General features: G+C 43.2%; 1 protein-coding gene and 3 non-coding genes across 7 annotated transcripts; 3 read left to right on the top strand and 1 right to left on the bottom strand.

Moving 5' to 3' along the window:
• Positions 1-1,258: 1,258 nt before the first annotated feature.
• SLC25A30 (solute carrier family 25 member 30) lies at positions 1,259-29,950 on the bottom strand. Of its 4 annotated transcripts, none has more exons than XM_036298654.1 (10): positions 29,823-29,950; positions 21,748-21,868; positions 19,749-19,896; positions 11,736-11,830; positions 10,820-10,905; positions 9,096-9,191; positions 8,152-8,276; positions 5,332-5,470; positions 4,279-4,359; positions 1,259-3,114 (listed from the first exon to the last, which is right to left on the bottom strand). In XM_036298654.1, exons 2-10 carry the CDS (start codon positions 21,809-21,811, stop codon positions 3,073-3,075), a joined length of 876 nt encoding a protein of 291 aa, XP_036154547.1. In that variant the 5' UTR covers positions 21,812-21,868; positions 29,823-29,950; the 3' UTR covers positions 1,259-3,072. The 4 variants fall into 4 exon arrangements, with proteins under 4 accessions (XP_036154547.1, XP_036154548.1, XP_036154550.1 ...); XM_036298655.1 differs by lacking the exon at positions 29,823-29,950 and adding an exon at positions 26,237-26,332; XM_036298657.1 differs by lacking the exon at positions 21,748-21,868 and having other exon boundaries at positions 29,823-29,932.
• Positions 20,872-20,934, top strand: LOC118652294. The gene has a single exon (XR_004966548.1). It is a non-coding gene; the product is annotated as a U7 small nuclear RNA (small nuclear RNA).
• A 6,674-nt stretch (positions 29,951-36,624) lies between the features above and the next one.
• Positions 36,625-36,732, top strand: LOC118652247. The gene has a single exon (XR_004966514.1). It is a non-coding gene; the product is annotated as a U6 spliceosomal RNA (small nuclear RNA).
• Positions 36,733-51,308: 14,576 nt separating this feature from the next.
• LOC118652174 lies at positions 51,309-51,520 on the top strand. The gene has a single exon (XR_004966451.1). It is a non-coding gene; the product is annotated as a small nucleolar RNA U3 (small nucleolar RNA).
• The last annotated feature ends 2,503 nt before the right edge of the window (positions 51,521-54,023 follow it).

Genomic DNA, 54,023 nt, shown 5'->3' with positions numbered 1-54,023 from the left:
CACGGGTTGGGGGCGTGAGTGCGGGCAGACGCCACAGCCGCCCCGCCGGCCCGCGTCCGGGTCTGCCGGCACGATCGGGTCCTGGGCGACCGACGGCACTCACGCCTCCAACCCGCTCTCGCGGATTGGGGGCGTGACTGTGGGCGGACGCTGCAGCCGCCCCGCCGGCCCACGTCTGGGTCTGCCAGTGGGATTGGGTCAGGGTTCGGGGTGTGAGTGCGGGCGGATGCCGCAGCCGCCCCGCCAGCCTGCATCCGGGTCTGCCGGCGGGATCGGGTCCCAGGCGACCGCCACAGACACCCCGCCGGCCCACGTCCGGGTCTGTCGGCGGGATCGGTCCCGGGCGACCACCGCAGCCGTCCCGCTGGCCAGCGTCCGGGTCTGTCGTCGGGATCAGTCCCGGGCGACCGCCGCAGACGCCCCGCCAGCCTGCGTCCGGGTCTGTCGGCGGAATTGGTCCGGGGCGACCGCCGGCACTCACGCCCCCAACCCGCTCTCGCGGATTGGGGGCGTGAGTGCAGGTGGACGCTGCAGCTGTCTTGCCGGTCCGCGTCCGGGTCTGCCGGCGGGATAGGCTCTCGCGGGTTGGGGGCGTGACTGCGGGCAGACGCCACAGCCGTCCCGCTGGCCTGCATCCCGATCTGCCGGCGGGATCAAGTCCCGGGCGCCCGCCGCAGCCACCCCGCCAGCCTGCGTCCGGGTCTGTCAGCGGGATCGGTCCCGTGAGTGCAGGCCGATGCCGCAGCCGCCCTGCCTGCCCGCGTCCGGGTTTGCCGGCGAGATCGGGTCCCGGGCGACCGCCGGCACTCACGCCTCCAACCCGCTCTCGCGGATTGGGGGCGTGACTGCGGGTGGACGCTGTAGCCGCCCCGCCGGCCCACGTCTGGGTCTGCTGGCGTGAGTGTGGGCGGACGCCGCAGCCGCCCCACCAGCCCGTGTCCGGGTCTGCCGGCGGGATCGGGTCCCGGGCGACCGCTGGCACTCACACCCCAACCTGCTCTCTGATGGCACTGTACCATCCTGCCTGCAGTATGCAAATTAGCCGCCATCTTTGTTGGCGGTTAACTGCCATCTTAGTTCCAGTTAATTTGCATATCGCCGTGATTAGCCAATGGGAAGGGTAGCGGTCGTACGCCAATTACCATGTTTCTCTTTTATTAGTGTAGATAGTTCAGTACCAGGAGTGAGGCCTGAATGAGTTTAGCTCTCCAGTCACCTCTAGAGGGAGCCAGGGAGATTCGGACTTTCACCTTAGTCCTTTTTTTTTTTTTTTTAAGTTCAATACCTCTTTTATTTCTTTTTTTAAATTGTATTTTTTTCTTTATTAATTAAGGTATTACATATGTGTCCTTATCGTCTTAGTCTTTATGCAATTCACATCTACCAGTACTTGCTACTCCACCACCCCTCTTTCTTCTCTTTTTAATGACTTTGTCTTAGCTCTTACTTTTGGAAATAAACTTCTGTTTCACAAAATCTTTTTTAAAGTCAACATTAATAAAGAAGGCAAGATGAAAGTGACTGGGAGGAAAACTACCCAATCCACAAGAAAAAGCTGTTCCATTTACTGTGCTTCAAGGGAGGAAGCAGCTAGGGGCCAGACAACTGGGACGGGGTAGACATTGCAGAAGTGTCTCCCTGGAGGCCCCAGTTAGTATATGTATTTAATGTTCTCAAAGGGTGGAACCCAAGGTACCCAAGTAGATATATATTCCCTTCCCTGGGGCTGTCTTCCATTAGTGTCAAGTTCTTGGGGCTATCAGAGTCACTTTTTACTTTGAACAGAATAAGATGAAGGCAAGAAAGAAGAGGAAGAATGATTTATCTTTAGAAAAAGAGAAGATATATATCTCTTATCAGAAACTAGGTAAGCAGGTGCAATACTAAAGAAATCGTTTCTAAAATTTCAAGCATTATTTGCCATCCAAACTAATTAGGAAGGCCAAGATAGAAAATATTTCAACAAACATGACCTAAACTAAAGTAAAAACTGGGAAATCTGGAAAAATCAATTCTTAATTCACTTTCAACACTTTGCAATGAAAACATAATAAAACCTTAACTTACACAGTGTTCTTTCTTTCACAAGGCCTTTAACAATGGGCTTCCCTTGGAATTATGATGAGTAGCCCATGGAAAATGACTTTTCCATACACACAGACTGTTTATTCTCAGATTATAGCTGTATGACAGCATAATGTACACATCCTTATCAAACAAGTCAAGTAGTAGTAACTAATATTTTCTTTACTTGACCCTCAATTTCCATAGATGTCAGTATCCCCATTTCCAGAATGGGACATAAACTTTGCTAAAAATCATAGAACAAATTACTAACATGATCTAAGACAGAACCCAAGCTGCTTGAAACACCTCCATCAGCACAGACCTTGCCACCTTCATAGCCAACACATCACACCACCATGAGTTTAGATATTAATACTTTGTAACAATTCCTCACAAAGGTCAAGTCTTCAAAGGTTTAAAATCACTTATTATAAGTGAAAGATCCTGCCAAAATAGCAAATTATAAAGCAGTGCAATATTCCAGCGCTCTATTTCCTGCACTGTTGATACCTACAGTTGAAAAGTCCAGGTCTCCACCTGTGAGATTTCTTCAGCTGACAAGAAGCAAAAGCCCCCAAGTCCAGGAACAATAATGCCCCCGTGGAGACTCCATTGCACGTTCTGGTGAGCTTCTTCAGAGCAGTCTGGTACTCTCAGCCATGAGCTGCGATGAGCTGTTTCTCCCCTAAAGAAACAGCACACAGTTCCTGATCTTCTTGCAAGTTTTCTTTCACAAAAACCATGCATTTCATGTTATATTTGATGTCAAAGGGCACTTTGATGGTAAGGACTAGTGTCTGAATGTTACAGTTTATGCCAGTAAATGTTCAATGCAGAGTGCCTGATGCCAAGACACAGCAGTCAGAACTAACCCAGTCTTCATCTGTTGCTCACACCTCAGAATCTGTGATGAGCCAAGCAGTGAGAAGCAGTGGGAAACACAGGAAGCTGTACTATTTTGGAAGTTAGCATTTTCAGAGGGATGTCTCATGCAGCCTTGACTTGTCATAAATCCAATTTCTTCAGCTGTTCATATGTCACAAAGAACTACAATTATCAGTTAAGGCTGACAAAGAAAATGCCATCTGAACTCCAACACATAAAAATAGATCTTCAAATAGCAAACCTACCAACAAATATATCTGGGCAGACCACATGCTATAAACATGGTTAAATACAAGGGCTCCATCCTAACTATTATGAAAGATCTACCCATTAGCCTTCCCAAGGTCAGCTTGGAACAGGAAGATCACAGCTGACATACACACATAAATCCCTTAGCATCAGCTCTGAGAGTTTCTTCTAAGATTATACCCACACTGCCTAGCTTTTGTGACTTTACTGAGGTGGGAAGACTTTACAGTAAATTCTGTGTGAAAGAGAAACACGGCAATCCCTGGGAAGCTCTCCCCAAGAGTTTCTGCTAGGCAGGCTTCCATAAGGGGAGAGGCACAGATAAGAGAAATAAGGGGATGGTGACACCAATATTCCCTACCTTATAATTCTGCCCTTTCATGTCTAATGAACTGCCACTTCTTTCCTAACCCCCACTTTGGCATACAGGAAATAGTGCTGATAGGCTGAATAATTCTAGAGCTAATTACTATGTATCCTTTGGTACTCTCTAAAATAAACATTCTAGAACACTGCAACCAAACCACTTCCTTCCCAAGGGTGGCTGGGATATAAAATCAACCCGGCCTCTCTCTGAAATCTTAAATACTCTAAGCTTTTAGAATAGTCTAAGTAAAAAATTTTATTGATATCATTACCTTTCAATAACACCATCATTAAACCAAGATTCATAGTGCCTAGCACAGAGATTTTATACCTCCTGAAAAAGAAACTGAACAGCCCAGCTGGTGTTGCTCAGTGGTTGAGAGTCAACCTATGAATCAGGAGGTCATGCAAGGTTCGCTTCTTGGTCAGGGCACATGCCCAGGTTGCAGGCTTGGTCCCCAGTAGGGGTTATGCAGGAGGCAGCCGATCAATAATCCTCTCTCATCATTGATGTTTCTATCCCTCTTTCCTTCTCCCTTCTTCTCTCTGAAATCAATAAAAACATATTTTTAAAAGAACTGAACAGTTACTTCTTGAATCAGAGGAACATAAAAGACTAAAAATCAACTTCTAAATTATAACAACATGATAGTTTACACAAACAATATTTTAGCTATCTTTTTTCACATCTACTACAACAGAAAAGGATACAATAATATTCCAAGGACCAAGTCTCAACCAATTTGGCCAAAACCCTTTATATAGAGCAAAAAATCCTTCTTTCTTCCATGTCTGTTATAAAAGGGGGGGGAAAAGTTAATTTGCAACTTTCCAATTATGTCAAATACATTAATAATAGTATCCCGACTGAACCAAAGTATTTTTCTTAAAAATAAAATCCTGCTTCAAAGGACTAAGAAACCATTGTCCTCTGCCTCTTTTTGGTCCTTAAAGGCTTCTGCATAGGTGACAACTAAGGCTCCATGCCAAACCATCCCACACCCAAAGCAGGCAAACAACAGTTGAATGAGTAAGAAATGATATTTAATAATTCTAACCAGAGTCTTTTGCCTCTTTTCCATTTGGGCCCACAGACAACTCAGACATAAGGAAACAAAGCAATGGTGGTAAAGATGTAATTCAGAGCACCACTATTTCATGTTGTTGGATGAATTATAAATAAGTATCTTTGCTTCATTAAAGCAATACTTAAAGTCTAGCATCATGCCAGAAAATGGAAACCACAAAAGTGCCCCCTAAACTTTGGTTGCTGGCAATCCAGTAGGGGAGACACTGGCAAACTTTTGTCCACTCGTGAGCAATAGGCCCGATTATTTAAACTAAGTATTACAGTAAGATTGATGTGTTCCTTTGTGAGATGTCTGAATGAAGGGGACTCATTCCAGTTTGACTCAATAGGTAGGATAAATTTGCTCATTTCACAATACTATCCCTTATTGTTATTAATTATACTAATAAGACTTACCAAATTATTTCTGGCACTATGCTGTTTTATGTAGGCATTATTTTTACAATAACCCTATGATACACGTGCTATTATTGTCCCATTTCACTTATGAAGAAACTGAAGTATAGAGTCTTTATCTTGACCAAAGTCACACAATTACAAGTGACAGATCCACAGGTATATCTTACTATTAACCCTGTGTTTTAAAATGATAAGAAACTTGTAATAAGTGGGCCAGATGGAAGCTAATGAGCTAAGAGAGGAATTCCCAACTCTACAAAGATGGACATTCTCACCTGTAACAAGCAATCCAGGGTACCTGTGTACCCAGAGCATCTGCCATCACGAAGGACTCTCTGATTCATCATACGTGTCCTCACAACATCCACAGGGTTGGAGGCCAGAGCCCCAGCCAGACCACAGGTGAAGCTTGAGCTAGGAAAGATACCATTAGAGAAACAAAAAGGTCACCACCACCATCAAAGACAGGAAACAGCCTCCTCCCAAACTATGTTAAAGTAACATGTAACAAGGTGAAATGTATCAAAAATAAGGATCATATCTAGAGAGCTGTACAAACTTCTTCTTTTTTAAAATATATTTCATTGATTTTTTACAGAGAGGAAGAGGGAGAGGGATAGAGAGTTAGAAACATCAATCAGCTACCTCCTGCACACCCCCCACTGGGGATGTACCCACAACTAAGGTACATGCCCTTGACCGGAATCGAACCCGGGACCCTTCAGTCCACAGGCTGACGCTCCATCCACTGAGCCAAACCAGTCAGGGCTGTACAAACTTCTTAAACACCAGCACTGATTATACTGGCTTACAAATTCCAACCTCGGCTAAGAATATCTCGGAGGTTCTAGAACAGGGGTGGGCAAACTTTTTGACTCGAGGGCCACAATGGGTTCTTAAACTGGACCGGAGGGCCAGAACAAAAGCATGGATGGAGTGTTTGTGTGAACTAATATAAATTCAAAGTAAACATCATTACATAAAAGGGTACGGTCTCTCTTTTTTTTAGTTTTATTCATTTCAAACGGGCCGTACCCGGCCCGCGGGCCGTAGTTTGCCCACGGCTGTTCTAAAATGTCAAAGAATCATAGAAACATGAAGGGACATTCTCCAAGGATGATCTATTACAGTGATTTTAAACTTTATTCATCTCATGGCAAACATAAACTAATTACTAAAATTCTGTGGCACACCAAAAACTATTTAATTTTATTTATTTATTTTTTTTTGCTGATTTGACAAAAATGGGTATAATTTTGATTCATTCACACTGACGGCTAATGTTGTGCTGGCTGTTGTCATTTTTTTGACAATCTAATGGAAAAGAAGTCAGTACCCCTGACCGAATAGTCAGGTATTGCATGTTTTAAAAATTCTGTGGCACACCCATTGAAAATTGCTGATCTATTGCATCTATTCACCTATAAGTAGAAATCAGAGTAACTTTAGTCATCTCATGACCATATGTTTCTTCAAGATCAGAGAAAAAGATTTCCTCAATGGAATGCCCACTAGGGGCTCAGCTTCTACTAAACTTTCAGTCTCACAAGACTGCCATAGACCACACTTAGTATCAATGAACTCAGAGCAGCATTTCTCAACTTCAGCACTAAGATTTTGAACCAATAATTCTTTGTCATTCTTTGTTCTGTTGTAAGATGTTTAGCAGCTCCTTGGCCTCTACCCAGTAGATGCCAATAGTACTTCCCTACTCATAACTATAGGAACAGTCTCCAGAAATTGCCAAATGTCCCAAATGGGCTAAATTGCTCCACAGTTGATTAAACTATGATGTATCCAATACTAATCTGCAGCTATTAAAAATAAATGAAGTCTGTACTGCTATGGAAAGATATTTGGAATAGATTATTAAATTTTAAAAATCAAATAAGAAAGCCCTGGCCAGGTGGCTCAGTCGGTTGGAACATTGTCTCACACACCAAAAGGTTGTAGGCTCAATTCCCAGACAGGGCACATACCTAGATTTCAGGTTAGATCCCGGGTTGGGGTGAGTATAAGAGGCAACCAATCGATTGTTTCACATCTATGTTTCTCTTGGGGGAAAAAAAATACACACACACACACACACACACACACACACACACACATCCTTGGATGAGGATTAAAAAGCAAGTAAGAGAGGCAAATATTGCATAGTATCATTTATACATGAAATCTAAAAACAAACAAAACTACTCCAACTCACCCGGCTGGCATGGCTCAGTGGTTGAGCATTGACCTATGAACCAGGAGATCATGGTTCAATTCCGGGTCAGGGCACATGCCTGGGTTGCAGGCTTGGTCCCCAGTAGGGGGCATGCAGGAGGCAGCTGATCAATGATTCTCTCTCATCAATGATGTTTCTATCTCTCTCCCTCTCCCTTCATCTCTGAAAACAATCAAAATATATTTTTAAAAAAAACAAAGAACTACTATAACTCATAGAAACAAAGAGTAGAAAAGTAGTTGCCAGTGGCTAGGGGATGGGGAAAATAGGGAGACAGTAAAAGGGTACAAATTTTCACTTATAAGATGAATAAGGTCTAAGGAGCTAACGTATAACATGGTGACTATAGTTGATAACACTGCATTTTATAATTGAAATCTGCTAAGAGAATAGAACTTAAATGTTTTCACACGCACACAAAAGGATAAACATGTGAGGTGACAGATATGTTAATTAAGTTGATGGGAAAAATCCTTTAACAATGTATACATATTAAATCATCATGTTGTACACTTTAAATATCTTTCAATTTTACTTGTCATTTGTACCTTAATAAAGATGAAAAAGAATAATTAAAAAAGGGGGATACAAAGCATATTTGTGTAATGAAGCACATGTAATATACTTTTGTAGACATATTTGCATACGCATAGAAAACACCTGGAAGGTACTTACCAAACTGTTAACAATTCCTACCTATGTAAAGGGATAAGACTGTTAATTTTTCCTGGTTCACTTCTGTATTGTAAATTTTCAAATATGAGGATATATTTTTATAATAGCTTTAAAATTTCTATAAATTTGTAGCAAATTTTCACCCTAAACTCATGCAAACCTAAAATATTAATTTAAAAATCCATACACATACAGGAAGTGAGTATACACAGTGTCTCCCATCAGGCCCGAGAGAATCAGATGCTTCTTGGTGAGGTCGTAAACTGGTAGCTCCACACCAACAACGATAGCAGCCCTCTGAGCAGTAAGAGACACGCCCTGGGTAAAAACATCAGTCAGAGGGATTCAGACATCTCTCCTGTTGGCAGGGAGAAATATACATACAGAGTAGAAAAGACCAGAGTGTAAAAAGTCAGGCGCTCCAACATTAAATTCTGATTTTGTCACTAACTTAATGACCTTGGACAGGCCTTGGCCAGGACAGTAACCTCTCAGAGCCTCCAGTTTCCTTGTACATACAGAGAGGATAGTACTGGGTGACCTTTAGGGTCTATTCTATGAATATTTAAAAAAGCACTAGTGCCCTGGCTGGTTTGGCTCAGTGGATTGAGCGTCAGCCTGCAGACTGAAGGGTCCCAGGTTCAATTCCAATCGGGGGCATGCAGGAGGCAGCCGATCAATGGTTTCCTCTCATCATTGATGTTTCTATTTCTCTCTCTCTTTCGCTTCCTCTCTGAAATCAATAAATATATATATATATTTTTTATTTATTTATTTTTTTAAGCACTAGTTTACCATATTCACTTAAAAGTCATGAAACCACGCAAGGCAAAAAAATTCAACATATCTGGGACCCAGAAACCGCTTCTCTATAAGAACTTTAAAAAAAGCAAACAAAAAGGTGCTCAATCTTCACAGAATTTCTTACTTATGAATTATTCAAAAGGTACTTTTCAAATCATGACATATTCCTTATATTTCCATTTTACAGATAAAATATCTTCAGGGGCAGATGTCACTCTTCTTCCCTGACTCCATTATTCCATTTGGATTAAATAAAATGATGGACACAGGAAAAATAAAATCAAAAAGGGAAAAATGAAGAACTAAATCAGCTGGATCCATTTTCAAGCTTACCTTCCACAGTCCTCTCGTTCCCTCTTGCTGGTAAATGTTAATGAAGTTGCCTATCATTCCTCCTTGAATGGTGTTGTTTTGTGCTTGCATCCGTATCTAGAAATTATTTTAAAGACTAACATGAGAAAGAAGCTAGCACATTTGTCCCCAAATATAGATCCCTGAAAAATCATTCAGTCTGTTGTTTAGCAACCATTACAAGAAAAAAAACTATAATTATAAACTATTACTATAATGCTGGCTTAAATATTCTCAGTAAACTAAAATATATACAGATTGGTTCTTAGGCACTTTGGATTCAACAAAAAGCATCTAACAGAGTCTAGAACGTCTTGCATATAATAGCTCACTAAGTGTCAAAAAGAAATTAAATTTTTTAAATAGTCTTTGAAAAGGAAAGAAAATGGCATTTTCCCCTATAGGTTCTAAATAGGAAAGAAAGAATAGGATGGTAATTCTAAAAATTTAACATTATTAGTAAGAGTATCCAGTAATACCTGGCAACACTAAGCATGAACGAGCATATTTCTTTAGTCACTCCAACTCCCTGCTATTTATTTCCAACCAGCTGAATCAAAAGGTAAGCCGGCGAGTTAGCCCCGGGACAGCCACATGATGCCCGTCACACATGGTTACACCTGAACTTACAAATTAACTTTACAAGGGCCATAGTACTCACATGACCAATATTCCAACATAGCATGCTGGATGTAGCTCTCTGCATTTTTAAGAATTAAAAGATATTTCTCACTAAAAAAATGTGTACCTTATTTTGGTTTAGGGAGCAAATACATTACCTCTAACTTCTTAAAAGGAACTGTTACTGCCATGCTAACATGTGAAAATAAACCAAAATACAGGAACTGCCTTTTTGTAACCCTGATATATGGCTTAGAGATTAAAGGAAGTACGGATATTTTTCTCCAGCAATCTTGCACCAACACTGGGTAAAATTATGGTAAGAGTGCCTGCACACATTGTACCTTCACTGTGCATAACTGTAGTGTTCTCAACATGCTGCTGCGTGAAGTTTTGATGCTTGTCAGAATCTCCTATTAGACTGAAGGCTCTCTCAGGGCAGGGTTTTTGTCTTACTAATTTTTGGATTCTAAACACTAAAAGTACTCCAACTGGTCCAAGGTAGAAGCATAGTGAATTCTGGTTAAATAATTTGGGCAAAAAGGAAAGGGAGGGAGAAAGAGGAATATATGAGAGGGTTCAAAAAGTAACTCACAACTAATTTTTATTTTCTTTAATGAGTTTATTCCCTTGCCTTATTCCAAACAGGATTTAAGAAGGTTGTAATCCCTAGGATTGTCAACAAGGTCATCTGTTATGTCTAACTGTAGTTAAGTATTTCCAGAAATTGAATTAACCTAAAAATGCATTTAGAAATAGTCATTAATAAGCAGACTCCTGTAAAATTTGAAGCCCATCTACTTTCTAATGAACCAATAAAACAGGGAGATTTTCAATGAAAAATTCAAATGGATCCAAACCTAAATTTTTTTTCTGCTTAATCGTCAAAATACTCATCTCTAAAATGAGCTCTACTTTCGTATCAATGGGAAACCTACCTAGTGGATATTTATAAGTTAGTCTTCACAACACTTAAATTATAAACAGAGTCAGTGTATGTTATATTCGCAGATTTTCATTATCTGAATCTTGTTCTTGGTAAGAAAATGTAGATTGTATCTAGAGATATAAAAAGCACTGCTTACTTTCAAAACATCAGTTGGATTGGCAATGGCTGAGGACATGACTCCAGAGAGAATTCCACAGACCACATTTATCAGAAGGGTTTCATCTGCAAACAAAGACATTATCTGACTTTTCATACATATGTGAATACCTCGAATGCAGGTGTAATTCATTTACATACCATTTGTTCTTAAGAGAATAAAGAAAGTTAGATCTTATGAATCAAGTAATTTCAAAAGGATTAGGAATTTTGCTGGCTAAAGGGATTTTACTTAGCAAAGTTTCTTGCAATCTGAAAAGGAATGTGAATTATCTCACAAAGTAAATAACCATCTACCAATTCACTTTTGTGTGTAAATGCAGAACATAATAGTAATTAAGACGAGGTATGTCTGGTAGGAGAATAAAAGAGGAATACTCCTATGAGATAACGTGGTGACAAAGTTTTAAAGCACATCTTATATATTTAATGTAAATTACAATGAAGCACTTTCAAGGCATCTTAGCTCCTGTTCACCACTCCCATGTAACAGCTAGCTGGAGCTTGCCCCTTTGTAAAAACGAATAAGGTTCTATGGATTAAAGCCATCACAGAGTCAACCAGCAATGGAGTATTAGAACTCAGTTCTTAATACTAAGAAATGTAGTCACTGCTTTTTTGAAATACAGGTGATAATTCCTATGACTTTAGGAAATTCTGTGTTGCCTAGAACGATAACATATGCTCTAGTCTAAGCATTTTGCTCTTTTTAACTTTTACTCCCCTAAATTCAGCTGATAACTGACTTGCTGTAAGCACAATTCATTTAGACTTCACACCTAGAGCTCTCCTCAGAGCAGTAAAGTCACAAGTAAGTCAAAGAAAATCTGATACAAAATCACTTGAATAAAAAGACAACCTCCTGCCTACAAGTGGAAAAAAGATTCCCCACTGACCTTCTGGGCGTTCCACAAATAATCGCTTCAAGCTCTGGTAAGTGCCTATCTTGATGGTGCCATAGGAAGCCTGGCGTAACATCGCAGGGGCAATCCTGTCAAACCAAATACAAAGGGACAAGAAAATTCTAAAAATCACTTACAATCTTCTAGAAGAACCACAGGCAGAGATACAATCACCCATTTGCCTTCTACAAACTACACAAAACAGATATCTTAAAATTAAAAATCTAACAAAAACTTGGGTTTTTTAAATTGTTTTTTATTGATTTCAGAGAGAAAAAGGAAGACGGAAAGATAGAAATATCAATGATGAGAGAGAATCATTGATTGGCTGCCTCCTGCATGCCCTCATTCTGGGATCAAGCCCCCAACCCAAGCACGTGCCCTGACCAGGAATCGAACTGTGACCTCCTGGTTTCACGGGTCAACGTTCAACCACTGAACCACACCAGCTGGGCAACATAGTTTTAAAAAATATATAGGTATAATCCAAAAAAGTTATAAATACCTGAGCAAATTATTATCTCACTAAGTGAAAACTCAGCCCCTCATATTTATTATCAATGAAACCATAAGTGAACATGTGGTTCTACTTGCCCATTCATGTTAAAATGAAAAAAGGCTTTGCTTTCTCCGTGCAGTGCACCTAATGAAATCTGGCCTCTGGAAGCATCTATCGTTCTTATGTTGATGCTCTGGAGCCCACCTCCTACCTCCTTGCGGGGGGCCCTGTTTCAGCTTTTTCCTCTCCCTCCCTGACCCCAGAACCATCTGTGGCATTTGTACTCCAAGCTCTCAGCACTTCCCACTTTCTTCTCAAACTGCAATCTGGCTTCCTTCCACCTTCTCCACCAAAACAGGTGGCCAACCGACATCTGTGTTGCTAAATTAAATGATGCTTTTCAATTAGCATCTTACATAACATCTTGCAGTATGTTACTCCGCCCTTTGTCTTACTTGCAGCTGTCTCCTCCCTGAGTTGCCACAACATCGCCCTCTCCTATTTCTTTTCTTTCCTGTACACTGTAGAGTATACAGCATCCTATCGCTGTCCTCTGGGGTTTCCCCGAATCTGTCCTATGCTTTCATTTCCCCTTGCTCCACACACTGCCTGGGTGAGCTCAGCTATTGCCATGGCTTTAACTGACCACTCCTAAATTCATGTTTCCAACATGGATCCAAAGATACATTTCCAACTTCTTCCTAATTTGTCAATTCACACGTACTATACCTACCTCCAATCAGGTAACCCACACTGCATTAATTATCTTCCCTGTCTAAACAATCACCTCTCCTCTTCTGTATCCCAGACAATGGCCAAAACCAGAAATTAAGATACTATCTTTGATTCCTACTCTTCCACAAACCCCCTCATATATTAGGTCAAACAATATGTCAATCCTATGCCCTAACTAGCTTTCTAAACTGTCTTCTTTTTCTCCATCCCCAAAACAAACACCCCAGGCAGATCCTTGTCTCTGTTTCCTATGTGACTGCCTGCTTCCAGTGTTACTAGTATCTAATTCTTTCTCTGCCCGGCAGGCAGGCATTTTTTTTTTAACAATGAAACTTAATCATTGTAGTTCTTCTACTTGAAACCCTTCAGTGGCTCCTCTCGGCCACAAGTGTAGAAAATTCAAGTACTGCCCTAGCTGCTTTGGCTCAGTGGATAGAGCATCAGCCTGTGGACCAAAGGGTCCCAGATTAGATTCCAGTCAAGGGCACATGCCCGGATTGTGGGCTCTAACCCCAGCAGGGGACGTGCAGGAGACAGCCGATCAATGATTCCCATGATTGATGTTTCTATCTCTCTCTCCCTCTGCCTTCCTCTCTGAAATCAATAAAAATATTTATTTTTTTTAAAAAAAATCAAGTATTTACAGGCACTCGATAGAAGCTGTACTGATAAAAGTGGGCTGGATCTAACTGCACACACACACTATGTGAGTGGCAGAGGTTTTGGAAAATCAGAGAAAGCACTGTTAAATGCAGTTACTATTATCATAAGTGAATGAATGTGAGCCCAATGTTGATTTCTCTTGAGAAAATGGAATCTCAGATTTTTATGTGTAGTTTCTCATATTTAAAGTATTGGCTCAGTTGAAAAGCAAAATCCTTCAGAGACTGGTGGGTGGGAGGGCTCTGAGGCAGCAGTTTGGGGTTGGTGGTATACGGGACAATATCAAGGTGCTTAGCATGGCCTGAGGTTGTCCATGTCTTAACCCCTATTAGCTCTCCATATGCACCTTTTGCTATTCACCAACTCCTACGCAAAATCCATGCTGAACTATTTGCATTTCTAGGTGTACTATGCTCTCTTGCACTTATTACTGATTCTGTAGGAGCATAGTTTCTCTCTAACTTCACCTAGCTAACTCTTCTTGATCTTTTAAGGTAAGAGCTGGTGCCTCCTGAACTGAGCAGCTTTCCTGAAAACGTGCCTCATCCTTATCCCCACAGTCTGGGGCTGATACCTCTGCCAGACTCTAGTACTTACCAGACTCCACTGTAATCCCCTGTGTGTCATTTGCAGCCCAGTAAATGACAGTTCCTTCAGGACAATGTGCCACTTCTGATCCCTATTTGTCCTCCCAGATCCATTCTTATCCTTCTCTGTTCTGCTCTGTGCCCAGACAGGATCACCTAGTCCCCTCTGCTAGCTGACTTTCAGGTGGATTCGGCCACAAAAGGTGGGAGGGAGGGAGGAGAAAGAAGCAGAGGTACTTCTTCTTCAATCTGGGCACCACCAAAACATCCCTTGACAACTGTTTATTCCTTCAAGGCTCCAGCCATGGTAGTCTCTGCCAAACTATTCCCCGTCCTAGGGTTGGTAACGATTTCCCCCTTTGCTAGTTTTTAGGTATCTCAATATCCTTCACTTGCTCCCTTAACCCTTAAATGGTCCCTTCATTAAACTCTCTTCATTTAAACCACCCAAATGAATTCTGTTTCTTGCAGGGACTCTGACATAGGCAGGACCCTACTCTGTCTTACTCATTTTCTTATCTAGTGCCTACTGCACACTGCTAATTAAATATTAGATTAAAGAAAAGTAGTTCACTAACAACTCTTTCCCATGGAAATACGATACCATTTTCATTATGGCAAAAATCTTGGTAATTCATAATAGCCATGGGAAAGGACTATTTTCAGAGTAAAAAAACTAAATTACAGGATTTTTTAAATAACAAATGTAATTTTAGATTATCTATATTTTAGTATAATAAAAACACAGTTTCACCACAACTTTCTCTATGTAAAATACAATAAAGTTGACATTAGAAATGAAAAACCGGAGGAGAAACTAAGATGGCGGCATAGGGAAACACCGAAATTGCTGCCTCCTACAACAACTTCAAAACACAACAAAAGGACAGAACGGACATCATCCAGAACCTACAGGAGGGCTGGCGGAGTGGAAATTCTACAGCTAGAAGGAAAGAGAAAAGCACACTGAGGGTCAGGAGCTGCGGAAGTAAAGTGCAGAGGTACGGGGGCTCTCGCACGCAGGCAGAAAGGGGCTGGTACCTGAGGACGCGGCTGTCTTTTTGAATCGGGAGGGAGTCACAAGCTTCCGACTGCTCTGAACTCCGGTTCCGGGAAGTCTCTGGGGACCCAGGACGCATACGGGGAGAAACTGGACTGTCTGGCAGCGGGCAGAACTCGGAACTCAAGGGCAGCTTGCCCTCAGAGGTGCTTGCAGCAATTAAATTATCAGGACACTGAGACGCGCGCAGCCCCTTAGGACAGGGCTGAGAATCCGCCATAGTTCCTTGCTCCGCCCTTTGATTCCCTGAGACCCCGCCCCACCCAGGCTGCGGCAGAGGCTTTTGCATATGAATGCCCCGGCCCTTTGCAACCTGAAAATTACCTAACTGCAGCCGGGCCACAGACCCAGAACTTCCAAGAGAAGGCCCAAGGCCCCACAGCAGCTTGCATTGCTTCACAGCGGGGCCTCATCAGGGCACCTCCAAACTCCAAAAAAGGAAGGGGAATCTGCAGTTCTCTTCATAGCTCCTGCTGGGTAACCTCCAAGAGCCAGTGTACCCAGTGGTCAGAGGGGGACCATCCGGATTACAACTCCTCAGATCCGTAAGGGACACAACCAGGAGGCAGACTCAGTGAGCACCAAAGCCCCACTGAAGCAAGTCTTTCCCCAGAAGGGTGTCTTCAGCACAGAAGTTCTCCCACTGCAGACACAGCCGATTCTCACTGCCAATTGCCCTGGAGGTCAATTCCTCCCAGTGATCCTACAACAATCAAGGCATAACTACAACAAGACTCTGCACAGAGGGAGAACCAAGATGGCGGCATAGGTTGACGCCGGAGATTGCTGCCTTGAACAACCAAATCAAAACACACCTAAAAGACGGAACGGACATCATCCAGAACCACAGGAAGGCTGGCTGAGTGGAAATTCTACAACTAGGAGGAAAGAGAATATCATACCCAGACTCAGAGGAGGCACAGTGCTGAAGTGAAATACTCAGGTACGGAGTGCGCGCGAAGCGGGCTGGCGGCGGAGGGCGCGGTTGGTGCTTTCAATCGGGAGGGAGTCTCAGATTCTGAGCTCCAGATCCGGGCGAGTCTATAGGGACCCAGACTCAAACGCGAAAAGCAGGACTGTCTGGCTTCAGTCGGAACTCGAAGGCAGCTTTCTCTCCGAGGTTTGCAGCGGTTGCTGGGACTCTGTGAGGCAGAGCCCCTAGGGACGGAACTGAGAGCCGCCATAATTGCTCTCTCCGGCCCACCCTGTTGATCCCGAGCCCAAGCGATCCACCCGCGCCGCCCAAGCCCTGCGCAGAGCTATTTGCCAGATAGCCTCAGGAAAAGGCTAGATTAGCACCTCCCTAGAGGACATAAGTTTCCCCACTGCAGACATAGCTGATTCTCACAGCCAGCTGGCCTAGAGGTCAAATGCCCCTAGTATTAACTACAACAATCAAGGCTTAACTACAACAAGACTGCGCACAAAGACCACTAGGGGGTGCACCAAGAAAGCATAAAAAATGCGGAGACAAAGAAACAGGACAAAACTGTCAATGGAGGATATTCAGTTCAGAACCCCACTTTTAAGGTCTCTCAAGAACTGTCTAGAAGCCGCTGATAAACTTAATGAGATCCTCAACAAATCTAATGAGACCCTCGATGGTATGATAAAGAACCAACTAGAAATTAAACATACACGGACTGAAATAACGAATATTATACAGACTCCCAACAGCAGACCAGAGGAGCGCAAGAATCAGGGCAAAGATTTGAAATGCGAAGAAGCTAAAAACACCCAACCAGAAAAGCAAAATGAAAAAAGAATCCGAAAATACGAAGATAGTGTAAGGAGCCTCTGGGACAGCTTCAAGCGTACCAACATCAGATTATAGGGGTGCCAGAAGATGAGAGAGAGCAAGATATTGAAAACCTATTGGAAGAAATAATGACAGAAAACTTTCCCTACCTGGTGAAAGAAATAGACTTACAAGTCCAGGAAGCACGGAGAACCCCAAACAAAAGGAATCCAAAGAGGACCACACCAAGACACATCATAATTAAAATGCCAAGAGCAAAAGACAAAGAGAGAATCTTAAAAGCAGCAAGAGAAAGAAACTCAGTTACCTACAAGGGAAAACCCATACGACTGTCAGCTGATTTCTCAACAGAAACTTTGCAGGCCAGAAGGGAGTGGCAAGAAATATTCAAAGTGATGAATACCAAGAACCTACAACCAAGATTACTTTATCCAGCAAAGCTATCATTCAGAACTGAAGGTCAGATAAAGAGCTTCACAGATAAGGAAAAGCTAAAGGAGTTCATCACCACCAAACCAATATTATATGAAATGCTGAAAGGTATCCTTTAAGAAGAGGAAGAAGAAGAAAAAGGTAAAGATACAAATTATGAACAACAAACATGCATCTATCAACAAGTGAATCTAAGAATCAAGTGAATAAATAATCTGGTGATCATAATAGAATCAGGGACATAGAAAGGGAATGGACTGACTATTCTTGGGGGGGAAAGGGGTGTGGGAGATGCGGGAAGAGACTGGACAAAAATCGTGCACCTATGGATGAGGACAGTGGGTGGGGAGTGAGGACGGATGGTGGGGCGGGAACTGGGAGGAGGGGAGTTATGGGGGGAAAAAAGAGGAACAAATGTAATAATCTGAACAATAAAGATTTAATTAAGAAAAAAAAAAAAGACTCTGCACAAAGCCCACAAGGGGGTGCACCAAGAGTGTCCACCTCAGGTAACGGGGGAGGCTGAGCCACTGGGCCCTACAGGACACCTAGGACACAAAACCACTCTACCAATACAGGGAAGCATAAAAAATGCGGAGACAAAGAAACAGGTCACAAATGACAGAAATGGAGGAAAGCAAACAACTGGATATAGAGTTCAAAACCATGTTTATAAGGTTTTTCAAGAATTTTATGGAAACAGCCGATAAATTTAGTGAGACCCTCAAGAAATCTAGTGAGACCCTCGAGGATATGAAAAAGGACCAACTAGAAATTAAGCATACACTGACTGAAATAAAGAATAATATACAGAGATCCAACAGCAGACAAGAGGATCCCAAGAATCAAGTCAAGATTTGAAATACGAAGAAACAAAAAATACCCAACCGAAAAAGAAAAAAGAAAAACGATTCCAAAAATATGAAGATAGTGTAAGGAGCCTCTGGGACAACTTCAAGCGTACCAACATCAGAATTATAGGGGTGCCAGAAGAAGAGAGAGGGCAAGATACTGAAAACCTATTTGAAGAAATAATGACAGAAAACTTCCCCTACCTGGTCAAAGAAATAGACTTACAAGTCCAGGAAGCGCAGAGAACCCCAAACAAAAGGAACCCAAAGAGGACCACACCAAGACACATCATAATTAAAATGCCAAGAGCAAAAGACAAAGAGAGAATCTTAAAAGCAGCAAGAGAAAGAAACTCAGTTACCTACAAGGGAGTACCCATATGACTGTCAGCTGATTTCTCAACAGAAACCATGCAGGCCAGAAGAGAGCGGCAAGAAATATTCAAAGTGATGAATAGCAAGAACCAACAACCAAGATTACTTATCCAGCAAAGTTATCATTCAGAATAGAAGATCAGATAAAGAGCTTCACAGATAAGAAAAAGCTAAAGGAGTTCATTACCACCAAACCAGCATTATATGAAATGCTGAAAGGTATTCTTTAAGAAGAGGAAGAAGAAAAAGGAACTCTTACCATTTGCCACAGCATGGATGGAACTGGAGAGCGGATAAATACCACATGATCTCACTCATTTGTGGAATACAATGAACAACATAAACTGATGAAGAAGGACTGATCCAGAGACGGAGAGGCATTGATTGGACTGTCGGGCCTTGGAGGGAAGGTAGGGGAGGGTGGGGGTAAGGGGGAAAGATCAACCAAAGGACTTATATGCAAGCATATAGGCCTAACCAATGGACACGGACAACGGTGTGGGGGGGAAGGTGAGGGCATGAGCGGGGCGGGGGGGGGGGGGGGGTAGGGTAGGGGGTAACGTAGGGATAAGGACACATATGTAATATCTTAATCAATAAAAAATATATTAAAAAAAAAAAAAAAAAAGAAAAGAAATGAAAAACCGCCCTGACCGGTTTGGCTCAGTGGATAGAGCGTCGGCCTGCGGACTAAAGGGTCCCAGGTTCGATTCCAGTCAAGGGCATGTACCTTGGTTGCGGGCACATCCCCAGTAGGGGGTGTGCAGGAGGCAGCTGATCGATGTTTCTCTCTCATCGATGTTTCTAACTCTCTATCCCTCTCCCTTCCTCTCTGTAAAAAAAAAAAAAAATCAATAAAATATATTTTTTTAAAAAAAGGAAGAAATGAAAAACCTACCATGTTACTTGCTATTTAAAAATACACCTCAAAATAAATAAATAAATAAAAATACACCTCAAACTTTTATTTGTTCTCTATGAGGTCTTAGTCTGAAAAAGTTTCATTTGAAAGATCAGCAGAATATAAGCATACAAAGGTCACTTACCCAGAATACAAAGCTTTCAGGCCTTCTTCTCTGCCTATCCTCACTAATGCATGCAACATTCCTCGATACCGAATTTCTTTAAAGTTTGCATCATTCGTCTGGCCTTGAATCTGGAGCCGTGTCTTGGTTAAATCAATTGGAAATGTACCTTAAAATTTTAAAGAAAGAAATATTTTCACTTAATTAAAAGAAACTCCACTAAGTAAAGGATACATAGTGACATATTACTAAAGAGACATTTAGACTATGATGTAAACTAAAACAGAAACAGCCCTGATGGGTTTGGCTCAGTGGATAGAGTGTCGGCCTGCAGACTCAAGGGTCCCAGGTTCGATTTCGGTCAAGGGCATGTACCTTGGTTGCGGGCACATCCCCAGTGAGGAGTGTGCAGGAGGCAGCTGATCGATGTTTCTCTCTCATCGATGTTTCTAACTCTCTATCCCTCTCCCTTTCTCTCTGTGAAAAATCAATAAAATATATTTTAAAAAAACAACAAAAAAACAGAAACAGATACTTTGCAATCTTTTTCCTATTAAAAAATGGAAACCAAAAGATTTTTTTTAAAAGACATAGATATATTTTCCTCTTTTAACATTTTTATTTATGTTCTATCTTATTCTACATAGGATTTGAGGAAACTACATTGCTAAAAAGTAGACAGATGGAATGCTTTAGATAACCAAGAAATCCTTTTTTAAATATAAGTTATTTTGGCTGTCTGGGTGGCTCAGTTGGTTGAGCATCATTCTGTACACCAAAAAAGTTGCAGGTGTGATTCCCAGTCAGGACACACACCTAGATTTCAGGTTCCTCACTCTATGTTCTATAGTCTAAAAGTAAATCTGTTAGAGTAAAAAGTTTAATATAATGCCTAACAGATAGTTCACCCAAACATGTGAAACTCATACTCAGTAAATGTGATGTATTATGTCAATGGGAGAGCCCACCGGCATGAGCAGCATGGATAGGGGTTAATGCACCTCAACCCCTGGGCACTGGTCCTGACTGGCCCCTCAGGGGCAGACCTTCATCCCAGAACAGCAGTGACTGAGCCATGGAAGCAAATGAAGTGTCCAGCCCAGCACCTGGCACTCAGCAGCTGTTCAATCAATATTTGTTGATTGAGTGCTTACAGCTCTTTTAGAATTTGTCCAGCAGGTCTTCCGGCTTTTACCAGAAGGCACCACCACCCCCCCAATAAAAAAAAATTGTTGATTGAATGATTCCAGGGAATAAACACAGGAATAAACAGGCCCTGCTGTGGAACTCAACTAATGTGAAGAAGTCACAAATAGGACCTGGATCATGTGCTTATTCAGAAAGTGATGGCATGACGACAGGAAATCGAATCTGGCTCGGGAAGGCCTTGGAGCTCCTCAAACTCCTCTTTTTTTTTTTTAAATATGTCTTTATTGATTTCAGAGAGGAAGGGAGAAAGAGAGGAGGGAGGGAGGGAGGGAGGGAGGGAAGGAGAGAGAGAGAGAGACATCAATGATGAGAGAGAATCATCAATTGGCTGCCTCCTAAAGGCCCCACACAGGGAACCAAGCCCGCAACCTGGGCATGTGCCTTGACCAGGAATTGAACTATGATCTCCTGGTTCATAGGTCGATGCTCAACCACCAAACCACACCAGCCAGGCGCTCCTCAAATTTCTTTACAGCCAAATGTGTTAAGGGTGGGGGCAAAGTAAGGAACATACAAGGAAAATAGGGACTGATGTAATTCAAAAATGATTCATAAAACTTATTTGTTCAACAGTTTAACTTTCTCCCCACTAAACTTTGAACTCTAAGCTGCCAGTAAGTTGCCAAATGACTATTTGTCTAAAAAAGCATACCTGAAGTAGGACATTTTGAATTCTGAGATTAATAGTCATAACCCCATATTCTATGCTTGAACTATATTCAGATCAAACACCAATTGCGACCTTAGGTTTTAAAATCACTGTCACATACAGCGGGTGAATTGACCTGACTCCAGCCCCTAGGCTCCTTACCGCATTCAGCTGTGATGGAGGCCAGCCCTCCATACACAAAGGGCTTCCAGTTGAGGGCCGACATGCTCACACCTGTCCCTTCTCCTTTGATTCACAGAAACAGCCTCCAACAGGATCTTTCCTGGGAACAAATGGAAGCCGTTTCAAAGTTGGAATTTCTCACAGGCAGTTTCTTCTCTAAACTTGTGTTTGAGTTGGAGAGCACTGTCAGATGTTACCACTGAAGTTCTCCTGCAACAATTCCCAAGTCTGTGATAGGAACCTTGCCTCAATAAAGCAAAGCACCCCTAGCCACTAAACTCTGAATCAGCAACTACCGTTCTCACTTTATCAGTTGCCTAATTCTCATTCAGGCCTTAAGTAACCCAATATACTGATATCTTGATATGTGTGTATGTATTCAGTGTAGTACAACGGAGGCTATTTTCTGGGTAGTCTATTTTCTGTTCTTCAGTATTTGCCATTTGTCACTGTCTTTGTGAGTCCCTCCTGGGAGCCACTGAAGTCCCTCAGGGGCACTGGAGGAGAAAAAAAGTGCTGCAGTTCAGTGTCACAAGGTAAAATGACAATTACTTAAAATTACCAAAATATACTCCTAGTTTACACTGTCAGCTCTCTTCTCTTACCCATCTACACTAATAAAAAAGAAACATGGTAATTGGTGTACGACCGCTACCCTTTTTATTGGCTAATCAGCGAGATATGCAAATTAACTGTCAGCCAAGATGGCGGCCGGCAGCCAGGCAGCTTGAAACTAACATGAGGCTTGCTTGCTTCAGTGACGGAGGAAACCAACGTTCCCCGCCTGCGGCTGCCGGCCTCTGAGCCTGCAGTTTCAAACATTGTAACAAATACTGCCCGGACTTCAGCCAGCAGATTCGCAACATTGTATGCAAAGGCCAGAAACCTACTTTCAGCAGCAGAGGCCTAAGAGCTGGAGCCAAGCCTCAAGCTAAAGCTGGCCCAGAATAAAAAAAAAAAAAAAAAAAAGTAAAAAAGGAGCGGTTGGGAGTTCAGTCACCCCCAGCCTGAAAACAGCCCTCAGCCCCTCACCCAGACTGGCCAGGCACCCCAGTGAGGACCCCTACCCTGAAGGATGTGTGACCAGCTGCAAACAGCCATCATCCCCTCACTCAGGCTGGCTAGGCACCCCAGTGGGGACCCCCACCCTGATCCAGGACACCCTTCAGGGCAAACCAGCCGGCACCCAATCGTGCACCAGGCCTCTACCCTATATAGTAAAAGGGTAATATGCCTCCCAGCACCGGGATCAGTGGAGCCGAGAGGCCTCCCGGCACCGGGATCAGCATGACAGGGGGCAGCGCCCAAACACCCTGATCGGCCCTGCTCTGTGTGTGACAGGGTGTGGCACCCCAAACCCCCCCTCCCCCCCCCCGAGCCCTGCTCTGTGTGTGACAGGGTAGAGCCATAACCTCCCCATCAGCCCTGCCCTGAGTGTGAGAGTGGCGGCACCCCAACCCCCTGATCGGCCCTGCTCTGTGGGTGATAGAGGGTGGCGCCCCAACCCCCCCGCCCCCCCACGGGCCCTGCTCTGTGTGTGACGGGGTAGAGCCATAACCTCCCCATCAGCCCTGCCCTGAGTGTGACAGTGGCGGCGCCCCAACCCCCTAATCGGCCCTGCTCTGTGAGTGATAGAGGGCGGCGCCCCAACCCACTGATCTGCCCTGCTCTGTGTGTGACAGGGGGCGGTGCCCCAACTCCCCTATCGGCCCTACTCTGTGAGTGACAGGGGGGAGCTCCTCAACCCCCTGATGGGCCCTGCTCTGTGCGTGACAGGAGGGAGCTCCCCAACCCCCTGATGGGCCCTGCTCTGTGCATGACAGGGTACGGAGCCCCAACCCCCCTGATGGGCCCTGCTCTGTGTGTGACAGGGGGCAGTGCCCCAATCCCCGGATTGGCCCTGCTCTGTGCGTGACAGGGGGTCACGCCGCAACCTCCCCATCGACCCTGCCTTGAGTGTGACAGGGGGTGGTGCCCCAACCCCCCAATCGGCCCTGCTCTGAGCCCGACCAGGGGCTGCACCTAGGGATTGGGCCTGCCCTCTGTCACCCGGGAGCAGGCCTAAGCCAGCAGGTCGTTATCTCCTGAGGGGTCCCAGACTGCTAGAGGGCACAGGCCAGGCTGAGGGACCCCCCTTTCCCCCCGAGTGCACAAATTTTTGTGCACCGGGCCTCTAGTCTATATATATAAACAGGTAATATGCAAATTAGCCAGGCGTCATGACCACCTCAGGAGAAGCTGCGCATGCAGATGGGCGGGAGGAGACTGCGTGCCACCCCCACCCCAGCAGACACACACCAGGGATGGAGGCGTGCTCTGAGCGGCCTTGGCACAGCTCAGAGCACACCCCCGGTGGGTGGTGGCAGTGGCCCGGAGCAAAGCAGCCCAGGTCCCGGGTGCCTGGCAGTGGCAGGAGCAAAGCAGCCTGGGTCCCGGTGGGTGGCGGCAGCAGCCGGAGCAAAGCAGCCCAGGTCCTGGGTGCTGGAGGGAAACCGGTGTTGGCAGCCAGGGGAAGGAAGGCCTATTCTTGCACGAATCTTCGTGCATCGGGCCTCTAGTAGTATATAATAGCTGGGAGGCAGCTTGGTGTGAAGGAAAAAGGCAGACTCTGGGGTCAGAGCCTCACCACTTCCTTTCAAGGGAAGTTCCTGTTAACCTCTATGTTTTTTCTTCATTCACAGCAACAACATCATCATCATCATCATCATCATCATCATCATCACAGCAGCCAACAAAACCTATTAGGGGTAATGCCCTTACTTTTATTCACTAAGCTAAGTAAAATATCTAGCTTTCAGACCTATTGTGGGGATTAAATTAAAAAAAAAAAAAAAAAAAAAACTAGCACAAAAGACACTAAATAAACACTGACTTTCATCCTCCTTTCCTGTAATAGATCCTGGTCCACTGAGACATACATTCACATGCCTGTCACATTCATTATATGTTCTGTAGTTTTATACAGTGAAGTTGGTAAATATGGCCTCATGTCCATTAACCAGAAATACATGCAAGTTAACACACTTTTGTGTATATACTATCAAAAATCATTATTGCTGGTTTAAAATAAAACTTCTACTTACTAGAGTCATTACTGGCCAGCAATATGCCCAATGTTTCTACTTTGAATGTTTTAGGAATTTCCCAAGTCCACATTTCCCAGGAGAAGCCTACCATTAGTCACTATTGACAAGATTGTCAGTTCTCAACAAAGTGGCTTCCTTAAACTAAGAAAAAACACAAGGAACCCAAAAGGGTCTCTAAATAGATCTACCAGTAGCTATTCCTCATTTATGGACATTAAGCAAATTCGGAATAGTTACAAATGAATTAGGCAGATGGCCTCCTAAGCATGGAACTAGAAAAGCATCATATGCTCTATGTACTGCAGTACTAAGAACAAGCCACGTCTTTGAAAATTCATCTCCCTGTTATCCTTGAAAACATTTAATAATATCTGTACTTAGCCTTAATAAATTTATAACTAATGTAATGATTAACACTGTAAGTTACAGACTGTCCAATAATTCATTTACTGTCCATTAGTACCTTCCTTAACCCATTGTTGGATTTTGCTGATTCCAAGTTAAAAAACAAAATGATAACTACAGGCGCTGGCCAGGTAGCTCGGTTGATTATAGGTTGTCCTGAATTCCAAAGTTGTGGGTTCGATCCCCTATCAGGACACATACAAGAAACAACCAATGAATGCATAAATAAGTGGGATAACCAACTGATGTCTCTCTCTCCTTCTGTGTGTGTGTGTTTCTCTCTCTCTCAAAAATCAATTAAAAATGATAACTACATAACAATGACATATGGAAGTTCAATATAAATTTCAGTGGATTCCCCCAACAAATTTGGGATAGGAGGACCGAAAAAGTGACCAGGAAGGCAAGTCTCAGCTGATGGGGACAGAGCTGGGCATCCAACTCCAAGAGTTTTGCTTCCAAGTGCAGGATTCTTCCTGCTGCCACCTGAGGCTGTACATGTAAGGAGGAGTGATGGCATTTTAATTGAGAAAATATTACTAGGCTTCAAAAGGTACTACTGATAAGATGCATCTTATAAACACAAATGTGCTTAATTTAAGAGAAAAGCCTAAGAGAAAATAATAGTCAGAAGGTAGTCAATCTAAACAGGGATAATTTATTTTCTAACACAACAACAAAGATGGTGTTCATATGATTCTTTTTTCAGGGTACTTTTACTGAGGTGAAAGCCACATACTATAAAATAAACCATCTTAGCAAACACTTCAGTGGTACTTACTTTATTCAAAATGTTGTGCAACTACTACCTTTATCCAGTTCCAAAAAATGTCATCACTCCACAGGATAACTATTAAGCAGTTGCTCCCCATTACCCCCTTCCCTAACCTCCAAATGATTATTTTCTTAGCGTGATGCTGCATATACATCAAGCATCTGTGTGGAATATAGAGGATTCCTTATCAGTAGTTCCTAACCTGGTTGTGAAGCTTCTTAAAAATGCAGGCACCAGGACCCCATCAACAGAACGAGGATCTCAGGAACATCCCAAGCATCTATGTTGTTACTGAAAATCAGTGGGTCAAATATATTATGGCCAATTCAGATGTTGGAATACTTATCACTTAAATTCCTGTTTTAAGTATTTAATCCTCGAAGATAACAATATAGTTCATTCTCTTTTTACATATATTTTTTTTATTGATTTCAGAGAAGGGAGAGGAGGGGGCGGGGGGGGGGGAGAGAGAAAGAAAGAGAAAGAGAAAGAGAGAAAGAGAGAGAGAGAGAGAGAGAGAGAGAGAGAGAGAGAGAGAGATCAATGATGAGAGGAAATCATTGACAGGCCCCTACTGGGGATTGAGTCCCCAACTCAGGCATGTGCCCTTGACCAGAAGCGAACCCGGGACCCTTCAGTCTGCAGGCTGTCTGACACTGAGCCAAATCGGCTAGGGTTAGTTCATTATTTTTATTCATCTTATTAAGTAACAATTTTTTCTACAATGAATATGTATGTGTGTCTATGCCATTTATATGGACATAAACATGCGTAAGTATATACACAAAAGATATCCTCTAAAACAGGGGTCCTCAAACTACGGCCCGCAGGCCACATGCGGCCCGCCGGGTGTTTTTGCCGCTGCTGCCTGTCCAGCTTAGCAGCCGACTCGGCCTGGGCCCGCAGTGCGCATGTGTGGAATGTCTGAGGGACAGTGAACTGGCCCCCTGTTTAAAAAGTTTGAGGACCTCTGCTATAAAATGTCAGCAAAAATTTATGGGAAATGGGATTATACTAACTTCTAACTTAAAAACAAAACATTTATTAAAGGCGACATTGTCATATGACCTTATGCCATCTAACTAACTTCCTGGTTTCCTGCCACTACTTTTTGTTTTGCTAGTTTAGTTTTAATGAGATTTGGCTTCTGTTGGTTTTTATATTAACTTATAGTTAGATCACAACCCAGAGTTTCTGAGTTATTCTCATCTGTAAATACTCAACTAGAGCTCAAATTATTGTGGAGTTGCCTCTCCATGGTTTTAAATCATGTGGGATGGTGCACCTACCCATTGGTTCCTATTCAGATGTACCACCACAATAAACATGTCTTCCACAAATGATGTCAACTCCTGCATCCCGAATTAAACTGTAAGAAAATACTTCCTGTTCAATGACAATTTTTAAAAATTAGCTAGGAAGCGAGGGGAAAAAAAACTTTTGAGTTCTTCTCCTTTCCTTTCTGAATGCTAAGACTAGATCCCTGAGCAGTTAAGATTACTATGCCTTCCCACGTTAATGTTTGTTAAGAAGAATTTGGCTTAAATAACAACCAGAGAACATCAGTAGTTGGTCAAACATCCAAACAAGAAAAGGTTCTAGCAAAGACTGGAATATTCAGTAAGCCATACTGACCACCGCCAGCTGCAACAGGGCTTATCTTAGGCTGAAATCTCTGTTGAGTAAACAAAACCAACTCTTTGTCTTTTGAGTTCCCTTTGGAGGGGTTCTTCTCACACCCATTCCTGAACTTCCTAGTAAAATTGTTGGGGAAAATCACAATCCTAATGAAGTGCCATGACTGACAGGCCAACACGATCAGAGAGACTCATGTGTCCTTAGCAATCACTAGTGTTTGGAAGCGATTATAACTTGGTAAAAATTCCAGTGTCAGGTACAGACAGCAGTGGCTATTGGTCAGTGGCCCCTTTGCATTTCTCTTTAGATATACCCTCTAGCCTGAGTTAACAGTCAGAGACCACAGAAGGCAGTAAAGGTCTCTTTACTGTCTTCTGAACACAATATTAATAACGGTAGATGCCATTATTGACTATTTGATATGTCAGGCATTGCTGTACCTTTTCCACTTAAAGGATTTTATTTAATTATTACAACTCCATGAAATAGGTGTCATTAGCCTCATTTCACAATTGAAATAGTCTCAGAGAGGAAACGTCTTTCCCTAGTCACACAACTACAAAGTCCTCAAACTAAGGTCTCAAAAGAATGCATAAGCATAAGCAGGGTAGGGAATTCTGAATATTCATAATAAATGTAATATTTTCTTGCAGGAGAAATACAAAACTCTCTATTTTTTTTAAAAAAAGTCTTTCCTGGCTCTAGCCAAGCTGCTCAGTGGATAGAGCTTCAGCCTGTGGACTGAAGGGCCCCTGGTTCGATTCCTGCCAAGGGCACACGCCCGGGTTTCAGGTTCAATCCCCAGTAGGGAACTTGCAGGAGGCAGACGATGATTCTCTCTCATCATTGATGTTTCTAGTTCTATCTCCCTCTCCCTTCCTCTCCAAAATAAAGAATATAAAATTCTTTTAAAAAATGTTTCCTGAGTGCAAATGTCTATACAAATTATGAATTTCAAAGGATTCTCCCCACACTAAAGAAATATGCTAAGTTACATAACCTCTGAATTATATTTTTTTCTTAGCACTTACTTTTCTCCTCACCATATTTGTACAGCTGCAAAGAGAGGTAATTAAATACAGTAATTGCTACTGGAACTTCTGAAAGCTTCCCAAGTTTCTCTAAAATTCTTAATTCTGGATAAGTTTTTTCTATTTTATTTGTGTTCCCTTTTCATTTTGCAGTCCTAAGTTGTAATCACAGACTTGAAAGTTCAGTGCGTTTATAAACCTTTATTCCCCGCCTTGCATGAACTTTTCCTACTTCCTATTCTTTTTAAGGGTATAGGATGAAAAATAAGCTCATCACAGACTTATAAATGTGAGATTTGAAAGGAATGTTAGAAACTATCTCATATGACTTGGGGTGGTGGGCACACAGTGCAATTGTAACATAGAAACCCACACCTGAAACCTATGTGTTTCAGGTCACCCCAATAAATAAAAAGAAAACTATGTATCATTTCACATGAATTACCCGATCCCATGGCCACAAGACTTGGCAGCCACAAAGCAAAGACCACTTTTCTTTCCAGTTTTCTCACTACTTGGTGAGGATGAATCTAGAATGTGCGGGCAGTCGCAACACTGTTTTGCTATTCTTGCGCAGGAACAAGGCTGATCATCGCAACTGCTTTCCATTAAATTACACCCAGAAAGACGCTAACATCCAGAGCTCCGTTACCTTCCCAAGCACATTAATTCGACCGGTCCTTGAGAACATAAGCCAACCCGGCGTGTCGCGAGGCAGTTCAAAATGCAGCGAGCCCTTTCCCGGAGCAGAAGCCGCGGTGCCCTGAATGAAGCACGAGTGGGAGGGACGCGGAGGAGGCGCAGCGCACTGCGGGGCCAGCGATGCCGGGCGGACCGCACACCTGGATCTCAGCGACGCGGGCGCTGGAGTCACCCCACACCGCCGAGCGATGAGGGGAGCCGGCGCTCCGCACTCCGAGGAACCCTCCCGACCGCCAGCGAACCGGACCTGCACGCGCACCGCAGGGCAGAGGCAGCGCCGGCTCTCCGGAACCGCAGTCCCAACCACAGTCCCAGTCCCAGCCCCAGCCCCGAGCCACGGCCGTCCCGAAGGGCAGCGGGAAAAGGGCCGGGCCGGAGGAGGGGAGACCGAAGCACGCGCTGCGGCCAGGAACTTACCAGCGGCGCCGGTCCTACGTACCAGCTGCCCAGGGCCTCACCGGGTGGCAGACGCCAGCGGCTGCCCGGAAGCTGAAGGAAAAGCGGCTGAGCACGGGGGGCGGCCCAGAAGCCCGCGCGCAGCCTCCGCGGCCCCGCCCACGGCCTTGGCTCCCATTGGCCGCTCTAGACACTGCCCCGCCTATTCCCACCCTGCCCCGCCCACCGGAGCCAGCCCCAAGCTGCAGTGGGCGCCGCGCTGGCAGGAGTGAGACCTGCGTGCGGCCGGGCTGGGAGCGCCTGCTGAGGCCTCTGAGCCCCACTTGCTTGAAAGAGGAACTTAGGGAATGAAGGGAGAGACACGGAAAAGGAGCCTTCTCAGGGTGCTGATCCTTTGTCCACTGAACCTCCCAATCAGAAAGGAATAAACTTGCACTTTTTTTTTTCGATCTGGTTTCTCTTCAGATCGCATAAATCTTTCGCCTTTTTTTTGGTAATAGTTGACATTTAATATTATATTAGTTTCAGGTGGTTAGACTTGTATATAACTTATGAAATGATCCCCCATAAGTCTGGTACCCTCCTGACAGTGCAGTTATTACAATATTATTCACTATAGTCCTTATGCTGTACTTTACATTCTCGTGACTACTTTGTAACTACCAATCTGTACTTTCTTTTTATTTTTATTGTTGCGAATATTCCACATGTCCCCCATCCTTCCCCCCATTGCCCCCCTCCACCTGGTTCCCACCCCACACCAGGCATTCACCGCCCTACTGTCTGTGTCCATAAGTAATGTTAATCTCTTCCTGCGCCCCCCTCCACCTTCCCGCTGAGGTTCCTCAGTCTGTTCCATGTTTCCATACTTCTGATTCCATTTTATTTATCCGTTTATTTTGTACATTAGATTTCTTGTTCTTTATTTTTATTTTTAGATTCAATTGTTGACAGATACGTTATTTACTGCCATTTTATTGTTCATATTTTCTCCTTCCTCTTCTTGAAGAATATCCTTCAGCATTTCATGAAATACTGGTTTGGTGGTGATAAACTCCATTAGCTTTTTCTTGTCGGTGAAGCTTTTTATCTGACCTTTAATTCTAAATGATAGCTTTGGAAGAAGCAACCCTGTAGGTTGTTGTAAAAAGAAAGACGAAGATTCTTTTTAGTTGAAATTCTCTAAATATGGCCTGTAAAGCTATTCTAAAAGTAAATAATAAATGATAGCTGTGTTGGGTATAGTAATCTTGGTTGTAGGTCCTTGCCATTCATCACTTTGAATATTTCTTGCCACTCCCTTCTGGCCTGCAAAGTTTCTGTTGAGAAATCAGCTGACAGTCCTATCCACGCTCCCTTGTACATATGCAACTAGCTACTTTTCTTTTGCTGCTTTGAAGATTCTCTCTTTGTCTTTAACCTTTGGCATTTTAATTATGATGTGTCTTGGTGTGGGTCTCTTTGAGTTTCTCTTGTTTGGGACTCTTTGCACTTCCTGGACTTGTGAGTCTATTTCTTTCACCAGGTAGGGGAAGTTTTCTGTCATTATTTCTTCAAATAGATTTTCAATATCTTGCTCTCTCTCTTCTCTTCTGGCACCCCCATAATGTGAATGTTGGTAGGCTTGAAGTTGTCCCAGAGGCTCCTTGCACCAAGCATGTCACACTCAAAGGCTAACACAGGCCAAATAAAGTTTAAGTTTATGTGGGCCGCAAAGAAACAAAAGCTTCAATTTTCATAGAAACATGGGCTTATTTCAATAGAGACATGCTAAATACAAAGGGCTGAAATAAATGAATAACGTTAACATAAAATAATAGAACATTTTAATAAAAATTAATATTTTTTCTTAAACATTAACTTACCATATACTGAATAACTGCACAAATTAATAAGCATAACGCAAATAAGCCTATTTTTCTTGTTCTCCAAAAGCAAAATATTTCCTGTTGTGCACACTAAATAAGTCAGTACAAGACTAATGACATGGCAATCAGCTGCTAAACTATTCACTGCTCGTATTAGTGGAGAGAAATGGTGCGTCTGCGCGTAAGGCGAGTAAGGGAAATGAATGCAACACGATTCTAGTAATCAGTCATTAGCAAATGTTGTAGTTCATTATTAATAATTACGCATAACATGCCGAAACCGGTTTGGCTCAGTGGACAGAGCATCGACCTGTGGACTGAGAGGTCCCGGGTTCGATTCTGGTCAAGGGCATGTACCTTGGTTGCGGGCACATCCCCAGTAGGAGGTGTGCAGGAGGCAGCTGATCAATGTTTCTCTCTCATCGATGTTTCTAACTCTCTATCCCTCTCCCTTCCTCTCTGTAAAAAATTAATAAAATATATTAAAAAATAATTATGTATAACAGGATATTGTAAAAATTAAGTTACAAAATTTTTATTAAAACATTTCTTACATACCGTTATATTGGCTGGGCCGCATAAATATTTGTTGTGGGCCGCATGTGGCCAATGGGCTGTGAGTTTGGCATGCTTGCCTTACACTATCTTCATATTTTTGGATTCTTTTTGCTCTCCTGATTGGGTATTTTTTGCTTCCTCGTATTCCAAGTTGTTGATTTGATTCTTGGAATCCTCTACTCTACTGTTGAAGCACTGTAAATTATTCTTTATTTCAGGTAGTACATGCTTAATTTCTAACTGGTCCTTTTTCATGTCTTTGACATTCTCATTAAGATTCTTAAACGTCTCACTAAGTCCCTTGAAGCTCTCATTCAGATCCTTGAGTAACCTTATAACCATTATTTTGAACTCTATATCCAGTAGTAGTTTGCTTGCTTCCAGTTCTTTCATTTGTGACGTTTCTTTGTCACCACATTTTAGTTGCTTCCCTGTGTTTGTTTCTATGTATTAGGTAGAGCTGCTATGTGTACTGGAATTGGTAAAGTGGCCTTGGGCACTGTAGGTGTGCCCCTGTGTGGACTGTGTACACAGTCTTATTGTAGTTGAGCCTCAATTGCTGTTGGCATCACTGGGAAGAGTTGACCTCCAGCCAATTGGCTGTGAGGACCAGCTGCAACTACAGTGGAAGAGCTGCTGTGCAGGAGACGCCCCTATGGAGCAGGACTTGCTTCATGGGTCTTTGGTGCACACTGAGTCTGCCCCTGAGTGTGTCATTTGTGGATGTGTAGAATTGTAATCTGGTATGGTCTGAAGCTGTCCACCGGGTGCACTGGCTCTGGGGCCTCCCAGGAGGTACAAAGTCAGCCACTGCCTAGGACAGTGGTTCTCAACCTTCTGGCCCTTTAAATACAGTTCCTCATGTTGTGACTCAACCATAAAATTATTTTTGTTGCTATTTCATAACTGTAATGTTGCTACTGTTATGAATCGTAATGTAAATATCTCATATGCAGGATGGTCTTAGGCAATCCCTGTGAAAGGGTCATTTGACTGCCAAAGGGATCGCAACCTACAGGTTGAGAACCACTGGCCTAGGACCACCTGGCAGGAGCTACAGAGAGATCTGCAGATGGCTGCTACCTGTATTGGGCTAGGAAGTAACCATGCAAGGCCCAGCTGTGAAGTAAGGCAGGCTGGTGCTAGTGCCAGGTCTTAGGCCTTTTATTAATAGGTTTGGGGCACGATGATGCCAGCTACTGCTTGTTTGAGAGATTTAAGCAAAGTCTGAGACCTGAGCCAGGACATGTCATTCACATGGAAAAGCTGCTGCAAACAGCTTTAGTAGGGCTGTAAATTGGATGGGGTTTGGTCTCAGGGAATCACCAGGATGGAGCAAACAGTGTGGGCCAGGTGGATGGAGACTCAGATATGGCTACCAGTCAGCTCTGTGATGGGGGAGGTCCCAGCACAGGAACAATAACCGCTGTGAGAACCCCCGATCTGGGAGAAAGCTGATCTTGAGTTCTTGCACCAATGCCAGACTATCCAGTTCCTCCCCATATGTCCTGGATCCCCCAGAGCCCCCACTGGGCACTAGAGCTCTGAGGAAGCAGGACTGTGTAAGTTTGTGTGCCAGCCCTTTAAGAGGAACTGCCTGGATCTCCAGCAGCCTCTGTGTCACTCAGCCACAATCCCCACAGGTTTTTAAAGCCTGAAGTTACAAGGACTTCTCTTCCCAGCTCTGGGACCCTGGGCTGAGGGTCTGATGTGGGGCTTGGGAACCCTGCTTCTCACAAGCGGCCTTGGAGATATCCCTCCCAATCAAAAAACCACCACAGGTGGGTGTCAGACCAGCCCATTCTGAGCCTCCACCCCCTCCTACCAGTCTCTTCTTTACTTCTCTTGTTGTAGGACCTCCATTCAGCCAGGTTCTGAATGATGGTTGTTCTGTATTTTACTTGTAATTTTCGTGTGGTTGTGAGAGGCTGTGAGTTCCGGCATTTACCCACACCACCATCTTGGTTCTCCCCAATCTGTACTCAATCCCTTCATCTACTGCACCATTCTCTCTAATCCCCTCCCATCTAGCAACCATCAGTTCTCTGTAGCTATGAGTTTGTTTCTGTTTGTTTGTTCCTTTCTTTTGTTTTTTAGATTCCACATGTGTGGGGAAGCACAGGACTTGGTTAGAATGTCTGTAAGGAAGATTCTCTGAAAGGTCAGGGGCCTCTGGGGGGAACTTGCCAAAGGTGGCAGCCCCTACCTTGACTTCTCCAAAGAAGTCCGATCCCCCAGGTGTTTTGCTAGAATCTCTATGTTTAGTCTTTAAGTCCCAGCCTTGTAGAAACATGCATTCTCAAGGATACTTACCCTGTTGATTATATCTAAAGGTTAATTTTAGTTCAAGCTGTTGTTACAATAAAAAGCTAAGAAGGCAGGCAATTGGGGCTGTTTTTGGTTTCTACAGCCAAACAAACCCCTTCGCCTTTTCTTTCACAGAAACGTGTGTCAGAATAATCTATTCATCCATTGTTCAGGGCCTGCTGGTCAGCCCCAGCACACATGTAAGTGAAATCATATGGTATTTGTCTTTCTCTTTCTGACTTATTTCACTTAGCATAATACCATCCAAGTTCATCCATGTTGTCACAAATTGTAAACTTTTGTTTATTTTTATGGTCCAGTAACATTCCATTGTATATATACACCACTTCTTTTTTATCCATTCGATATTGATGGGCACTTAGGTTGTCTCCATATCTTGGCTGTTGTAAATAATGCTGAAAAGAACATAGATAAATACCCAGAAGTGGGATTGCTGGGTCATATAGTGGCTCTATTTTTAAATTTTTTGAGGACCCTTCATACTGTTTTCCATAGTGGCTACACCAATTTTGCACTTCTGTTTTTAACCCAGCTTTTTAGTTTCAAAATGTATAAACCAGCTGGAGTTGAAAGCATAGTCCTATGAACAATATAGCCTTCACTAAATGCTAGCATGTCACAAATTTGTGTTCTCTCTCACTATATATGTTCCATTCTCCTGAACCATTGGAAAGTTGTGAACAAAACTGCTTTACCCCTAAACACCTCACCATTATCACAAGAAACTTGATACCATTTGAGTCATATCATTCAGTATATCATCCACATTGAAATTTCCTTTATTGTTCTAAACTGTCATAAACACACACTTTTTTTCAATTCAGGATCTACCCAAGTCACTTGTTACATTTGATTTCATGCCTCTCTATGTAAACTCCTTTAGTCTACTACCCTAGTGCTACTACTCTCATTTAAAAAAAAAAAATCTTTCCTAACTTTGACATATTTGAAAAGTCCAGGACAATTGTCTTGTAAATTGTGTTAGTTTGGAACAGAACCTAGACACAGAACCTACACAGAACCTAGAGACAGAAGAACTTCGCTGGAGAGAACATGGCAAAAGATCCTGGACAGAAACTGGCCACAGAACCTAGAGACAGAACCTAGCGAGAGAACATGGCAAAAGATCCTGGACAGAAACTGGCCACAGAACCTAGAGACAGAACCTGGCTACAGAACCTGGATAGAACATGGCAAGAGAACCTGACTAGAACCTGGTGACTGAACCTGGCTGGAGAACCTGGACAGAACCTGGCTGGAGAACCTAGCGAGGGAACATGGCTACAGAACCTGGCTGGAGAACCTGGAGAACCTGGCTGGAGAACCTAGCAAGAGAACATGGACACAGAACCTGGCTGGAGATCCTAACCAGAACTTCGCTGGAGATCCTGAACAGAACTTGGCTGGAGATCCAGACCAGAACTTGGCTGGAGATCCTGGCTAGAGATCCTGGCTAGGCTGCTGATCAACTGAACGCTGTCTCCGTGTCATTCCTTCTTCGCCGACTCCGTCTACAGCTTTGGGGACCCCTGGACCTGCTGGGGTTGGACCCCAGCATATATGAATTATTCTTTTATGTTAAGTTTCTTTTGCTTAACATAATGTCTTTGAAATTCATCCATGTTGTGTATTGCTGAGTAATATCACACACTTGAATATAAAAACAACTTGCTTATCGTTTTCCTATTGGTGAACATCTGGGTTATTTCCAGTTTAGGATTAATATTATAAGTAAGGCTGCTATAAACATTCTTATATAAGATTTTTGGAGACATACATTTTCTCTTGGGTAAATACATAGAAATGGAATTCCTTATGTCATATGGTAAGTTTGTGACTATATAACTGCCAAACAATTTTCCAAAGTAATTAAGCCATTATACTCCTATCAGCAATGAATGAGAATTTTGGATGCTCCAATACTTGATACTGTTAGCTCTTTCTTTATTATTATTTTAGCGATTCCAGCAGGTGGTTTTCATTTTCATTTCTCTGCTGACTAATGTTATAAAGAACACTTTCATGTGCTTATGAGAAATTAATATATCTTCTTTAAGAATGCATGTTCAGTGCTCGCTTCGGCAGCACATATACTAAAAATTGGAACAATACAGATAAGATTAACATGGCCCCTGCCTAAGAATGACATGCAAATTTATGAAGCATTCTATATTTAAAAAAAAAAAAGAAAAAGGAGAAAAAGTATGCATGTTCAAGTATTTTGTTCACTTTATTGGGATGTTTCTCTTTTTATTGTTGATGGGAAAGAATTCTCTCTATGTTCTAAAATAGGAGTATTTGTCATATATAGGCAGTCTAATGAATATAATTTTTTGGTTGTGATAAAGTCAAAATCAATGCATTTTTGGGTCCTGTCAAGAAATCATTGCCCAAGGTCACAAAGATACTTTCCTGTTTTCTTCTAGAAGCTTTGTGATTCTTTTGTTTTTTTTAATATGTTTTTACTGATTTGAGAGAGAGGAAGGGAGAGGGGCAGAGAGAGAGAGAAAGGAAGAAACAATGATGTGAGGGAGAAACATCAATTGGCTGTCTCCTGCACATCCCCTACTGGGGACCAAGCCTGCAACCCAGGCATATGCCCCAATCAGGAATCGAACAAGCAACTTTTCAGTGCTCAGAAAGATGCCCAACCAACTGAGCCACACCGGCCAGGGCACTTTATGGGGGGTTTTTTTATGTTTTAAGTATCTGACCTATCACAAATTGAATGTGAGAAAGGATTTAACTTTTTTCCCATATTAATATCCAGTCATTCAAATGCCATTACTCAAAAACACTTTCATTTCCTCCACTGAGCTGCATCAATGCATTTCTCAAAAATCAATTACACATATGCATGTGGGTTTATTTCTGAATATTATTCTGTCTCATGATCTACTTGTATATTTTTATACCAATATGATACTATCCTTACATTAAAAAGAAGGGAAAAAAAATTGTGTCAGTTTGGATTTATCAAATTGGTTCCTCATTATTAGTTTCAGGTTAAACTTTTTTTTTTTTAATCCTCATCTGAGGATATTTTTCCGTTGATTTTTAGAGAGAGTGGAAGAGAGAGGGAAAGACAGAGAGAAATATCAATGTGAGAGAAACATATCAATTGGTTTCCTCCTGCATGAGCTCCGACCAGGGTCTGGGTTGGGGAGGAGCCTGCAACCTAGGCATATGCCCTTGACCAGAATCGAACCCAGGACCCTTCACTCCGCAGGCCAATGCTCTAGCCACTGAGCAAACCTGGCTAGGATCAGCTTTTTAATAATAAAAGTTAAAGGTGATGTTTTACTTTATAAGGAAGCATAGCATCGTTTTGTCCCATTATCCGTGATGCCAAGTTTGATCACTTGGTCAAGGTCTAGTCTGGCAGATCTCTCCACGAAAATACCTCTCTCTCCCTGCAACAGATAGTATCTGAAATGATAGGCTGAAACCAGGTGGGGTAACCACACATTGATGAACACATGGCACTGGTTATAAAGTAATTTTCTAATTTTATTATTTCTTCTATGTTTATTAGCAGTCTTTCCTGTCTAAAGAAGTATTCCCTCCCCCTTTTTCTCCTTTCCTCTTTTTCCCCCTTCTCTCCTTCACAACTCCCTCCCCCTTTTTCTTCTCTTTGAATAACAGTATGGTCTTCTAGATTCTTTTTAATTCAGTTATCATAACCAAATACCGTTATTATTTTGGGTGTTCAAATTGCCCATGTTTGGCCAGTGGAGTACTTCCTTGTTTTCTTACACAAATCTACTGGCTTTCGTTGCTTTTTCTCTGCCCTAGGGAGAGACACCCTAGCCTAGTTCTTCATATATATTCATGTAGATATAGATATAAAACAGTAAACAGCACACCCTTCACCTGAATATAATTTTAAATCATGAGTTCGTACTGATACCTCCAGTTTAAAATCCGATACCATAAAGTTCTGGACAAGAAAGGGGCCACATACTGATAACTGGAACAGTGAGCTGAGGTTTTTTTCCCCTGGTAGTGTTTTGCAATGCTGAAGAATGAGCTCCAAGGACCAGAAGATTTAAGCAAAAGTGTGGAATATTTATTACAATAGATTCAGACTCCCTGCATGGGGGTGGGGGGGACCAATAATGGGCTGCCCCCCTAAAGTCTTGTAGTCCAGGGACATATATTTGCTGCAAGCCTGCTTCTAGATCTATCTGTGTTGTCATCTGATTGATTCCCTCAGTTGTTCTTCCCCAGAAACGGACCTAAACTTTCCCTGTTTCTGTGTTCTTTCTCTGTTCCTGTGCTGAACTTTCTCTGTTTCGTACACCTTGTGACTGCTGGCCCTCCCTTGTTTTCCCATGCCTCCCGCTTTGAGTCCAAAAACATTTTATTATTTCTGCTTGGTTAGTTCCCGTGATTAAGCTGCTCAAACTGCTGTGTCTGCGTGTCTGCCCCTGCCTATGCTCCACCGGCCTTTGTTTCCCAGCTGGACCTGCCCTATCTGCCTGTTTCAAGTTAACCCTTTCAATACTAAACTTAACGAGCTCAGAGAAGGCCTGCATGGAGATGGGTTCAGGGGCTTAGCATGAGACGAGCTGCCACTGCCCAATGCTCCCCTCATTGCAAAGTTGGTGGGGTCCCTTAGAGTTTAGGAGATGTGTGCCTGTGGGGGAAGGAGAAGGGGAAGGTAAAACAGGGGAAGGTAACACTCCCGTTTGTCTCAAGGGTTGTTTTTGTTTTTTGTTTGTTTTTTAGCCTCACCCGAGGATATGTTTTTCATTGGTTTTGAGAGATCAGTTGCTTCCCATACGTGCTCAGACCAGAGATCGAACCTGCAACCACAGTATGTGCTCTGACCCAGAATAAAACCCGCCACCTTTTGGTGTACGGAATGACGCTTCAATCAACTGAGCCAAACCAGTCAGAATTGTCTCAAGGGTTTTCTCTCTCTCTTGTGGGAGGTAATCTTAGGGGAGGTCTTAGGAGAGGGTTTCAGCAAAATATTCATCAGTTTTCCAGGTGTGCTTTTTCAGGGTCCTGATGTCTACTGATTGGTCAGTGCCAGGGCAGGGTGTCGTTAGTTAATGCAGCTGGTCCTGGCATCACCCACCTGGTTTTGCTGCTTTTCTGGGCCTGAAGCTGAAATATAACTGAGGCCCAAATGTTGTCTCCAGGGAGGTGACCTGTATCTTCCGTAGATTGCTCTGCAGTTTGTTCAGCTATCTGTCTCAATTTCCACTTGTCCTGGCTTACTGGCCTGTCTCACCCTCATGGCTATCTTGTTGCCCAAATACCATCTTCATGTGCTGTAAATGTTAATTGTTTTCTATCCTATACCCATCGATGTAAAATAAGTATTTGTCTCTCCATTTTACTTTTTTCCAATCTCAGATATCCCACCCCCCCTTTCCTTTCTCCGGCTTTCCTAATCCATGATGAATAAATTTCATATAACTCCCCTTACATCTCCTTTTGTTGTAGGCAGTGGGAATGGCACCAGGTGTTAGACCAGTGGGTTCAGACCGGACCTGGGTTCAGCAACTTCGGTACTTGAGTTCTGGCTAGGAAAGAATTCAGAGACAAGGCCCAAACTATAAGAGAACACTTATTTGGAAAACCACAGAGCGGAAGAAGTAATTCATAGAAGAAACAGGCTGAGGAAACAAGTTATAGAGGCAAAGGAGGGACCCTTGGAGCTTGGGAGTGAGGCAGCTGATCAATGCTGGCCTCTCACATTGATGTTTCTCTCCCTTCCTCTCTCTCTAAAACTCAATAAACTATTCTTTAAAAACAACAACAGTTCAGTAATTAGAAGTTTGCCCTGCCCTATAGATAGGTCAAAAAATGTTTTCTGATAATCTCCTTTATGAGCAAGGCCCCTGACTCAAGTTCTTGGTAGTTAAGGGTGAGTGGGAGGCAAAAGTTACTCTTGAGCCAACAAGGTTTTGGTTGACTTTATCTCAAAACAGTCTGCATACCACAGAGGTACATCTTGAGGGGACTTGCTCTGAACCCCTAGGTACATCCTTCTAAATGATATGAAATTAGAGTACTGTGTTCAAAAGTTACTTAAATTGCATTTTAATATGGTTATATTATTAATTTGATATATTGTTGGGTTTATTTTCATTTGCATTCATTTTAGAGTTTGCTTTTTTCATTCTTTTTTATTCAATTCCATATTTAATGTAGCACTCCCTTTCTATGCTTTGTACTCTGTTCCTACTCACCTCTGCTCAGTAGCCATTATCATTAGTTCCTACTTTATTCTTCCATCCTCCCCAAATTAAGGATATCTATGTGTTCATTATCTATTGCTGTATAACTAAGCTTAGCAGTTTAGGACAACAAACATTTATTATCTCATAGTTTCTGTAGGCCAGAAATCCAGAGGACCTTAGGTCAATATCTTTGGCTCCAGGTCTGTCACCAGAATGCGATCGAGGTGGCACTTGGGGTTACAGTCATCTCAAGGTTTGACTGGGGGAGGATCAGCTTCCAAGCTCACTCAACCTGGCTCTTGGCAAGCCTCAGAAGATCCTCTTTCAAGCTCACTCATGTGGCTGTTGGCTGACCTCAAATCCTTACTGGCTGTCAGCCAGTGTCTTAGTTTCCTGGTAATTTGCTACAACAAATTACCACAAACTGGCTGGCTTTAGAAAATAGGAATTTATTCTTTCACAATTCTGAAGCCTAGAAGTCTGAAATCAGAATGTCTGGAGGGCCATGTTCCTTCCGAAGGTCCTAAAGGAGAATCCTTCCTTGTCGTCCTCCTAGCTTTGAGCAGTTGTCAGCTATCCTTGGCATTCTTGGCTTGCAACAGCACATCTCCAAATTCTGCATCTGCCTTCACATGGCATTCTTCCCTCTGTGTCTGTGTCTCTCTGTCTCCAAATTTCCTTCTTCTAAAGATACCAGTGATTAGACTAGGGCTCACGCCAATCCAGTAGGACTTCATCTTAACTTGATAGCATCTGCAATGACGCCATTTCCAAATAAGGTCACATTCACAGGTACAGGGTGGGTTTGAACTTCAACCTATCTCTTTGGGCATCACCATTCAACCCACAGCAGCTGGAGATATCGGTTTCTTGCATTGTGACCTTTTCATAAAGTTATTCATAATATGGCAGCTTGCTTTGCCCTCAAGTAAGAAGAAAGAAAGAGAGAGAAAGCAAGATTCCAAGATAAAAGCCACAGTCTTTCTGGAACCTAATTCACCAGTAACATCTCACTACTTCAGCTATATTCTATTTGCTAGAAACAAGTCCAGCCCTACCGAAGGGGAAACATTGCATTAGGGCATAAAAACAAGAAGCAAGGTTCAAGGCCATTTAGAGGCTGCCTACCACAATATAGACTTCTTTTTTCTTACCTCTCCTTCTTTCTTACATGGAAGGCAGCGCATTTTTTCCACCTTGCTTTTTTCACATAACAACATATAACATATCCTGGAAATCACTCGAGAGCAGTTCGCCAAGGCCTTTCTCACCCTCTGTTACTGCAGCGTAGTTCACTACGTGGATGGACTCAGGAGATTCATCCAGCTTTCTATGTGATAGCAGAATCCTAAGATAGCCCCCAAGATTCTTGGCCCCTGGTGTACACACACCTTCTCCCAGTTATTCAGTCAAACACTAATCTAGGTATAGCTATGAAAGAATTTTGCATATGTTGACCCTATGACAGGGAGATTGTCCAGAGGGCCTGGTCTAATGTTACAAGCCCTTTAAAAGCAGAGAGCTTTCTCTAGCTGGTCTCAGAAGAAAAACCAGCGCTTCCAATCACAGGAAGGATTTGATGAACTGGCTTGAAGGCAGAGAGTTGCATGGCAATGAAGGCAGGTGGCCTCCAGGAGCTGAGAGTGGCCCCAGGCTGACACCCATTAAGGCACAGCAAGCTCAGTCCTGCCACCACAGGAAACGAAATTCTGTCAACAACAGGGATGAGCGTAGGAGCAGATGCCTTCTCCTGAGTTCTCCGGATGAGAACTGACACTGGCCAAAAACTTGATTTAAGGATATCGTGAGCAGAGAACACAGCCACACCATGTTCACTTCTGATCCACAGAACTGTGAGTTAACAAATGGGTGTTGCTCTAAACGTGTGGCGATGTATTATGTAGCAATAGAAGACTAGTACATGTCACATATAGGTTGTTTGCAATATTTTGCTATGACAAATAATGATATGATTAAGAAACCTTTGCATATACTATTTTTATTGGAGGAGGTGTAGCTTCAGGGTAAATTCCCAGAAGTGGGATTGCTGGGTCAATGAGTAAATGCATATGAATAAAAGCTGCATCTCTTGATGCAAAATGCTCCTCCAGCAATCTTTATATGCAATGATTTATTCAAACCAAACAGGCCTTATTTCCATATTACGGAAGCGGGAACTGAGATTCCAGGAGCTAACTAACCTATGCCAGAACCAGGGCCCAGGCCCATCTCGCTCTCATTCCCTTCTCCTGTTTCTCTAGCTCAGACCTCAGTTTGGGCTTAAACATCCCCTTTTCTACTTTCCAACTTGAACTCTGCATCCCTGGAGTTATGTCCACACACTGTTTTGAAACCAATACAATTTGGACCCATTTGAGGTATCACTTGAATCTTGCTGTAAAAAGAAGTCCACATTTCAGTCATTATGCTGTGTACCTGAAACTAATACAAAATAATAGTAATTGTAAACTGTGGTTGAAAAATAAATTTTTTTAAAGCATATCAAGAATACGTAACTCTTTAAATTTTACTCTCAAATTAAACTTGTTTTATCATACTTCTAGCATTTATTAAGGTATGTGCTTATGGCCATGTCAGGTAGCTCAATTGGTTAGAGTGTCATCCCCACATGCCAAGGTTTTGTGTTCAATCCCCAGTAAGGGCACATGCAAGAATCAATCAATGAACACAAATTAACGTCTCTCTCTCTCTCTCCCTCTCTCTCTCCCTCTTTCTCTCCCTCTCTCTCTCTCTCTCTCTCCCTTCCTCGCTCTAGAATTTTTTTTTTCAATAAATTAAAATTTAGCCCTAGCTGGTTTGGCTCAGTGGATAGAGCATTGGCCTGCAGACTGAAGGGTCCTGGGTTCGATTCCAGTCAAGGGCACATGCATGGGTTGCAAGCTCAGTCCCCAATAGGGGGCGTGCAGGAGCCAGCCGATCAATGATTCTCTCACACCATTGATGTCTATCTCTCTCTCTCCCTCTTCCTTCTTCTCTGAAATCAATAAAAATAGTTTTAATTAATTAATTAATTAATCAAAATTTAAATGTGTATGTGCCTATATTAGGCTTGTATTCATATTTTATAGTTTTCCCAGAAATGAGCTTGTTCTTTTTGAAATGTAGCTAAAAGCCCTAGCTAGTGTTGCTCATTGGTTAGAGTGATGACCCATGCACTGAAGGGTCATGGGTTCAATTCTTGGCCCTGGTAGGGCCTTGTTCAGGAGGCAACCAATGGATGTGTCTCTCTCACATTGATGTTTCTCGCTCCCTCTCTTTTTCTCTCTCTCTTCTCTCTCTCTCCCTCCATCTCTTCCACTTTCTCGAAAAATCATTGGAAAAAATATCCTCGGATGAAATATACTTAAGAAGTTGTAAATCTAAGGTGACTTTTGATTTGAATGGCATAATTTGGATAACTGAATGATGTAAGTTTGTTGTTGTTAAACTGACAATCAGTGCTTCTACTCTTTAAAATGACAATATTCAGAAGTGTATTTTTTTTTAAAAGTCCAATCCCCAGCATGTGGGAAAAGTCATTGAAATGCTTTCCTTTCTAGTGCAGGGAAAGAAGTACATGACTTTTCCTACCCCGTCCCCGCCCCCCTCCCTCCCACCCCCCCCTACCCCTCTCATCTCACCAAGTCCTTTTCAGACTCGTGACTATAAGGCCGTGCATTCAAAGGCATTGGATTTCCCCTTTTCCTATAGATCCTTTAGACACCTAAACTCTACAGCAAAGAGTAAAATAATTACAATCTGGTCCTTTTCAGAAGTTTGCTGATCCTGCTCCAATCTTAAGCATAATTTGTGTTTAAGTATTCCAATCTGGCCTTGGCCAGGTAGCCTAGTTGGTTTGAGCATCATCCTGATATGCCAAGGTTGCCGGTTCAATCCCCAATCAGGGCACATACAAGAATTAACCAATGAATACATAAATAAGTGGAACAATGTCTCTCTCTCTCTCTCTCTCTCTCTCTCTCTCTCTCTCTCAAATTAGTAAATAAACAAAACTATTTTAAATAAATAAATATTCCAGTCTGGTCTCTGCCTGTTGGGGTTCATTTGGTGAAGAGGGAACAGCACAGCCTTATGACAGCCTGTGGTAGCAGAAGTAACTTTCATGAGACTCACATAGACCTCCTGGCAGCCTGGCAGGGCAGACTGTGCCACAGTTCTCTTAGTACAAACCACGTAGCTTACAAGCTCAACCTATTTCTCTTGCACCTTCACTTTAACATCACAAGTATAAAATCAATTGCACATTTCAAATTGTAATAACAAGGTAATCCGTCATATTCCCTACAGAGTATAATTTATGTTTTTATTACAAACACTTTACATAAATAACATACACAGACTGTCTTACAATTCAAGGTTAATACTAAACATTTAGTACTATGGGTTTGATTTAGTTCATCTTATCTGTATTGAATTCTAAACCTTTTGGGAGTTACATAACCCAACCAACAACAGAGTTGTCAGCTCAAGTCAGCTGAATAATTGGATAATGAAAAAAGTCAGGACACTGATGAGATTGTTTCTCTTGAAAAGATATGAGACTGGGACCCAACCTGGGAGCTAACTCTAGTTATGTGTCCCCTTTAAATGGAGCAGTTGTGTCTGATATGTAGCAGGGATCTCAAGTCTAAGCCTTTCATTTGGAATTTATTTTCTCTACTTTCATCCTTGGGCATTTTGCTCCCACAAACCTAACTTGTTTGTGTCTTGTTTTAACTTTTATAGCCTGATTAGGTGGAGAGAGAGAAGCAAGTCACACTTAAAGGACTAAGAATAATAATAACTTCAAACATTTCAACAGCGACACTGGAAGCTAGCAAACAATGCAGCAATGACTTAAATTTGAGGCAAACTGTAATACCATATCTCACCAAGGGAATAACAAAGGTATAGCTAATTAAAGAATTGGCTACTAATGAGATATCCTTAGAAAAACTAGTGGAGGATACACTTTCTTAAAACTAAAGCATGGGGGGGAAATGAAGACACGGGGTCCAGGGAATAGAGGAGATCCAACACAGGAGGGTGGGGAAAGGACTTCCCAAGATGATAGTGAAAATAAACTTCAGGACAATGGCAACTATCCTTGATTGGAGCAGAAGTAAAAAGAGATCCTGGGAAAAATGAAACTGATAAACCACCTGATGTTCATGAAAGTCTTGATAGGCTTTATCCTTCTAATAGAGAGTTCGGGGAAGAATTAGAAATAGGTGACCAGCCCTGCTGGTGTGGCTCCCTTGGTTGGAGCGACATCCTGTGCACTGAGAGATGGCAGGTTTGATTCCTAGTTAGGGCACATACCCAGGTTGTGGGTTTGATCCCTGGTCAGGGCACATGTGGGAGGCAACCAATCCATGTTGCTCTCTCACATCAATGTTTCTCTCTCTCACTCTCTCCCTTCCTCTCTCTAAAATCAATAACATAAATAAATAAAAAATATTTTTTTAAAAAAGAGAAGGAATAGGTACCCAGAAAAATAAGACAAAAAAAATTTTTTAATGAAGACAATTATTAATACCAGGGAAAACCAGAAGTTATAAACCAAAGGAAATACACTACATCACTCAGCTGTAAATAACATTCACAAAGTTCAAGTAATTAAAATGCTATATATTGCCTAGCCCGTGTTGTTCAGTGGTTGAGCATCTATCCATAAACCAGGAGGTCTTAGCTCGATTCCACATGCCAGGTTGCAGGCTCGATCACCAGTGTGGGAGCATGCAGGAGGCAGCCAATCAAAATATTCTCTCTCATCATTGATGTTTCTATCTCTCTCTCCCTTTCTCTTCCTCTCTGAAATTAATAAATTGTTTAAAGGCTCACTACATTTAGGTAAAACCAGTATTGCTGAATAGGTAAGAGTCTAAAATTAAAGATTTTAATATTTCTTAGGAGTTTTGTCCTAAGGTTTAGACTCAGCACTTTCAATTAACTTTTAGTGAATAATACATTTTTAAAAATACGATACAAATAGACCAAAAAGGCTGATTATTTGCTCTATGGCTAGATAGATCTAGTTATATCTATGGAACACTAAGAAAACATGATTTAAAAAGTCACTCTGAACCTTGATTGTAATGGTCTGCATTTTTTCAGTCAATCAGTTTACTAAATATTTTACTAATTTTCTGGGTTGCCTTCATGTAAACACTGCCTGAGAAAATCATCAGATCAAAGTTTATCAGAAGCAAAATTAAAAAGGCAAATTGCAATCTCCAACAGACAGAATGGCTTTTTCTATGAAAAAGGATTTGGGGAACTGTAAGTGATCTGGGACGCCTCATGCTTAGGGCACAACAGGTGGCTTCTGTGGGGTAATTGTAGGCAGAGTGCTCTGCAGCAGGCTTCTTAGGCGTGTGAGGGAGGTCAGTGCCCTTGCCTGTGGCAGTAGAAATGCCCAGGAATGTTCAAGTACACTCACAGAGCACCTGGGGACAGCTAAGCGGGCTGACACTGTTCTACCGTTGGTAACAACCTTCCCTATGAAGCCACTTTCTCAGTTCTTGGAACTTGCCCTAGGCGCAGACTGCCATGCTCCATCTTTGCCTCTGATAAAGAGTGTACATGAGCTTGGCAAAGGGACTCTGAACACTCCCATGACATTATCATACTGATAACATTTGAAAGGGGTCAGGGCAGCAGCAAGGCCTGAGGCTGGCAATGTTCAAATCTGAGCAGTTCTGACAGGGCCATAGCTATTTATGTCCATGGCTTTCAAACTTGTTAAACTGTAACCCACGAAGCATATTATTGCCTGGCCTGTGTGGCTCAGCTGTTGGAGTAGGTCCCGTGCACCTGAGGATTACAGATTGATTCCTGGTCAGGGCACATACCCAGGTTGCAGGTTTGATCCACAGTTGGAGTGTGTATGGGAGGCAATTATTCTCTCTTTCTCCCTGTCCCTTCCTCTCTCTCTAAAAGCAATTTTTAAAATAGCAAATAAATAAATAAGAAACATTATTTTGCACCATAGCCCAGCACACACACACACACACACACACACACACACACACACACTACCGACACAAACATTTCAGAAAAGAGTACTTACTATGACTACAATGTACTCTGATATTTATTATTCCATTCTATCTATTTCTCCTTTTTTTAAAAATATATATTTTATTGATTTTTTACAGAGAGGAAAGGAGAGAGATAGAGAGAGTTAGAAACATCGATGAGAGAGAAACATCAACCAGCTGCCTCCTGCACATCCCCCACGGGGGATGTGCCCGCAACCCAGGTACAGGCCCTTGACCGGAATCGAACCCGGGACCCTTCAGTCCGCAGGCCTACGCTCCATCCACCAAGCCAAACCGGTTTTGGCAATTTCTCCTTTTTAAAAAATATATTTTATTGATTTCAGAGAGAAAGGGAAAGGGAGAAATAGAAACATCAGTGATGAGAGATAATCACTGATCAATAGGCTGCTTTCTGTACGGCCCCCCCCCCCCCCCCAACCGGGGATTCAGCCCACAACCCGGGCATATGCCCTGACCCAGAATCAAACCGTGACCTCCTGGTTCAACTATTGAGCCACACTGGCCGGGCTTTATTTCATTTTGTGTTCAAACTGTCCTAAACCCCCACCTGAAAAATACTGGTTATAAAAGTCAAGTCAAATCAGACCCTTTTTGAGTTTTTCTGTCATTTTAGGGGCCTAAGTGGCCCTCCTTTTTTATTAGTCTCTAGAGTTAGAGAAGGTTGGTGGTAAACAGAGAGGCAGCCACAGTTTGATTGCAGACACCGCTCTCAGAGTCTTTTATGAGATGGCAATACTTGCCTGGCGCCTTCATGGGACTGTGTGAGGACCCAGGGAGCTGCGTCTGGGACTGTGGTCGGCAAACTGCAGCTCTCGAGCCACATGCGGCTCTTTGGCCCCTTGAGTGTGGCTCTTCCACAAAATACCACCTGCAGGCGCGCACGTACAGTGCGATTGAAACTTTGTGGCCCATGCGCAGAAGTCGGTTTTCGGCCTGGGTGAGCCTATTTTGAAGAAGTACTGTTGATATTTGGCTCTGTTGACTAATGAGTTTGCCGACCACTGGTCTGGGTCAAGGACGGGTGAAGGGCTTTGCAAGTAAAAGTTGTTGTTCGGGTGGAAGAATGATTGGCCCTCTGAAAATCCATCTGGAGGCCTTAATCTGAAAAATTCCTCTCGCAGCAGGGGGTGAACTGAAGAGAGATTCTATTTTCTATTTTCCAAAGCCACTCATGACTTTGTACTGTCTCGGTTTGGTCACCATTTGTTGTTTTTGTGAATGTAACTGCTAAGCCATCATAACATGGTTAAACAATAAATCCTCAGCAAACAAGCAGCTTCCCGCTGAGCTTCTGCAGCTGAGAGACATTAGAAAAGTGGAGGGTTTTGAGAATGGGGGTAACAATTAGCCAGGAAGGTATCTTTTTGTTATGTAAAGTCTATAACGCAGGTTAGGTCCCTAAACCCATAGCTCCTGAGTGAGTCTGGAGGCAGCTGCAACAGTTTTGTCAGCGCGTGGGAGCAGATCACCCCCAGCATCCACGAAAGCACATCTGTTGGGTCTGGAAGGAGGTGATGATTGTACAACATTGTGACTGTGTTAAATGCCACTAAATAGGTGAATTTCATTTTTTTTTTTAAATGGGGAAAAAACATATAGGAACACTTACACCCAGAGCAATAAATATGTAGGGTTTTTTTTGTTGTTGTTGGATCATTTGTTCTAGTTTTCTGGCACTCTAGATAATCAAAGCAGAAAATTATTTTTAGGGTTTTAACTTGAAAATAGAAAGGCAGATAATCCTTTATAAATAGTAAAACAACTGTAATCCAAAAAAATTTTAAATGGCCAGTTTGACATGTCTCAGCAGATAGCCTCGAACTGAGGATCATTACCTCCTCTGCAATCTCTCTGGGAGCTTACATCCCCACAGCCCCCACCTGAGGTAACCAGGAGTGGCAGGACATGGTCCATCACCTGTCACACTCATGGACCGAGGGAGCCATTGCTGGGCCGGACAGAGGCCTGGAGTGGCCTTGAGCAAGCGTCCACCCCACAGGGGCAGCTCTAGTGGACCATGAAGGCTATGCAACGGATACTCTCCTGGGATGTTCAATAGAAGACACAAGGAGAAAGTCTGCTGGTGAAGGCAGGAGCAGTAGCTTCAGAGGCCAAATATCTAAGTCTCCATCGTGGTGGAGCCCCAAAGCAGGGATTCACAATCACCAATTCTGAAGCCTTGCTTACCAGTTATTGTTGTGATGATGTCACCAGAGCTGCTATTGAAGTAATAGGGTGATGACCTCATCTGGATCATCTTACAAGGCCTGACCCTGTAGCTTGAGACAACTTTCTGACTCCTGTAAGTAACGTGAGGAGGTGTCTGTGTTTTGAAACCAGGAAGAATCTAATCTATACTAATAAAAGGAGGGTAATATGCTAATTAGATCAGATAGGCTGGATATCTTCCGATATCCTCTGGACAAAGCCACAGTGGCTGTGAGGGCTGGCAATGGCAGCAGCAGGGTGATGGGGGTGACGCCTTCCCCTGATCGGCCCGGTCACCTCCCGCAGAGGGAGGCCAGACTGTGGGGAGCGGGCCTAAGCTGTCAGTAGGACATCCCCTGAAGGATCCCAGACTGTGAGAGGGAGCAGGCGGGCGGAGGGCCCACCCCAGTGCATGAAAATTCATATAAGTGCCACCAAAGGAAGCGACCAAAGGATCTGGGCTACTCCCTGCTTCCCTGACAAAGGCTGGTAGGGCTTCTCCCTAGGGCAGCGCATTCCTCAGCTTCTCTGCTTTGCCAGCCTCCACTACAGAAGCTAAAAAAGCGAAGTACTTCTTTCCCCAAACTTCTGGAGCTAAATGTGGCCAAGTGTCAAGTTGGAACTCTTGGGGGGTAAGGGGAGAGTCTGAGGAAGCTTTTACCTCTATATAAAGTGTTACCAGTGAGCTGACAAGACCTCAGTTCTTGTCTTCTTGAAGGAAAGATTTCAATCAAGAGACAAAATGCAGCAAAGAAAGCAAGAATTTATTGACCGAAGCAAAAAACACACTTAGGACAGTGAAACAAGGAAGGGCATAGAAGAAGCAACAGGAGAGCCTAGGCTGGGCCACTTTGGCTCACTGGGAAGACAGAGAAAAGGGGACCTTAGAGACAGGGTCAGGGGGTTAGCCCAGGACAAGCTGCTGCTGCCCATTGCTCCCCTGGTTGTAAATCTTGTGGGGTCCCTTTGAGGGAAGAAGGGGGAAGGGAATGGTGCCGGTGTGCTCCCCTGGGGAGAGCCTTTGATGGGCATTTATCTTTCTCTTGCAGGCAGGAATCTTAGGGGAGTTCTCAGGGGAGAGTCTCAATAGAATATTCATCAGCTTTCCAGGTGTGTTTTTTCAGGATTGTGGTCTCCACTGATTGGTCTGCAGCAGGGGATCCTTAGTCAATGCAGCTAGTCCTGAGGTAACCAAGGTGTCACCTGTCTGGTTTTGCTGCTTTTCTGAGCCTGAAGCTGACATACAACCAAGGCCTAGATGTTATCATCACAAAGAAAAAGGTCAAGACTATACTTTTAGGGATCATTTCTATAGTTCGTTACTAGAGAAGTTTCTCTGAACGTGTAGAGCACCCGAAACCACGAGTAGGAGATGCAGCATTCTCTCCTGAGCGTGAAGCCGGCTCTCGGTGTTGCTACGGCAACTGCCACTTGCCATTGATGATCGTTCTTCTCTCTCTCGGGGGAGAAGAGGGAGAGGATGCATTCTGAGTGGCTTTCGGTTTAAAAAAAAAAAAAGAAAAGAAAAAGGTCAGGGATCTAAACCGCATGACCAGCGATATGCTAGGGGAGGTCTTTGTTTTCCCAGTTTTGCCCCTTGCTAAGCACCCAGGACTTTCTGCCTGGTGACTTTCTATACTGGCCCATTGTCCTTGCTCTGCTCATGTCTGTCTAACTGCCTATAACAAAAGGACCAGGCCCAGGATTAATGGTCATTGGCACTGCCCTCCCCGATCCTCCTGCCAGTTTACAAACACGGTACCTGCAGCTATGGAACAAAATAATAATAGAAGACTCACAAGCTAAGAGGGGCAGGACAGAGAGAGAGAATCATAAGGGTTCTTTTAAAAAATTTTTTTTAAATTGATTTCAGAGAGAAAGGGAGAGGGAGATAGAGATAGAAACATCAATAATGAGAGAGAATCATTGATTGGCTGCCTCCTGCATGCCCCACACTAGGGATCAAGCCTGCAACCCAGGTATGTGCCTTTGGCCAGATTGAACCTGGGACCCTTCGGTATGCAGCCCGACGCTCTATCCACTGAGCCAAACTGGCTAGGGCCATAAGGGTTCTAACTGGCATTGCCAGCAGCTTCTTACCTTCAGACTTCTTGTTCTGTTAGAAAATTACCACTTTAACTAGGTATCTTTACTTGCAGTTTTCCCAGCTGATAACACTGTATATGTAAAACTAATAACAAAATATGTCATTATCTATCTATATAATAGAGAAATATGCAAATTAGCCAGGACACCATAACGTCACGACCGAACAGCAGGGACCTGAGGCTGCATGGCACCTGGCCGAGGGCGAGAGACCTCAGGACATGCCCCTTGCCTGGTGGGGCTTGACAGGGGACCTCAGGCCATGCCCCCCCACCCCCGCTCCAGGCTGGGAGACCTCAGGCCATGCCCCCCGTCCCAGCGCCAGGCCAGTGGACCTCAGGCTGCACCCCCTGACTGGTGGGGCTTGACGGACGACCTCAGGCCACACCCTCCAACCCGGTGCTTAGCTGGGGGACCTGGGGCTGCATCCCCCACCCAGCAGTGCTTGACGGGGGGACCTGACACTGAGCCCTCCACCTGGCACCGGACCTGGGGACCTGAGGCTGTGTCCCCCGCCCGGCGCCAGGCTGGGGGACCTGAGGCTGTACCCCCCACCTGGAGGGCCTTGATGTGGGTGGGGCCAGCCAGGTCTGGGTCTCCTGCATTTTTGAAGCGCGTGCGGGTGGTGGGCGGGGACTTGACTCTGGGTCCTGTGGTGCGCCCCAGACTCTGACAAGAGGAAGATTTTCATATACATTTTTAATGTATTTTTTTTATTGATTTCAGAGAGGAAGGGAGAGGGAGAGAGATAGAAACATCAATGATGAGAGAGAATCATGGATTGGCTGCCTCCTGCACGCCCCACACTGGGGATCGAGCCCACAACCTGGGCATTTGCCCTGACTGGGAATCAAACCGTGACCTCCTGGTTCATAGGTGGATGCTCAACCACTGAGCTACTCCAGCCAGGCTTTCATATATATTTTACTAATTTTCTTTCACCTCTGACATTTCTATTGTAGGGAAAGGGCAAATAGCAATATTAAAATATTTCCTCTAGCCCTAAGCGGTTTGGCTGAGTGGATAGAGTGTCGGCCTGCAGACTGAAGGGTCCCAGGTTCGATTCCAGTCAAGGGCATGTATCTTGGTTGCAGGCTCATCCCCAGTAGGGAGTGTGCAGGAGGCAGCTGATCGATGTTTCTCTCTCATCGATGTTTCTAACTCTCTACCCTTTCCCTTCCTCTCTGTGAAAAATCAATAAAATATATTTAAAAAAATTTCCTCTAATTAATTCCCTTTTACTGTGCACAAATATCATGCACCCAGCCACTAGTAGATTTATAATTTCCTTAAATAAACTTTTTAGCAAATCACATGCTTGCTATTCATTCCACAGTAGAACCCAATCATTCCAACTGCATCTTATACAAATGGTAGTTTTAAAAATCACTGGGTTTTGTTAAGAAGAAGCTCACAGTGTACCCAGCCTCTGCACAGGTCAGTGCCCAGGCTCTGCAGAGGTGCCTGAAAGGGAACAATTTATGTTTGAATGCGCCTCCTCTTAAACAGACCCTGCTGTATAGTGTCATGCAGTAAGAATATGAAACAAGTTTCTGTTCATAATTAAGCATATTTAACCATTACTTATGTCAAAGGGAACTATTCTAGAATCAATGCAGCCCTACATAAAATTGTCAGGGACCGATTCTTAGAGAAATATGCCACACTCATATTAAATATCTTCCCAACGTGTTCAATATATTTATGCCCTAAAGAGTGCCTACTTAGCTAGCCCACATAACATGAGCTCTAAGTCTAACACTCAGCAAATACTGGTTAACTAACAAATTCTTCTGCAGACGGCAGAACCACAGCAGCCACATTTCAAACCGTTGCTTAAGCTGGAACTGGTAATGTTGTGCTGGATTTCTCTCATCATCACCGTCCCTCCCA

This window comes from Myotis myotis, unplaced genomic scaffold (assembly GCF_014108235.1).
Source record: "Myotis myotis isolate mMyoMyo1 unplaced genomic scaffold, mMyoMyo1.p scaffold_m19_p_3, whole genome shotgun sequence".
Lineage (NCBI taxonomy): Eukaryota > Metazoa > Chordata > Mammalia > Chiroptera > Vespertilionidae > Myotis > Myotis myotis.
The sequence above is the reverse complement of the archived record's forward strand: the minus strand, read 5'-3'. Positions and strand labels throughout refer to the sequence as shown.

What these genes read in the sequence shown, in the direction of transcription:
- SLC25A30 (XM_036298654.1), bottom strand. Translation starts at nt 21,811, where the DNA reads ATGTCGGCCCTCAACTGGAAGCCCTTTGTGTATGGAGGGCTGGCCTCC. An exon ending in CTCCATCACAGCTGAATGCG is followed by an intron (nt 19,897 to 21,747) that starts GTAAGGAGCCTA and finishes TAAAATTTTAAG; the next exon opens with GTACATTTCCAATTGATTTA. An exon ending in ATTTGTGGAACGCCCAGAAG is followed by an intron (nt 10,906 to 11,735) that starts GTCAGTGGGGAA and finishes CTTTGTTTGCAG; the next exon opens with ATGAAACCCTTCTGATAAAT.